This window comes from Rousettus aegyptiacus, unplaced genomic scaffold (genome assembly GCF_014176215.1).
Source record: "Rousettus aegyptiacus isolate mRouAeg1 unplaced genomic scaffold, mRouAeg1.p scaffold_m13_p_11, whole genome shotgun sequence".
Classification (NCBI taxonomy): Eukaryota; Metazoa; Chordata; class Mammalia; order Chiroptera; family Pteropodidae; genus Rousettus; species Rousettus aegyptiacus.
Window position 1 is genome coordinate 91002046 of NW_023416286.1, and position 71884 is coordinate 91073929.

A 71884-nucleotide genomic window follows, 5' to 3' on the forward strand; every position below is an offset into this window, starting at 1 on the left:
GTCGGAGTAGATGCTCGAAGCAGCTGTGGGACAGAGGCCAAGTCCGCAAGCAGCCGGCAACCTGCTCTCAGTAGGCCGGAGTCTGAGCTCAGGCCCGACTCCGCTGAGCCTATCTCCCCTTCAACTAGCTGTCCACTCCCTGGCCCAGTTCTTCTTTCCCTCCTTTTCCTGACTCCTGCTCCAGAAGCTTCCTTTTAGGTCCTGAGCAGGGACAGCAGCTGCCCTAAGAGGCGCTGCAGCTGACCTGGGTCTTCTAATTGCTCCAGGCTGGCAGCCCGTGACCGTGAGGGCCCAGCTGCCAGGGCGCAGCAAAACCCTCCCATAGACTGCGGATGCCAAAGAATCAGAGATCTTGTTTATTTACTTGACGTCGCAGGCACGATGTGTAGAACAGTGTCTGACGCCTAACGGATGCTCAATAAATATTTATGAATAAATGAGTAAATGAATGAATAAATGAAAGACTTGTAGAAGTCATCCGCTTGGTTCATGAGCACCGTCGATAGTTGTGCATCAATCTAACGCAAATTAATTTCTGTAAGAAGACCGTGTCTCAGAAGTCTTTTTAAAAATAATTTACTTTTCAACTACATACAATGTTATGTTAGTTTCAGGTGTACAGCATAGCGATTGGACGTTTTTATAACTTGCGAAGTCGTCCCCCTGATAAGTCTAGTGCCCTTCTGACACCGCGCGTAGTTATTACAGTATCATTGACTACTTTCTCTATGCTGGACTCTACACCTGGGACTGTTTTCATACCTGGCGATGTGCACATTCCCATCCCCTCCCTCTGAAGAGTCTCGATGTGTGTTTTTTACCCAGTTCCACATGCCACCTTTTCAATTTCTCTGCATTCGTTTCAAGCCAAAACTTCCTCTTTCTCTTCTCTTCAGTCTAAATAAGTCTTACCCCTTCTTTCCTGACCGCCTCAGCCGCTAAGCCTCCAGCACCCTCGGATGACCCCAGTCAAAAAGAGGCCATTCCCTCCCATAAATGCCAGGGGCACTGCGGTGGCGACTCTCCTGTGTATTGCATAAATTACTTCCGCATCTTTTTTTTTCTTTTTTTCATTTTGTCCTTACAACTTCCCTGTGTCAGAACAAACGTTACTCTCCTTCTATAGATAAGGAGAAATTTGGAGAGGTTAAGACACACCCTCAGGGACACAAGCCTAGAACAAATCGAATGTACACGAGAACTCGGATCTCTTCCATCCTCTAGCCATGGTCCTGCACAATGCGTGTGCTCCTGCTCTGGCGTGTACGGCCATCGCTCTGTGTCAATGTTTGTTTGTTTGTTTGTTTTTCCCTACTAGATTGTAAGTTCTTCTAGGCCCTAACCTCTCGGGCTTGCTAATAATAGTAACTAAATGAATAAGTTAATAAACCCGCAAAACTTAAATCCAAGAATCGGAAGAAAAGAAATAAAAGATTTCCCTGTAAGCTGCTTTTGCAATGCACGCGAAGGGCAAAAGAGCTGACGAGCTGGTAGAGGAGTTGGAAAGCACTACACAGGCTTCATTTGTTGGTTCATTTTTGCTCAGAAAGGCTTGACTTAAAAAAATTAATAATAAAGTGGGTCTTTCTATATCCAAGTCAGCACAAAACCATTTGCGGGGAGTGAGATTTACGCGCTTGCTGACAAGTGTCTTTGCAATTTCATCTTAAACACAGCCACTCACGCGGAGGAGGGTGCAGCAGCCGCCTGCAACGCCGCCGTCGCGGGCCGGGGAACGTGGCACGAGCAGCAGGGTGCCCAGCAGCCGGGGTGGGAAGACGGGCTGCGGCGGGTGCGGGGCCTTCGGGCGCTGCAGTGGACCCTCTGGGTCCCTCCCAGGCAGCCACCTGATGGGACCAACATCCGACCTCAGATTTGGGGCCCTGGGTCCCCTCGCGGCAGGGGCACAGGCCGCAGCGCGCGCCGCCGCGAAGCCGCCGCGAAGCCGCCGCCCGCGCTAGTTTGTCCCCGCGGCCGAGCCGTAGGCGGCGCGCGCCGGGCCCGGGCCGCACCGTCATGGCGGCCGGAGGCGGCGTCTTCGCGGCGCGCGGGGGGCTGCGCCCCGCCGAGGACTCGCCGCCCGCGGCCCGGCGGCCGGACGCGGACCGGGACCAGCGCCTGGTGAGTCCGCGCCGGGGCGCGTCCGGGCGGCGCGGGGCGCGGGGCGCGGGGCGGGAGGCGGGGCCTCGACGGCGGCGAGCGCGGGGGCCGGGCAGCGAGACGCGTCCCCGCCTGGGCGCCTGCGACAACGCGCGCTCGTCGCGTCTGCGGTTTCGGGTCTTCTGGAGCCACGTTAAAAAAAAAAAAAAAAAAAAGTAAAAGCAAATGGCTGGGTTTGATTTTAACAGTGGATCTTATCCCATCCAGTATCAGTGTCCGCAATAATAATTCAACGTGTAGCCAGTCAACATGGCAGCCATCGAAATGCAGTGTGATGGACACTAACCGACGCCTCGTTGGGAGTCGCCACGCCACGTGGCAGGGGCCCAGGAGCCCCATGTGGCCAGCGGCCGACTTACCGATCAGTGCCGTTCGCAGAGACCTATGGGGGCTAGAACGTACGACCCGTCTGATAAACCACGTGCAAGAGTTGGGATATTTTGAGGGCAGATACCGTTGGTACCATTTTGATGCGTTTGGAAGCAAAGGAGTGATACATACGGTCGGTCGCTGTAAAGTTGTCTCAGGCTGTGTGTAAGAAGAATGGATTAGATGGAGAAAGTCTGGAAACGTGGATGTTTAACCTTTCTCCACCCCACATTCCATGCTACTCCATCCCGCAGCGATACACCTTACCTCCTCACTGTCCAGAAGAGTTCACGTTTTGAGGGATGCAGACAATTCTTTGTTGTACAGAGTCGTCACTTACTTATTAGGACTTCTAGGATCACTAGCCCCCATCCACCAAACGCCTCCCTAGCTACCCAAATTATTGTGACAACCAGAAGGTCCACAGATTTTCACAATGTCCCTAAAGGTCCGTTCACTTCTGTTGGGAATCATTGGTCCAAGTAATGACCAGTAATGAGGCGGAACTTAAGAGAATTGATAATAACTTTAGGGAACATGGAAATTCTGAAAGTGATGGGAAGCAGACAGAGGTAAGTGTTGAGAATAAATGACATAGGTGTCGGACATATTCGATAATCTTATTGAAAATAGTAGAAAATAAAACATTGGTCAAGGAGTCAAAAAACATTTTTCATACCATTTTTTAACAAGATGCAATTTAAAGATTTTGAAATATGTATCTGCAGTCATAGATGTTAAATAACTCTCTCAAGTAAACTCTTTAGCAACTAAGAATTAATATTCATTAGCCTATTTAAGAGATTAAAAAGATCGAAATGTAGGCAAAAATATCTGTGTAGTACCATGAATAAAATAGTATCTTACAATTAATTGTTTAATTTTCAGAGGTCAGTGTAAAACTTCGCTTTAGCAAAGCTGATTCTCATAGAAAAGTAGGAAAGAAACTTTAAGCTTAAGAAGAGAATATTATTGACTTTTAAAGTAGCTTGAACAGAACTCAGTTTGTCTGAGTGGTAGCCTTTAGTTTCCAATACTTTCCTGAGTAGTGTAACTCCTAGTGTTGTTAGGATAGTATAACGTAAGAAAATTAGCTACCATGTATGTTTCAGTATAACAACCGGATACATGAAGGCTAACACCTATCAAACACATAATTATCCAGTATTCATTCATCACTGAAAAAGAGACCACTTCTACTATTTTGCAATTTGAATTTCATTTAAAACATGTTTGAACATAGCTGGCAGCTTCCTTTTGAAGAAATCCCATGGATTATGTATTGTATATCCACATTTTTAACTTCGATTTTTTTCCTTGATGCTCTTTATATTTTAAGAGGAAACTAAAATATAAGCTCCATGGACAGAAACTTTGTTTGCTGTCTGTGTATTTCCAGCATTTATAATGGTGCCTGATATGTGGTAGCATGCCAGAAAGAAATTGTTGAACGAATAAATGTTGCTGTGTAATGGGAAAGAATGAGAAGAACTATTCTTTTGGTGAATGGAGTTAAGAAGAATCTCCAATTACCTACCCATGAGTTCCTGTAAAATTCCAAATACAAAATGTGTCTTATCTAAAAGGTAACCCATTGTATCTCTTGCTAAGTGTGTTGATTCTCGTCTTTCCCTTATCGTGAATAATACCATAATTAGTTCGACTTTCTCCTTTACCTTCAGCATTCAGTCCATCCATCTTACCCTGGGCGCTGTAATGCCTTTCCCCTCCCTTCCTAACAGAACTGCTATTCTGTTAGTCTTTTCCGTCTCTCCCCAGCCCTACTGTAATAGCCTTTAAAAACAAGTTTCTTTGCTTGTGACACTTTACCCTTTTTAAACTCCGCATGCCATCAATTAGTATTCTGTAACACAGACCTAATGATACTACCAACCCTTTTTATAAATTTGACATGGACCAAAGTTTCCTTAGGGCGCTATGCAGGACTCTTCATGGGCTGCCCCCAAATGCCTTACCCAATCCCATTTTCCGTCCTCAGCACTGGCCTGTGTACCCTGTGCTGTGACTTAGAGTTTCCACCTGTTTGAAACTCTTGGCCTGGCTAACTCCTATTCATTTTTCAAGGCTCAGCTTACTGATGCGAAGTTTTTGCTGACTCCAGTTTTCTTTACCTAGTAGAATTAAATTGTTTCATCCCATGTACTTCCTTAAAAAGTCATGGGATTTTTTGTTATAGTATTTCTTATAATGTATCCAAATTATATTTGTGTAAGCACCCAAGTTGTGAAGTCTTTAAGGCAAGAACTTTTATCTGCTTCTGGTTGGCATTTTAATTGATACATGGTAGTCACTTAATTGTTTATTAAATAAACAGCTATTAACTTTTATTACTATTGAATAAATTAATAAAAAGTATGAATGTTTGCTTCTAACGTATTGACGCATTTATTTTTTCCGTAGGGTTTCTCCTTTATGTTAGCCTCTAAAGGAGAAAAGTCTGTGTCTGTCTTGCTCACAACTCCAGATTTTAGCACAAGCCGTGGTGTATGCTCAATAATGTTTGCATATTTATATGGCAAATGTTATAAATAAATGTATATTGAGTGAGTGAATAGTCTCCATCTTTCCTCTCCATCACAATTACCACTTCCTTTTTTGATGTAGAAAAATAATTCTTTTCCCTCTGGTATTACTCTTGTCTGTCTTGAACTTAAATGTCTCAGTCTCAGGATAGAAGTTTTAGCATTTTATCACACTTTCAGACACTTTATATTTATCTAGAAGGCATTCTACTGCTTGTGCTGTTTTGGAAGGATAAAATGCCTTAGGGAATTTGTAAACAATCTTGATGTCTTTTTTCCCTCCTCTAGCAGTAGCAGCTGTGATGCAGGAGACAGTTTGACCAATTTTCAGAAATTCTTTGATTCATGGTAGTGGAACATTTAAAGCAATTTTTCCTGGTGGATATTTCAAACTAGGTGGCGGTTAACAGACACCTAACTTGGCCCACTTGTTGACATTTAAATAGCACTTCTCCTGTTTGAAATCTGTGTTTTTAACCAAAATCAGATATTCTTTATAGGCAGGGACCAAGTTCTAAGGATCCTCATTTCCAACTTCCAACATAGTACCAGGCACATGGTTGCCGCTCCATAAATTTGTGTTGGATGATTAACTAACGAATGAAACAGCTAGATGGGAGAAAAACAGAGCATTAGAGAAATGTTTTCTAGATTAAAGAACTGATGGCCTTAAAAGTAAGAAAAGTGAGTCTCCTTTGACTTTTTTAATGATAAAGAGAGGCCTAAAATACAGCGTTTAAGGTCATGTGTCGTCAGAGTACACATAACATTACACATAATACTTTGAATTCTGATGAGCTTTTCCAAGTTCTGGTTATTTTATTGCTTAATACCGCTGATAACATTTACCTATTCTGTTTTTAAAGTTGCTCACTTTAATTCAGGTAAATTGATTTTTTTTTTTTTTGAACACCAAATACATGGAAGCTGTATACCAGGCATGTGTGGGGAGGATGTGAATCAACCAGGATCGCCACCCTCAAGGACAGAGGTCAGCAAACTTATTTTGTGAAGAGCTAAAAGGTATTTCAGGTTTGCCAGCCGTACAGCCTCTGTCACTACTGAACTCTGCCAGTGTAGAATGAGAGCAGCCGTAGACAGTACATAAACGTGGCCGTATTCCAATAAAACTTTATTTACAAAAACAGTTTGCAGGCCAGATTTGGCCTGTGGGTCGCAAGTTTGCCAATCCCTGCTCTGGAAGGCAAATTGGATCCCATTTAAACACACGATTCAAGACCAACTTCATTAAGTGCTGTCATTTATTTGTTCATTCACCGATCACATAGTGTCCCCCTTTTTAGGTGAGGTCCCGAGGCTCAGTGCTGTAGTGGACAAACACATGAGTCAAACGTGGGTTTTGTCTTCAAGAAGTCAGATAGAGAAATAAGTTTTTCTATAGATTATATCAAGAGGTGGGGAGGAAAGATCATGTGGGCTAAGACCGGGTAGCCGTGGATGGCAGGTTAAGATGTGGGGGCCGCATCTGTCAGAAGCCGAAGTCCTGTAGGGGCGGGGTGATCAGTGGAGGGCTCCAGGAAGAGTCAGCCTAGAGCAGTGTTTAGGAAGTTTAGAGGACAGAGAAGCAGAGGAGGCCAGAGCAGTTACGGGTATGGGCAGTTACCTGGGGACGCAGCCGGCGGAGGAGGTGATGGCAGCTGTAGCAGTGATGTAGCTGCTTGTTTTGTGCCACGTGTTAAACTAATGCTTTAAGTGCATGAACTCATTTAGTCTGTGAGAACCCTGTGAGGTGTGGATGCTATTATAACCCCCACTTCTAGGTGAACAAATTGAGGCCCAAAGCAATGAAATAATTTGCCCAGGGTCACATACTTGGCGCACAGGTGAGCCCCAAAGTACTCTGCTGCTTGCCTCTGTTCTTATGCAGAATATATTCCCTCTCCCCTTCTGTGAGTGTCAAAGTCTCCCAGGAAAACAGACCTCAGTTACGTGGAACAAATGTAAGCAGAGAATTGGCTTTAGAGTGTATGGAGTTGTCGAGAAACCAAATAGGATTGTGAAATTCAGAGGTTCAGAACAGCAGGAAACCATGAGCGTTCTTAGGACAGAAGGGCCGAAGGGAAGAGTTCATGTTTTCAAAACTGCTCTCCTGCTTGCCTGGGGTCTGTCCGGAGGAAGCTGGAGCCAGAGACGCTGCTGCTGCTGCTGCAGCTGCAACTCAAGACAGGAAAAGGGGAAAAGGGGGCTCCCTGCGCTCTCCCTGTTCCACCCTCCCATCTCCCACCGCTGCATCTCACCGGAGTCTGCCGGGCTCAGACTCACCTGGAGCCGGCTGAGCCGGGAGCCTGCAGGGCTTAGCTCCCCTTCCTACGCAGCAGAGGGGAAAAGCCTGGGCCGGCAGGTCTGGGACCAACATGCTCGCTCTATTTTCAGCTGCAAAATGGTTTGGATGCCACAGATGTTGAACAATTAGAAAGCACAGTCTCTTACAAGCAGTGTTACAAAACCCTGTTATAAGCGGTGGGTATCCCCTTAGCGCACAGAGGTCTACTTGGCCCACAGTGTAGGAGAAAGAGGGTATTATTTCATGAACTCCATTTTCACTGCCTTATGCTCTTTAAATATTATTTCAGTGCTATTAGGGATTAAATAAGCATTGTTAGCGCTCATAAAAATCTAATTACTGGTGTAACTTTTTTTTTCCTTTTAAATAGACTTTTTTTTTTTTTACCCAACAGTTTTCGATTTACCAAAAAAGTGAGATGATGAGTCCACACAGACCCCACACTCAGTGTCCTCTGTCACAGCTGGTGTCTGCGTGGTTCATCTGTTACAATGATGAACCCACACTGATACATTGTTATTGACCAAGGGCCAACCTTTGTTTAGATTCTCTTAGTTTTTCCTAATGTCCTTTTAATGTTCTGAGATCCCATTCAGGATCCTGCATTCTATTTAGTTTTCAGTGTCTTTCGGTTCCCCTGGGCCGTGATAGTTTCCTAGACTCGCCTGGTTTTCGCTGACCTTGACAGATTTGAGGAGTACTCAGAATTCTACTTGGGTAGGACACTCCTCTATTGGAATTGGTCGTCTGTTTTTTTGTTTTTTTTGTTTGTTTGTTTTTTCACTATTAGGTTACAAGTTTTTGGGAGGATGACCAGAGAGGTAAAGTGCCATTTTCATCACATTGTATGAAGGGCTCATACTGTAAACATGACTTGGCGCTGTTTATGTTGACCTTGATCCAATACCACGAAGAAGTATTTGTCAGGTTTCTCCACTGTGAAGTTATACTTTTTTCCCCCTTTCAGAACTGCACCTTCTGAAAAGTTAGTGCGCGTGGCCCACGTTTCAGAAGTGGGAGTTATGAAGGCGGAGTCGACTCTAGAATTTTCTGTCGCTCTGCACGGAGACTTGCCTCTTCTCTCCCAACCTTTTACTCGGCGGTCCTTGCGGCCCTGGTGCCCGGATGTCCCTTGGGGGCACCGGGTTCTAACCCAGCCCCAGGCACCAGGACTAGGATCTGAAGCCAGTTTTGACTCTGAAAGCCCTTGACCTGTTTAGTGGACCCTGTCGTTGCTCCGTCATTTAGATATCAGAAATTGATGAAATCCACCGGAAAGACATGATTCATAATCGATTTCATGGTAATTTTCAGAGTGTTAAGATGCTCCAAGATAGGTTTAGAGATTTTTAAACTTCAAAGCGAAGTTCATTTGATTTTACCTTATACTGTGTAATGAAATTTAAGCTATAAGCATCACCTTTCTAAGAAATTGCTGCCTTAAAGCGATTGTAAGATAGTAAAAGTGGCTTACAGAAAATGGGATGATTTCAGATGACTCCCAAGCGAGAAGAACAAGCCAGGCGACAGAGTGTTGGTAAGGTGTACATCAGATGTACGCTGGGCGGGTTTAAGGGGCACTTGCTAGTCAGTGTGGTGAAAGTCTGCAGGAGTGCATGATGGGAGGAGGCTGGCCAGGGTGGTGATCAGGGCGCAGGGTGCAAAGGGAGGCACTAGAGATCCGCTCATTTGTTTTTATTGAAAAGCGCCAGGAAGAATTTGTTTTTTAAAGTTTATTTTAAAGTAGACAAGTCACAAGTTTTCCTGACTTAAGAAAAGTTATTAAACCCTTCTGACCAGATGGGATCGTCCCAAGATTTTTCTTTTTAAATAACCTTTTTCTTTCTCCTGATTTAAAAAGAAACATTGTATGATAATACCAAGTAATTGTAAAAGCTACTGTTTATCGAATGCTTACCACATGTAAAATACTAGCTGATGGCTAAATGTCCTAATTTACGAAAATGTATACCAACCATGGGAAGTAAGTGTAATTGTTACCCTCCATCTACAGGTAAGGAAACACTAATATAGAGTTTAAATGACACGGCCAAGGTCATGGAGCTGACAGGTAGAGCCACATGTAATCCATATTTCTTTGATATGTAATCCAAAGACTTTCTTTTAATGATAAAAAGTAGGTACTCAGAATATGTCATTGCTGTTAACGTTTTGGTTTATATCATTTCGTTTTTTGTCTATGTGCACATGCCATATGTTTTGTTTTATAATCTGCTTTTCTCTAACATATTATCTGTAAACATCCCTCAATATATTATTTACTTGTCAATACATATTTTGTTTATGCCCTAATTTATTTACATATTTCTCTACTTTTGGGTATTCAAATCATTTCCAGTTTTTATATTATAAATAATGCATATTTTCATATATAAGTTTATGTACCTCTGTGATTATTTTCTTAGGATAATTTCTTTTAATTGTAGTTACATCAGCGGGTCACTTAATAAATGCAGAACAGTACTAAAAAATTATTCTTAAGAAATTGTATGTATAGCAAGGATTTAAGTTTGGAGAATTTTTTAATTGTATTAGAGAGTGGAGAAGTACTCATTTGGCATAGCCTAAGTTTTATTTCTTATTATGTTTGGCTCTTTGTTTTGTTTTGTTTTGCTTTGTTTTGTTTTGCCCTCCTATTTACTCTCTAGTCTCGCTGTATAAATTAATGCCTGCCTGTGGTTTAAAGTAAATTAAGTGACTCTGAAGTGGAGCAAATACAAATCAGTAAGCTTTGCTTTTCCCTTTTACTTAATTTGAGTTTTTCCTGGGAATTGGTGTTCTGAGAGAAGTTCAAATGTATTTGTTTTGGCAAGGAACAGTACTGATGAAGGCCAGGTAGGTTAATGTGGATTGGTTCAATTCGGGTATGAAAATCTGTGAAAGTCACATAAGCTTGGCTTGAAAATTTTAGGGACACATAATTAAAAATTCTCTCCCTGAAGTCATTTTACTATGTGACACTTTTTCTTGAGTATAAATTCCCTCTCTTCTTATTTTGATCTGCATGGGTTATAACTCTCCCAAATTCTGCTGATTTTTTTTGTGTGTGTGTTAAGTTTATTGGGGTGACGTCGGTTAATAAAATTATAAAGGTTTCAAGGGTACAGTTCAGTAACACATCATCTATCTATCGCGTTGTGTGTTCACCACCCAAAGTCAAGTCTCCTTCCATCACTGGGTATTTGACCTTCTTTACCTTTATCTATATCCCCCTCCCCCTTCCCCTCTGGAGACCACTGTTATCTGTGTCTGAGTTTCTGAGTTTTTGTTTGTTTGTCTTGTTCATTTGATGCTTTCAGTTTTATATCCCACGTATGAATGAAATCATATGGTTCTCAACTTTTTCTGTCTGACTTATTTCGCTTAGCATGCTAATTGCTTGAAAATTTTAGGGAAGGATAATTGTAAAAATTCTCTTCCTGAAGTCATTTTATCATGTCTGACACTTCTTCTTGGGTATAAATTCCCCCTCCCATGCTCCTTTTGATCTGCATGTGTAATACCTCTCCCAAATTCTGCTGAGTTGCCAGCAGTCTTTCTTGTTTCCTCTTTTTTCTCTCCCATTTGTGTTGTTTAAATTCAAAGAGCTTTCTTTGTAGAAATTGAACCAAATAATAAGGCAGCATAAAACACTGAGTTCAGCAGAAAGTGATTTGCTCGTGATTAACCCTTGAGAATTGAATCACTGCAAGATAAAAAAGAAAGAATGTTTTTTTGAGACAACCTGCTTATTCTTCTTTTCCATTAGTAGACCAGACCTTTTCCCACCCAGGTTTTAGGAATTCATATACTGCTGTACTTGGGCTATTATTTATCTTACTCATCATGACATGTTTTTTAAAAAAAAGTCCAAAAGAGACATATGACATCTCTTCTGCCCCCGGGACTCACTTCAGCAAAAGGCAACCCCATTAAGGCAACAGCCTTGGTACCCTCTTTCCCGGCTTCGTTGAGGGATAGTTGAGAAGTAAACATTTCCTGTGCCCCAGGCCCTGACAGCCACCATCTTGCTCTCTGCTTCTGTGAGGTTTTAGATTACACGTAGAAATGAGATTATACAGCATTTGTCTGTTTCACTTAGCATAATGTCTTCCTGAGTCTTTCGTGTTGTCTCAAATGCTAGGATTTTTTTTATAGTTGAATAATATTCTCTTATATATAATCACATTTTCTTTATCCACTCATCTGTCAGTGAACACCATTTTTTCTTTTTCTCTCATACCTCATCCAGTCTCTCAGCAAATCTTGTTGGCTTTATCTTCAGAATCTATCCAGAATCTGACAACCTTTCCCTATTTCCATCACTAATCACTTTGATCCAAATTACTGTTATCTCTTTCTTGGTGTATTTTAATGATTCCTAACTCACCTCCATGCCTCTGCCTTTGACATGTCTGTTCTCAACATGACAACTAGGAATCATTTTAGAATTCTAAATAAGATCATCTTAAGCCTTTGCTCAAAACAGTCATATCTCATATCGCTCAGAATAAAGCTAAAGTTCTTATATTGACCCCTAAGGCCTGACATGATCTGCATCCCATAATTCCTCGCTAACCTCATTTCCTGTTCTTTTTTCCCTCTTCTCACGCTCTGCTCTGCGCACGAGCCTCCTGACCGCGCCCAAGCGCACCAGGCATAACCTCCTTCTCCACACAGAGATCTTCCCTTAGATAGTGGCATGGCGGCTTCACTTGGCTTTTTGTTCGTTTGTTCCAAACAGCACCTCATCAGGAAACTTTCCCCGCTCACTCTATAGGAATTTGCCACTCTCACCTTGCAAATACCCACCTACTTCTTTACCTGCTTTTTCACCCGCTTCTCCCCATCGTACACTCTCTATTGTATAGTTTCCTTACTTACATTATTTTCTGTCTCATGCTAACATGTAGCTTCATGAAGATAGGGGTTTTGTCTCATATATCACCAAGACTTAGAATTGTGATTGGCACAGGGAATCTTACTGAGTGTTTATTGAAATCAGTCAACCAGTCAGAGTGGAGATAGCTTCCAAATGGCTACTTGAATCTCTTTTATTGGGAGTTTCTTTACTTTTGTTTGTGTTAGTTTAACAAATCGGTTGTTGCTTTATGTTTTCCTACATGGACCTGTGGATTATCTTTGTTTCATTTTTATAGTAAAATCTGCCTGATACAAGACCCTTAATGCCATTTTCTTTGTCATCCATGAGACTTTTGGATGTGTTTACCTGGTCCAGGCTATTTTGAGGCATGATTACATGTTAGCCTCTTAATTAAGTCTATCATTCTCCATTACGTTTTCCCATTTCAAAACATTATTTCAGTCACTAGCAGATACCAATATAGTTCACAAATAACAAGCCAAAACAGGCATCTGGATGGTAGGGATGCTTTTTAAGACCATTTTTATGACATTATACAAAGTTTTTGAAAATACGCTGCATGCCTGGTACTTTGCTAGATTTTGGAAATCCAAAGAGATCAACACGTCTCTACCTCCAGAAGCTCACATTTTAGAAGGGATTCGAAAGAGGCAAACCATTATTAAATAACATGCTGAGTATTATAATGGGGCTATCTGCCAAGTGCTGTGTGGCCGGCCATCAAGAGTTTTACCGAGGGCGGGGAAGTGGGCAGGGAAAGCTTCACTGACAAATAAGTAGGAATGTTCCAGGAGGACCTAGCAGAGCTAACAGAAAGGAATAAGAAAGAGTATAATGATGTGGGAAGGAAGAAAGGACTAACAGAGTACCTGCCGTGTGTACACACTGTGCTGGTTACTGGTTATTTTTACAACCTTGTCTCACAAGCCATTATGAGCATCCTACAGCCTAGGTATTCCCATTGCCATTTTACAGATGAGGAAACGGGTCTTAGAGAGGTTCCCTTAGGGCCACAGCTGGTGGATGTTGAGCTGGAGTTGGAGCCCCGGCCTGGCCTGGAGTCCTGGCTTGAAGCCCAGGGACTATCTTTAGCACCCCTCCACGTGGAGGAGTGAGGGCGGGGTGAAGAGGGAAGGAGCTCATGCTGCTGCATGGGTGGAAAACGTGCAGGCTTATGAGAAAAGTAAAGACTTAAGATACTAAAGGCAAAAGAGAAGGGTACCAGGTAAGGATGAGGAAGACGATGATACGGAGCAGAGTTGAAGGCCTACCCAGTCCATGCCAGAAACCATCATTTTGTAATGATGGTATTTGGTGTGGACATAAGACTCTCCTTCAGCCAGATTTAGCAGTCTAAGAAAAGGATTCTCTATAGTAACTCTCCCTCCATTTTAAAACCAGCCGATTTCGTTGAGAATTTACTCTTTGTTGATTGCTGTAGTGCTGCTATGCACATGCCTGGAAATATTTAAATCGAATTATTCATGCATTGTTACGGTCAAAGGGAGTGCAGTGAAAACTACGCTTTTTGGCAGTTTTGACAAATACAGCATAAGGTCATGAATCTTAAATACTTAAATATTATTGATCAGTATCACTTAAATTTGTCATCTTTGTTTTCCATGGTGACCATGATGAAATTGTTAAAAACTGAATTTACAAATTTGATGTAAATACAATGGGGTTTTTTGTTTGTTTGTTTTTTGTTTGTTTGTTTGTTTTTTGTTTTTGTATAGACCACTATTCCCAAACATTAATCTGAACCAGCCATAAAAGAATTCATTGGTAGCACCTTTAACTTGTTTGTAACTGATTAATTTTTTAGGTATATATGTGCACATACTTCTAGAAAGATCAGCTTGTTCTAAGTATGTGCTAGCCTAATTTTGAATAGCACCACACACACACACCCCTCTGAGAATTTATTTAGCTTTTCTGCAGGCCTAGAAAATGTTGGCTACTTTTCTAACCCATAAAGTCTGATTCTTCAAAGAAAATGTTTCAAAAGTAAAACTGCCCAAGACAGCCTTTAGGATATGAAAAAAAAACAAAAACAAAAAAGTGCCATGTATGGTATTCAAATTGACCATTCACAGCCTCCTACGCATGTATGACACAGGCTTAGCGTAGGCCAGAGTGCAGGTATGTACATACCTTTCTTAAATCACACTGCCTGATTTCATTTTCAGCACACATTCTAATTTTTCTAAGTCCAATAAATCACAGCATTTCTGTACTTCCTATAAAATCGCAGATGTGTCGTGATGTCAGTCTAGTAGCGCGAGCCGTTTTAGACATTTAACCTGGTTATTGCCCAGTTGGTAGAAAATGACTGTATTTGTGGCACCACCGCTACGCCCGATCCACCACTTCGCTTTTAGATGGTCTTTCAGCGTCATTTTCGTCATTCTGTCACTGGCAATTTGGTTTTAAAGCATCATTGTTTAAAAACACTCAAAGTAAAAATTGAAGTACATCTTCGTGTTTGCCGCTGAATCTAAAGCTGTGTTGCATACGTAAAAGAAACAAAATAGGCCTTCTTGGCCTGAAGAGACCAACCGAAGTTTAAGGAAATGTGAAATAGCGTAGTAATAAGACAGTATGAAATTTTTTCCGCAGAAATAAAATAGAGATATAGATGGAATTATCTATTTACAGTTATGACAAATGAACTATGGACTATTTAAAAGCTGTAGTACGTTTTAGATGTTATTCTATTTTAAAAAACTAAATTCAAATAAAGGTTTGGTCAAGAGTTCTGTGTGAACTACTAGCTCAAATTTTAAATGGACTGTTTTCTATATTTTCAATTCGATAGTTTATTTTCCATGCTTGGGTCATTCATATATGTGGAGGGCTGGGAGAACTTGTTTTAGAATTCTCTAAATTTGTGTCTGAAAAAATTAAAAACACTAACCAATGACTTTTTAGTGAATGAAAAAATGTTAGGTAGTACATACATTTTTTTTTTTTCTTTCTAGGAAGCAAATCATATTCTTGGCCAGTTAAAGTTTTAACTAAATGACTTATATATAACAGCCTTAGCATTTCCATAGAAAACTTTATGAGAAGGACCTTTATTCTTATCTCAGAGTGCAGAATCTGGTTGTGTAGAACATACGATATTTTTTTAAATTTCATGTTGGGGTCAACTTCCAAATAATATATTTTTGTTTGTTATCAATTGTTGATGCTGAAATAGTTTAAACTGTTTCAGTATCAACTTAATTCAGAATACATTAAAGAGGTAAATCAGGTACAACCGCCTTCCAATAAGGAATTTTAATTCCAATAAAGAAATGAGTGTTCGATTAGCTGTGCTATACTTTGCTTTCTCAGTTGGGCTAAGTAAGATTTGAGTGTATAGTTTTTGGTCATTTACTCAACATCCTTCTTTTACTCTAGTGACCCACCTAACTTGGGTTTGTTTTTGTTGGTTTTTAAAAGTCTCAAGGCCTTTTTTGTTATCTTTCTATAAAGTTAGTCTTTAGAAATAGAGGTAAGTTCTAGAATCAACGTTATTTTTCTCGTCATATTACTGAATGAGTGAAAAATGAAATACGTGTGCCGGGTCTTCTGATGTGCCCTGGGAGCTCGGCGGTGAATGAGATACTCTCCCAGATGTCGGTGAGCTCGTCTGTTTGCTTGTTTGTTTCGGGGGTCCTTAACGTTGGAGCTCGTGGGCAGAAGGGTTACATGGAAACCCATGAACCCCCTCAAATTATCTACAAAATATTTGTGGTGTATATATATTTGTGGTTTTATGGGGTGATCTGTATAGTTCATCATATTTTTAAAAGGCTCTTGATGACTACAAAAGCTAAAGGAGACGGAACACTAGGCTGTAATTCAGTGCAATAAGTGCCGTAACAGGACAAGAACGCAGACCTTTGGGAGGTGAGCACGAGCACGGAGGCCCGCCGTGTCCAGGCCCTGCGCGGCGCTCACGTGACGCCGGCCTTCGCCTCGCTTCGCGCTACCACCTCTCCCGTGCGCGGCGCAGGGATGTTTCTATCAGCGAGGGTCCTGGTGCTAACAGATGATGGCTCTTTTGAAGACAGTTTAATGAATGGACTGTGTGCAGAAGTGTGGGCATGGTTTAAGGTACCCAAAAAGAGATGAACGGCAGCAACTGGAAACTGTTATCCACCCAGGCCACGGGGTGTTCCCTTGCAGCACTTGAAGCTCAAGGGCTTTTTGGGTTACGAAATTCATTCAGTTCAGTCCCCTATGTCGCAGCTTATGCTACAATATGAAATGAAGCCACTTTGTTCCCTAGGGAGATTATTCTTTTTTGTTGTTGTTGTTGGATTTTGGGCATTTACCTCTCACACTACTAATCAGACAAAACATTTTTCTGATGTCTCTTCTTAATTCTGCATCCATCAAAATTTGAATTGGCTGCAATTGCCCGAAAACTGAAAATCACGGTGGTGGCTTAGGAGGATAGGCTTTTATTTTTAGCTCATGCAGATAAAGGCAGTCCAGGGTCCTCTGGCAGGTCCACAGTCACAGACACAATCTCTTTTCATCTCATCTTTCTTCCTTTTTTATCCAAGATGGTTGCTCCAGGTATAAGGTTTACAGTCCAGCCAGTGGGAAGGAAGGATGAAAAAGGATGGTCACCCACTTCCCCAAACGACTTTCCAGAAGTTGCACACACCACTCTGCTTGCGTCCTATAACCTGACACCTGGTTAACCACACCTGAGTCTAAGGGAGGCTTGGAAATACATGTCGGGCTGAAAATAGGAATTCCACAGAAGAAAGGGAGCATGCGTGCTGGGCAGCCATTGATATCTGCTGCATGAACCTTTTTCTGTTGCGAGTTACACGCTTTCCTGAAATGGTTAAGGAGAAAAGCATAGACTAATATGGAACACATACTGATTTAAAATAGAGTTTTATCAGACAGTTCATCACCTTGGATTCTGAATGCTTGGCTCTAGTTTTAAAATTTTTACATTGTTCTAGAAAGGTAGAAATAAATTAGCTTTTAAATTATTTATCATTAGTTAACCACCTAATCTGGGTTTGTTTTTGTTGTTTTTCAAGGTTGTAAGGCTTTTTGTGTTTATCTTTCTATATAGTTTTTGGAAATTTGACTGATTTGCTAAATATGCATCTAACATTGTACTAAGTTTTTGCATCTAGCAAATGCCGTTGCGTAAGGCAGGTATGGTGGAGGAGGGAATATGGGCCTTTTATCGCATGGAAGATTAATATATTAAACCCACTAAGAACAGTCTGTAGGAGACATTTTAGCAATAGGTTACATAAAAGCTCTTGGTTAGAATGAATTCAAACATACAGAAATTAAATGAAAACCTAGAATTATTCTAGTTCACTGAAAATGAACCGCCATGGTGCGCAGCAGATGTAATCCCACACGCAGGGCAGCTTTTCAAAGTTCTGTTCTCAGCAGATCTTGAAGAAAATCTAGGACTTAGCATAACTATTCCCATTCTTAAAAACTATTTACTTCTAAGACTCTATGTGATCATCTTTTTTTCCTCCATAGGCAAGAAGCTTGATAGCTGTGGGACTGGGTGTTGCAGCTTTTGCGTTTGCAGGTAAGATGGATAAAGGACACGGGTCAACAGATGTTGTGTGAGAGAAATTTCCAGGTGGCTCCTGTGGTGATTCATAAGCAGACTTAGTATTCCGAAAGTTTGGGTTTTCAGACGTTAACGCCATCCTATTCTTCCCTTCCCCCCACCACTTACAAGCACTGAACATTTGTCAGGGTAGCAGAATCTAGATAAACTCTGCAGTGAAGAGGAGTAACGATGCAAAGGCTAGGAAAACCAGCCCCGGTGATAGCGGGTCTTCCCGGCAGTGTTTTGGTTTGAGCTGTAAGTTAAAAAATCTTTACTAAGAAGCAATAGAAATGATATGGGGTTCCTTTGTTCTCCCATATTTATTTTTTTTCTTGCAGCCAGGATGACACATTTTCTGAGCTGTCACTTTCTGATGAGAATAGTCGTCCCCTGCAGGGTATTCATTACTTCATTTTTAACATGTTAGTGTTATAATGTCCTTGATAAACTGCCAAAATTACCTTTTTAGAAATAATAGTTATGAAGAGTTAAAGAAAATTGCTCTCTCTTCAACTTACAGCTTAGAGTCATCAACTTATAGTTTTAAATTGCATAGCTATTCCGTAATGTTAGTCTGAGAGCATTTCCTTGTTGTTAAAACTTTACATTTTTTGTTTTAGTATTTGTGACCCTAAGTTCAATGGATTTGATCTCGTTAATGGGATCTTCTTTTTAGGTGAAACTACATTCCATTGTGGTTATATGGAGTTTAGTAAGATCCAATAGGAAAGTGAGCAAAAAAAGACTTTTGTTTGGCATAGTATTTATTTAATTTCATACAAATCTTGTGTAAAGAACCTTAATAATAAGAACCTTAAAATCAAGGAGATCAGAGGTTCAGATTCTTGGTCATTGTACCCTCAAGGCCTTGTGTCTCATTCAATTTATAGCTACTTAATTACCGAAGTTTCATGAGAAGAATATCATGTCTGAATAGGAATTCTGACAAACTTGCGCCAGAATCATAAAACAATTTTAGTATTAATTGTTGTAGCAGAATAGGCATAGTTATTTCAAGTTCAAATGTAAGGTTTTTATTTGAAATTGGAGAAAGATGTCCTTTTGTCAGGGGCTTTCTAAAAGGAGAATCAGTGTTTGTATTCTGTATATACCACACTGTTGCCAGATTCATTCTAACTAAAATGTTAAATACTGGGCATGTATCTCTTCCAGAGCCAAATGCAACGGAATAGAGTCTAGGAGAAAGTACACTTAGATTTGTTGGAACTAGGTCTTCTGGCATATGGTTAAAGTAAACCTCCAGATGTCACTTCCTGAAGCTTTTAACTGCTTTTTCATTGAGTCTGTCTGATTGTGTATGGTTTTGAAGGAATTTTGCGGTAATTTAAAAGCTATATTTTATAGCATTGTAGAATCAAATGTACAATCTATCAACATTCGATTCTACAGTTGACATCTATACGATAAGAGACTTGGATGAGTTAGGGTTTTAGCCTCGCTTAATTTCACTTTATTTTGATCACAAGAGCATTTTGTCTCCTAATTGGACGGGTTACTTCACATCTTCCCATTGCTAGCCTCCTGTTTATCACCGTAGCAGGTTTGCACAGAAATAGTAGTGCATTTAGACAGGTGAATCCTGAAAGATCTGTGTAGTTAATCTTTCCCAATGGAAATCTTGATTTGCAAATAAGGCTATGGTTAGGAATTGAAGTCCAGAGTATCATAGCTGGTTTTCTAGCAAGACTTTTGGGAAATGAGATACTAGTATTAATAGAAACATTCTGATTAGGGTGCAAAAGGTGAATTAGCCAGATAATGTTTTATTGTTGGTTCTGTGCCCTCAAAGCAACCTAAGACTTGGTTTCCTGTTGATTCTTAGTTGTCAAGGACTCGGGGGGATTTTAATTATTATGATACCTGAAAAAGGAAAGCAGTAAAATAAGTTTCTAGGAGAATAGTCATCTTCAGTGAGAAATTGATGATGGTCTCGGTAAATATTTCCTACATAATTGCCTTTTTACTTTACAACTAACTTGATTAAAATCACTCCTGTGTTGTATAGACCATACACAGTGTTTGTTTTCTTTATATTTCAAAGCGATTATCACTGTGAAAAGCTATATAGATAATCATTTTAGATTCATGAGTATCTAAAGGTAAAGGACTTCATCTACAGTTTGTCGTGGCAGAGTGCTAAGATTTGTGTGTGAGTATGTGTCTGTGTGACCCATAACATTATATAAATGTAAGATATTCTATATAACATTGAACATTTGCAACTTTATGATCATGAACTAGAACTTGATAAGTTTAATAGCTATGATAATGATATTCAATAGATTAGAAATTTGAAAAAGTATGACTTTCTGATAAATTTTAAAAGTTATTGAAATAACATATATAAAATAAACTATCAGTAAGTACTGTGGTAAACACCTGGCGGGTGTTGACTTTGATTATAGAAAATATATTTGCTTCTATTCCTGTTACCATTTAGGCCGCTATGCATTTCAGATCTGGAAGCCTCTAGAACAAGTCATCACAGAAACTGCAAAGAAGATTTCAACTCCTGTAAGTTAAAGATGGCTTTCATTAGCTTATTTTTACTTTTGTTGATGTGATATATGTGATAGTAATTCAGAAAACATCTAGAATTTTCAACGTTTCTAGAAGTTTTATTTATATTATCAGGGAATCTCTTTTATTGATTTAGTTTCTTTTGATTTTCTTGGTCACATTTTTATATCTAACCTTGTCCCTGGTTTTGATTCTAATTATTTATCATTATCACATTCCTTTAGTAGTATTACATCAACTTGGAGGTACTTTATTTTCCTCGTTTAATTAATATTCATTTGTTCACTTCGTGATTGTCTGCTCTACACTCGTCCCTGTGCCAGGAGCCGGGTGTGACTGGTGAACAACACAGACCTGGCCTCTGCTCTGGTGGCGCTTACCCGAGAGCTTATTTATTCTTGAAATTAGAGCCTAGTTCCCTCGGCCCACCACGCCTGGCCACGTCAAACGTAAAATGACAAGGTTCCAGCCCCGAAATCCTGTCGGGCTCGTGCGTTTTGTCAGCCAGCACTGTAGTTGCCCTGCTGAGTGGGCCGTGAGTGAAGAATGGCTGGCGGCAGCATCCAGCCGCGGTGCGGGAACTGTGGTTGGTGACCGCCGGCGACACCGCGGAGGAAGCTCGCCCAAGCCGGGCAGCGCGAGCCTAGGCTTCTGGGAAGCAGAGGCGGGTCTGGGGCGGGTCCGCTTGGCGCGCCCCAGGGTGAGGAAGAGCGGCTTGTTTTAGCAAAGCAGCGTAGGCTTGTGAGGCTTAGTTGGCCCTAAACGGTGACCTCACTTTCAAAGGATAGCATAGTGACAAATAATTCAACCGAGGTTCAAAAACCTGCACGTGATTTTGCAGACCTGTAACTGCGCGTCTCCCATTGGACGAAGCATGTATTAGTTTTCTGTTTTCCGGTTTGTAGCATGTCTGGCCGAAGTCTTGCTAGGTCGTTGGCATTCATTCAGTGCGCGTTCACTAGGCCCCTCCTGCGTACCAGGCGGCAGTGTGAAGGGCGGTCTGTCGTCGCGAGCGAGGCAAAGGCACTGCCTCTAGGGGCTTACGTGTCCCTGGGGACAGATGAGTTAGCAGGTGTAGGGTCCGTTGACGTGTGGAACGCTTTTGAGAAGACTAAATGAGGGTAAGAGGTTGAAGAATAACAGCGGAGAGGAATGCATAGTAGGAGGCTGGGGAAGGCCTCTCTGAGAAGAAGTGACCATCTCAAGAAGAATCTTCTAGGCGGGGCCGGGGGTGGGGGACACTGCAGAGGTCCCGAGGTGGAAATGAGCTGAGGCGGCGGGAACGGTGGTGGTGTGGGCCGGACCCCTCAGGGCCTAGCAGACTGCGACAGAAACTGCAGACTTCCCTTCCAGTGTGGCGGAAGGCCTTCGGGAGGTCGTGAGCGTGGGGGCAATGGGCCCTTTATTTCGGATTGTCACTCTGCCTGCGCGTAGAATATAGACTGGAATGAACCAGCGCAGAAGCTGTGAAACCGGTCACAAGGTACTGAGACAGCCCATGTCGCAGATGACGCGGCTTGAAATGGAGTGATAGGCTGGACACAGTGGCATGGTTCTTTGAGTGGACGTTACGTGTGCCTCTCCGTATGTTTCCATGGAGCACATGGAGAGAATTTCAGAAATCTTTTCTGTTATGGCGATCTTCAGCAGATACAGTTATACCGTAAATAGAAGGCCTCCGAGTTTTGCAGAACTACATTCTGTAACATCGCGAAGGATGAGAGAGCAGTAAAATGAGAAATTTCCCCCTGTTCCTGGAGACTCACAGATCCGACCGAGCAGTTCGGGATTGTCGTGGGCATGCCGAAGCCGGGCCCCGAGTCTCTGAGGGAGCGGGCAGTGACGCCTGCCCCCCTCCCTTTCCCTGTGGGCTTCAAGTTCAGAAACGTGGCTTTTGAGAAATTCGGCCTTCTTTTCACAAGTACTGCTCTTGCAGTTTGTAGTCAAACATCTTAGAATAATACATTTATCAATTTTTCCTTTAGCATGTTATTTGCTTCCTCCGCTTTAGCATCAGATGGTTCTTAAATCTCATCTTTCTTTCTCTCATCCATTTTTTTTTCATTTAGCTGGAACACTGCCTAGAGTAGTTTTTCACGTGAGATTCATGGATGGTAAATGTTTTAAGTTCTTTGTTAAATAATGTGTTTCTTGTGCGCTCACTGTTAATTATCATCCTGCGGCTGGCTGGCTCCTTGGAGTCGGGCGGAGCCGGCGCTGGAGGCAGCAGACGCCTCGGAGCCGCATCCCGCGTCCTGCAGGCTCGCAGCCAGGCCTCCCCGCGCTCCCCTCCCTCTGGGAGAAGCCGGCCCTGATTTTCTTCTGTTGTTTGGGCTTTTGGTTTTTAAGTTTTGGTGATTTTTATTTGTTTAGCTCTGGAAATTTGGGGGATTTTCTCATGATTGATGTTCCGAATTCTGAAATTTCACAGGAATTCTCAGCGAGCCGCAATTATGTGAAATGGTCTATCTTTTGTTTTATGAGGTTCTTTTATATTTTCTTCTTAATTATTGTTTTCCACTATTGTCTCTCTTCTCGGCTCCTGGAACTCTTCTCAGAGAGATGTCGGACCTCCTCTCTCTAGTCCTCTAGCTCCTCATCTTCTTATTCTCTATTCCACAGTATTTCCAGAGGTCATTTTTCTCATCACCAGGTTGGCCTTTAGCAATGGCCGTTCCGTTATTCAGTCTGTCCACTAAAGTATTCTATGTTGGTAATCTTTTAACATCCAAGGCTTTTTCTCATTTCTTTTTCAGAGTGACTTATTCTTTTATGGTTGAGCTGTTCTGTGGAATGTCTCTGAAGACACTCATTTTGTGAAGCTCTTTGTGCGTCCCGGTTTATCCCTTTCCTCCAAAGCCGACTGTCGCTGTTCATCTTGGCTCTGTTCTTCCCCTACGGCGCCGGGTTTGTTCAGATGCCTGTTGGTCCATGTTTTGAGGACTAAGCAGATTAACGTTAAGTGGCCCCCTGGCAGGCTGTAGGCTTGCGTCCTCAGTGCCGCTGACCAGTCCGTGAACATATAGGTGGCTTCTGGCAGTGGTCATGGCTTCTAAGCAAGGGACCCTGAGGCAGGCTTGGACCTCCGGAGTCCAGGGGCAGTCGAGCAGTGTGGACATTTCCCTCAGGGGCATAATCGTCCCGCGTTCCTTTCCGGCCGTCTGAGTTTTGACGTGTGATTTGCTGGTGCTCCCCCTTGTTTCCCGTGGGACCTGCCGCCCACAGTCGGGCACATCGCAGGCATAGGCTTCTCTTTCCCAGCCTGGGGGCGAACGCGGCAGGTGGCAGTCCCTCAGGCTCCGTCCCTCGCCTTCAGCGGTCTGTCTCTGGGCTACAGGGGGAGTGACGTTCATGAAGCAGCACCTGTTTATATTAGCTCAAGAGTTGAAATTTTGGAGCTCCCTAAGGAAAAATGTCATAGAAACATCAGGGAATAAGGCATGCATCTATCAAAAATTTGGGTCTCTTGAGAGCAACCTTGAAACCGGCTACTTTTCCTCCGTTAGGTCCCCAGTCTCTTTATGGTTTCCTTCTATGTCCCTAATTCCTTTATGCGTTCCCCCGTGTGCGCACGTGCCTGTGTGTGTGCGTATGACATCTGCCCCGTGGCAGTCCGTGTCCTTAAGCCATCTGATTCTCTTCCACCTTTCACCCTTGGAGGAAGAGGGGTGTTTTTGTTGTTTTCTTACTAGATAGTAAATTACTCAAACCTTGGAATAGTTAATCGTATTCCTCACAGTATTGGTACATTGATAGATTAGCATCTGTGTGATGAGGGACAGAACTTGACATGTCTCATTTGGAAAGTTCTTGGCTCATAGCAGGTGGTAAAATGTTTGTCAAATGAATGAACTATTATTATTATAAGTCAGAAAATTATTACCAAGTGGAAATTCATAGCAGGCTGTTCAGAGAGAACAGCTTACATTAAATGACCAGTTCTGGCTTCCTGGGAGTCTTTTTGTTTTTAAAAGTCTGATAATTTCTTTGGTTTCTTTCATTTAGTCCTTTTTTAAAAATATATATATATTTATAAGTAGTCTGTGTTCAATGTCAAAAATTTAGAAAGTAAAAATAAACATAAAGAAGAGAACCACCCAAAAACAACGTCTTGGTGGACATACTTCCAGCTTTTGTTTTATGCAGTTGTAAACTTTCTTATTTTCTCCTACAAAATTATGAGTTCGTGTTTTAGAAACACGTGTGCATTCGACCGTAGAGGTATTTTTTCCCCTCAAAGGTGAGTTCGTGGCTCCTGTCCCTCTGCTCCCATCTGCCGAGCAGTCGCCTCTCCCGCCCCAAGGGGCTTGCCTCCTGTGCGCTCTTCGGCTCGCTCTAACTAGGCTCTCACTCCGGCCGCCAAATCCAGCAGTCACTTCGCAGCTCGCGTTTCCGTGACCTGTCAGAAGCGTCTGAACTATGTTTCACTCTCTTTCTCGTGGCCTCTGCTTCCCTCCCTCCTCGCTCCCCCCTGCAGGGCGTCCTCGGGTTTCTTCACCGCCCTCCACGTCTCTGCCACTGAACCTCGTCGTCGTTTCTAGGCTTCGGTCTTCGGGCTTCCTGTCCACACTCCCTGAGCCATCCAGTTCCGCCTCACGGTTCTAAATGCTCTCAGTACACTCGTGACTCCCGGGTGTTATCTCCAGATCATACTTTTCCTCCACTTAGATGTCTAATAGACATTTCAAACTTAATCTAACCCAAACCGATCTCCCGGTATCTGTTACCCACAGCAGACGACTGCTCCTTCTCGAAGTCCTTAAGTGGCAGTTTGGCAGTGTAAGCCAGAAACGTCGGGCTCATTTGCAGTTTTAAGTTCCCTGGAGGCCAGACCGAGACAGGATTAGCAAGCCGTGCATTCGGGGAGGGTGGTGCTCGTAGGTCCACAGCCCTATGCGGGAAGAAGGACCACGGAGAGGGGCAGTTGAGGCACGGTGCAGCCCTAACGAAGGCTTGGGCCTCCCCCGCGGGGAGTTTGGAAGCCCAGGGGGCCCTTGGTGGTTGTCCCACGCCGGGGCAGGGAGCCATGAGACTGACCGCCTGGGAAGTGGCTGTGGACCGGGCCCTGAGTAGCTGTGGGGGTTTGACCCGCAGGCCAGCCGTCCTCAGAGACGGCCCCAGGACCTGGGCAGGACCTGGCTTTTTCAGCTAAGGCGGCCAGGTTGACGGCTGAGCGCTACCCGCCAGCGGCCACCTGTCCCAGGTGTAAGTCCGTCACTTCCGAAGGGCGACCTGCCAGCGCACGACAGGGTTGACGGCATCGGCGGTAATTCCTCTCCTCTCGCACCCCGCATTTAGTCCACTGAGCAGTGGTTAGCTCAGCTGTCGGAGCACACGGGAACCCGCCCCGCCCTGCGCCCCCCCTCCTCCGCCACCACGCGGCTCCCGCTTCCGCCCCCACCGCTTCTGTCCTTCCAAAGCAGCGGCAAGTTCTGCTGCTCCAGTGCTCCTGCCGCTCCCACCACTGACGATGAGACCCTGAATCGCTTCTTGCCCACAGGGCCCGCCACAGTCTGGCCCAGTCACCTCTCCAGGACCCTGACCTCGCTCACTCCTCCCGGCCACACGGACCTTCCAGGCCAGCGTCTTGGCCGCCGTCGGTCCGCCTGGCTGCCGCCCTGACTCCCTTGCCACTGTGTCCGTTCCTCCGCCTCTTTCCCTGTTAGCCGGTCTCCCCGGTTAAAAGATGACTGTCATATCAGCATCTAATGACTCGGTCCAGGTTATCCGATGACAAAGTGACAGCAGGACCCAGTAAAAGTTCAAGCCTTTTGCTTCTACCGACCTCGTATTCTTTCAGTTTCATCACAGTATAGAAAAATTATCGTATTTGAAAGTGAAAAAAAAATGTCGAACATTTTAAAAACGTTATCCTGGTCATGGTATCTTGTAAAGGATCATCATTTAGTGTCCCCCCCCCCCCATAATTAAGTCGACTTCTAGTAAAGTGCAGTCATTGCTCTTACTGCAGATTGGGGATGGGATCGAGGTCATGCCACCTCATACATGCAACTAATTGTTTTTCGTCCTTTCGTTTCCCGCACAGAGCCTTTCATCCTACTACAAAGGAGGGTTCGAACAGAAGATGAGTAGGCGCGAAGCTGGCCTTATTTTAGGTGTAAGGTGGGTGTGCTGCACAAATGTTACTTTGTTCTGTGGCCAAGCGTGTGTGGAAAAGGAGGAAACGTTATAGTAAAGTTATCCTTATGTTTTAAGTTATGAATAGGCAGAGGAGAAATACTATGTTTTTACATTTTAAAATCTCAAATATAAGAGAAGATCTCACTCCTTAAAAAAAAAAAAAACAGGCAGAGTTGTGATGTGTCTATCTTACCAAGGAGCTGCTGTATTTCAATATTAAAGTTTCAAAGCAATTATCATAATATACTTTATTTATTACACTGATTTCTTTCTATCCAGAAAGTTTTAACGTTTTTAATTTTTTTTTTTTTACTTTTCAAGTAGAGTTGACATTCAGTATTATTTTAGCGTAGTTTCAAGTGTACAGCCTAGTGGCTACACATTTATGTAATTTACGTAGTGCTCCCTGATTAGTCTAGTACCCACCTGGCATTGCACATTGTTATTACAATAGTATTGATTACGGTTTTGTAATTTGCTGTGGATCATATTTTCAGTCATAACATGGGATTTGTTTCGCAGTTCTTTTCTAGTGCTAGTTTGGCATCTAGCCTATTTTGCTGTACTTGTTTCGCCTTAGTATTTGTGGTCTAACTTTGGACAGTATAGGAGAAAGTTAATAATGTTGTGTGATTGCTGTGTGACATCATTTAACATGGAAAGTGAAGAACGCTTTTCTACCATAGGTTATCACCAGTCGCTATATCCATGTGTTAACCTTATGCTCCCTTAGAGCCTATTCAAATTTTTGTGGGAATTAGGTATAGTATGTCATTTAAAATAAATCTCCTGGTGATTTAATCGACACAATTAAGTAGAATAGATCATAAAATCCAATATTGACATAATTTTTTAAATCCCTTATAGACTGGCAGATTTTTAAGGCCAAAACATTTTATTTCTTATGACTTAGCAAGAAAAACAAAAGGGCTGGGGGAGGAAGAAAACAGCTCCGTCTGGCTCGGTGCTTTACTGACATAGGCGAGATGAGCTCTGTCTTGCGAATAGAAAGAGGGAAATGATTTTAAGTCGTGGGCTCAGATTAGGAAGCTGCCTACATTGCTAACTGTTACTGTTGTTATCGCACTAATATTATTCAGAAAAGCATCGCTATTTTTCTCGAACTTTTATTGGGCCCCATAACATCTCATTCGTAGTCTTGAAATGTGAATGTGAAACACATTATAAAACTAGACCCAAATGTTTTTGAGAATATTGTTTACCATCATCAAGACACTGTGATGGTGAGAACAGATCATCAGAAGTTGGCTTAAGGCGCACTGAGGTGCATGGCTACAGAGCTTTACCCCGTAACTGGAAGCCGTACGAAGCTTCACGAGGAAAATTCAGTGGTTGAGAACACACACTGATACTAGGCGCACGTGGGTACAAAGACCAGCTTTACCACCCGCGAACCTCAGTTTTATCGTTTGTAAAATACAAGTAATATTAGTTTCCACCGGATAGGGTTGTTGTGAAAATTACCCCACATGAGATTCTTAGCTAACCATGCACTGAGTAGCTGGTCAGTAAATGGGAGCTGGCAGAACAGATCCCTGTCCTGATTCTCCCACTGAGGAATCGCATCGCGTGGTCTTGGTCAGGTTTTTCTGAGCCTTCCTGCTCAGTTTCTTCATTTTTGAATCGGAATGCATAACATCCAGCCTTATTAGGATGATATAAAATGATACGGCGATACCTTTTTGTGAAAGTGCCTGCCCCGAACAGGCGCCTCGTCCTTTTCATCTCCATCGTCAGTGCAGAGGCTCAATAGATACTTGTCCTTAGCACATGGAATAGAAGAGTAAAACTTACTGGCTTTCCTTAGCTCTTTTTCTTAGTCAGGCAGTATCGATTTTGAGAAGATTCTTCAAGATGTGGGTACATTGCAGTGGTTCCATTTTCTGTGGCCAATGAATCTAAACCACTCAGACTGATGAACAAGTCTGTAAAGGCAAAGCGAGGCTGACTCTGTTCACAGTGTATAAAAAATACTCTGTGTGCTGCTAGGTGAGCTGATATTCTTACATGTTATATAAAGCCTAAAATGTTTTACTCAAGAAAACTGTTTTCATAGCCGGGATTTTCTGAAATGATGTATATTTGGATGTTCAAACCTTCTACCAGCTTCTGTGGAACTCTGTTTAAACTAAATGTTATTCAGAAGACCGGTAGTAAAAAAGATGAAACCAACACAGCTCCATTTGCCACAGGACTGGGGAACCCACTCTGTTCCACACACCCCAATCCCCAACGCCCAGCCAAGTGCAGTCCAGGGAGCACGGTTCGCAATCTCACATCTAAGCAGCAGGGTATTTGAAGTTATGTTTTCAGTTGTATGGTGAACTTGTCTATACCAGAGCTATATTTAAGAACTAGGATTCTCCCATCTTGTTCAAACCTGACAACAGACCGTTGTATTAAAATGCATTAGGGTCCTAGAGATTTGAAGAAAAGGGAATAAACTGCGAGCAGAGGAGAACGCTTTCTTCATCCCCGAAGCTCACCAGTAGGCGTCCAATCATTCTTGTCTTAAAGGCAGGATGTTCTGAGTGGCTGCATTTGTGCATGAACTTTCCTTTATTATGTAGCCTTTATTCTTTCAAGGAGTGTGCCTTTTTTTTTTTTTTTTTACAGCCATTTGCATTTGGAGGGCAGTGTACAATGCATTAAGCACCTATTGCATATTCATTGCTAGATACTATTTTAAAGTGCAAATCACAGTTTCTGCCTTGAGTAGTTTAGTATCTACCTAAGGAGACATGTCAAATATGTACATAAAACTGGAAAGCATAACTGATAAATGAAAGACGTGCTACAGAACACCAGCAAAAGGGAATGGTAAATGTAGACTAGCCACAGGAAACTAAACCATTTTGGAATTTTTCTTAGTAATGTGTTTCTCATGCTTAAATTGATAATTAAACAATAAAGTGTTCACAGCCCTGGTACAATGTTTTATGATTTCTTTCGCAAAATTCATTCTTTGTGATCAGACAATGTCTATTTGTCCCTGTGGGAGAATCTCCAAACCATAAGGTAAGACATAAATGGTCCACTGAACGATGTCCGCAAAGAACCAAATGGAACTCTTAAGTCCTTAAAATAATTATTTAAATATGTTTTATTTAGAATTTTTTTTAATTTAAAAAATCTCCCCAGTTTTATTGAGATATAATCGACATTGAACACTGTATTAGTTTAGGAGGTGGTGTATTTATGTTGCAAAATGGCATCACCACAATAAGTTTAGTTAGCATCCTTCACCTGCTGTAGTGACAGACTTTTTTCCTTGTGATGAGAGCCTTTAAGATTCAGTCTCTCAGCAGCTGCTAAATGTAAAGAAGCATCGCCGACCACAGTCACCGCGCTGTGCGCTCCGTCCCAGGACTGGTCTGCGTTGCAGCCTGGGACAAGCCGTACCTTTAGGCCACCTTTGTGCCTTTTGCCGCCTCCCGCCTATCGCCGGCATCCAGCAATCTGTTTTCTGTTAACATGAGTTCAGCTTTTTTAGATTTCACATAGAAGCAGGATCGTGCAGTATTTGTCTTTGCCTGTCTGACCTATTTCACTTAGCATGTTGACTTTGAGATCCATCCACGTTGTCACAAAGGGCAAGATTTCGCCTTTTACTGAATCATATTGCATTTTACACACATAGGTGTGTACCACGTTTTCTCTGCACATCCATCTGCCAGTGGGCATGCAGGTTGCTTCTGAGTCTTGGCTCTTATGAATAGTGTTGGGATGAACGCGGGGGTGCAGATGTATATCTCTCTGAGATAGTGACTTCCTTTCTTTTGGATATATACCTAGAAGTGGAATTGCCAGATCACGTGGTGGTTTTATTTTCAATTTTCTGAGGAACACATACTGTATCTAGAGCGGCTGCACCAATTTGCACGCCCACCAACAGTGCGCGAGGGTTGCCTTTTCCCCACGTCCTCCCGACACTTGTTATCTCTTGTCTTTTTGATGACAGTCATTGTAACAGGTGTGAGGCGACATCTCATGGTGGTTTCGATTTGCATTTCCCTGATGATTAGTGATGCTGAGAAACATCTTTTCATGTACCTGTTGGCCATCTGTGTGTCATCTTTGGAAAAATGTCTTTTCATTTTTTTAATTGGCTTGTTTTTCTGATCTTAAGTTCTCTATATTCTTTATATACTTTGGATAGTCACCCCTTTTGGGACATACAATTTGCAGACACCTTCTCCCATTCAGTAGGTTGCCTTTTCATTTTGTCGATGGCTTCCTTCACTGAGCAAAAGCTTTTTAATTTGATGTACAGTCATTTGTTTATTTTTACTTTTGCTAAGGAGACTGGTTTAAAAAATATTCCTAAGGCTGATGTCGAAGAGTTACTGCCTCTGTTTTCTTCTAGGAGTTTTATGGTTTCAGATCTTATGTTTAAGTCTTTACTCTATTTTGAATTTATTTTTGTAAATGGTATAAGATAGGGATCCAGTTTCATTTTCTTTTTTGCATGTAGCTGTCCAGTTTTTCCAATACCATTTATTGCAGAGACCGTCTTTCCCCATTGTATATTCTTGCCTCCTTTGTCATAGATTAATCGACCATATGCATGGGTTTATTTGTAGTCTCTATTCTATTCCAGTGATCTGTGTCTGTTTTTATGCCAGTATCATACCGTTATAATTACTAGAGTCATGTAATATAGTTTGAAATCAGGGCGCATGATATCTCCAACTCCGTTCTTCTTTTTCAAGATTGCTTTGGCTATTTGGGGTTTTTTGTGATTCATGCAAATTTTAGGATTCTTCATTCTAGTCTGTGAAAGATGCCATTGGTATTTGGATGGGTATTGCATTGAATCTGTGATTGCTTTGGGTAGTATGGCCATTTTAACAATATTCTTCTAATCCATGATGACAGTATATCTTTTCATTTATTTGTGTCTTCAGTTTCTTTCATCTGTCTTATAGTTTACAGAGTACAGATTTTTCACCTTCATGGTTAAATTTATTCCCAGGTATTTTATTCTTTTTGATACAAGTGTAAATGGGATTTAAAAAATTTTTTTCTTTTCGATCGTTATTAATGTTTAGGAACACAGTTGATTTCTTGGTATTAATTTTGTATCCTGTGACTTTTCTGAATTCATATACTCGTTCTCTTAGTTTTTTGATGGCATCTTTAAGACTTGTTTTTTTGTTTGTTTGTTGTGGGTTTTTTTCTTTTTGTAAGTATCATGCTATATGCAAATAGCGACAGTTTTATTCCTTACTTTTCAATTTAGATTTCTTTCCCTTTCCCTTTCCTTTCCCCTTCCCTTCTCTTCCTTTCCTTCCTTTTTCTTTTTTATGTTGCTTAATTGGTGTGGCGAGGATTTCCAATGCTATGTTGAATGCAAGTAGTGAGAGTGGGCGACTTTGTCTTGTTCCTGATTTTAGAGGAAAAGCTTTGAGCTTGTCACCATTGAGTATGATATTAGTGTAGATTTGTCATGTATCAGGCCTTTATTATGTTGAGGTACATTCCTTCTGTGCCTACTTCGTTGAGATTTTTCATTATAAATGGACATTGAATTTTACCAAATGCTTTTTCTGCATCAGTGTAGATTTGATAGGATTTGTATCCTACATTTTGTTAATGTGATGTATCATATTGATTGATTTCTTGGGTGTTGAACTGTTCTTCCATTCTTGGAATAAATCCCACTCGATTATGGTGTGTGAGCCTTTGAAGGTACTGTTGAATTCTGTTTGCTCATATTTTGCTGGGGATCTTTTCTTCTGTATCCATCAAGGATATTGGCTTGCAATTTTCTTTTCTTGTAGTGTCCTTCTCTGGTTTTGGTATCAGGATAATGCTGAAGTGTTCTCTTCTATTTTTGGAAGAACTTGAGGAGGATTGATATTAATTCTTCTTTAAATGTGGTAGAATTCAATGAAGCCATCTTGTCCTGGACTTTTCTTTGTTGAGAAGTTCTTGATTCAATCACATGACTAGTAATTAGTTGAGAAATTCTATTTCCTCATGATTCGATCTTGGTAGGTTGTATGTTTCTAGGAATGTTTTCAGTTTTTCTAGGCTGTCCAGTTTGTTCGTGTATAATCGTTCATAGAATTCTCTTATAATCCACAGTGTAGTGTCTCTTCATTCATTTCTGATTTTATGTATTTGAGTCCTCTTTTCTTTGTGAGTCTAGCTAATGGTTTGTCTATTTTATATTTTAAAAAATAGCTCTTAATTTCACTAATATTTTCTGTTATCTCTTTAGTCTCTTTTATTTTCAGTCTGACCTGTTATTTCCTTCCTTCTACTAACTTTGGACTTAGTTTATTCTTCTTTTTCTGGTTCCCTGAGGTATAAATTTAGGTTGTGTATGTGAGTTCTTTCTTTTTTTCTTAATGAAGGCACTGAGTGTTGTAAACTTTCTTCTTGGAACTGCTTTGGCTGCATGCCATAAGTTTTACTATGTTGTAGTTCCATTTTCATTGGTCTTAAGATTTTTTTAAAATTTCTCTTTTGATTTGTTTAACTCAAGGCTTGTTTATTTTATTCATAGCAGAATGTTTTACATGCTTATTCAGGAATAGATAGTGCATTTTGACATGCTCGGTGATTTGTTATTTAACCCCAAAAGGTTAGAATTAGCAAGTAACTGGCAAGGAACACCTAGAGGCTGGGACGGTGGCAGAGCTAAGGACTGAGACTGGCAGCGAAGGAGGCAGGCTCAGAACGGACAGGAGAGCCTAAATGAATAGCATTCTGTGACCGTCTAGTAGGAGGGCAGGCAAACCTCAGCAGACCTTAACAGTTTCTTTGTACTTGACTGATACTCATAATACTGCTTTGAGTCATCAAAGAAGTGTTAAATTAGGTTATTTACATTCCATTTTAAAATTGGCAAGTATATAATACATTTTCATAAGCATCCTTTATATTTATAATAATTATCATTCCCTGAATGCTAACCGTATGCTAGGTTATACTTATTCTTTACTTATATTATCTCATTTATCCTTAAAATAATCCGGGAAGTAGTTTTATCATGTCCATTTTACGTATGAGAAAATTATAACTAAGGGAGTTTAAATAAGCAAACCAAAGTTGTATAGCTACTGAGTGGTGGATCAGGATTTCGAACCTCTACCTGAGCGTCCCTAGAAGGACTTGCGTTCATCCTCTCCGGTGGGGATCATCTGTGCAAACTGAATTAGTTTGGACTTCACAGCGACCACCCTGTGCTTCGTCAGGCACTGCTGCTCCCATTTGAGGCCAAGAAAAGTTGAGTGCCTCAGATGAGATAACTCTTAAGTAGCAATCCGAGGATTTTGTCCTTGTTAGTGTGTGTTTGTTTGTTTGTTTGTTTTTCTTGCCTAGAAAAATGTACTCATGAGAAACATTTCCAACACCGGATAAATTAGGTTTTACAAAAGTAATATTAGGTTTATTTAACTTTCTTCTTTAATCTTTGTTTAGAGTGTAGATTCTAACAGCCAAGCTTTTCCCATAGGGTTCTCACAAAGTTAAATAAATTATGAGCTATGGAATGTTTTGAGATGCTCTGTTGAAACACAATAATGATAAAGCTAACGATTATGGAACACTTGTTACATGCCAGGCACTGTTTTAGCACTTTGTTGGCATTAACTAATTTAATCCTTACAGTTACTCTCCAGGGAATATTTTTTTCCTAGCCGTGGTTAACAATGAGGAAACCGAACCACAGAGAAGTTAGAAAGTCAACCGACGTTGCCCCATTATAAATGGCGATGGGACTAGAACTCAGCAGTCTTTTCTCTCTGGAGCCCAGACGCCTGTCTGTCAACCCGCACACACTGCCTTTGCCCAACGCAGTTCGCAGCACAATGGCTCAGTGTGGTCTACAGACTGTCGCTCCCGACCCTCTGTGCTGTGCTGTAGTTTTTAAATTGATCGAAAGTAAAGACTGGTGTTACAAAGGACCGAAGAAAAATACATGCAGCATTGAATCAGTGATTTATTCTGATGGTTCCTGGACTTAAGTGACAGACTGTAATTTCATATTTATCCACAAGATGGTGAAATTCTCATTAGTTATTAATTTCTTAAAATCCATGTAAACCATTAATTTATAATCTATGTTTGACACCACTTATTATAAGCACTTTAATTTCTTTTTACAGTCCATCTGCTGGCAAGGCCAAGATTAGAACAGCTCACAGGAAAATCATGATTTTGAATCACCCAGATAAAGGTAGGTACAATTCTAATTTTTCATAATATGTGGATTGGAATTGGCTCTGAATTCCTTTTGGTTTACTTATCGTAACTCATCATAAATGATTTATACTTGAGGTGGAAGTTTATATGCCACATGTACTGTTATTTTTCTTCTAATGAGTGAGGCTTTAGATTGGAGTCCAGTGACCCACAAAAGTGGTGGATTTATATCATGAGCTTTGAAGAACTTGGTTACTGACTTTTCTATATGACTGCCTCATCCCTGTTTGAGGCTCCTAGCATTTTCATTGAGAAGGAGAAAGCGTGAGTCATGGACCACTTGATTCTATAAACTGATTTGGGCATCATGCATCATGTTTGTTTAACCTTAAATATAAAAGCACAAGATTTAGAGGTTATCCTCTAATCTCCGAATGTAATGTGTCATAGATGATTCCGAATGTCTTAATTTTATTCCGGAAAGCTCTGAGACTGAGCCATTTATTTTTAACTGGCCAGGTTTTTAATGTAAATATATCTTACAGAAAGACAATTATTATAACTTTAACTACACTGCAGCTGCTGGAGAGAGAAAGCCCATATGTTCATTGCTGTTTCTGCCGTAGAGTAGCAGATGGTGGGGGCTCGCACTGTGTTTCAGAAGTCAGGGTAGAGGGTGGGGGAGGGAGCGGAGGGGTCCTCGGGTTCTTATTTATAGGCTTTCCGTTTTAGAATTATTCTGAAAAAAAACTGAACACAAATTTTGGATTCCTACCCATCTTAACCCTCACCACAATAAGGCGCTCCCCCTCCACCAGCTCCCTCACTTAATTACTTACGATAAAAATTCTTCTTACTAAACATTATCTCCTTTGGTGTTTGCGCTTGCTGTTCTTTCGTGTGAATAAACAAAGGAATAAACTTTGAAATGAGGCTTGACTTAAAATTTCTAAAGAGCTGCGACAGTCGACAGTCCCCGAGAGGTCCCGTGGCTGGGCTGGCAGAGCAGCCTCCTGGGGGAGGGGCGTGCCTGGCGCCTCCTGGCTGGCTTCTGTCCCCTAACAGCCTCTGTCCCTTCCGTTGTGGATCGCAGTAGGATCAAGCACCACACCTTCAGACGATTGACGGGTTATCGATTGTGCCTGCTGGCAAGGCAGCAAGTTCTAAAACGGATCTAAACGAATATGTATTTTTAGATATCTTCAGTCAAACAAGAAAATGTTTATACATCTTATGAGCCAGTAGCGTTTGAATTGATCAATTACTTGGTTTATTCTGAGACTGTTTACTTAGCAGAGGTGGATCGTTGCCTTCCTGGCCTGTGCTTGCTCAGAGCCTTCTGTCTGGCCCCATTTGGGTGGCAGGGCGTGAGGGAGGGACCCGCAAGCAGAAGGCCAGCATCGTCCTCGGACTTCTGCCTTAAGCAGAAGGCCAGCATCTTCCTCCGACTTCTGCCTTCTCGCCGGCGATGACCTTGAACACTCTCCTCAGCCTTCCAGATGTCAGTGTTTTCATCTACAAAACGAGGCGATGTCTTTCTAAAGCCCTCTTTGATTACACGATGCGATGTAATATCTTCATGGCCTGTTTAGGTGAAGAACCGGTAGCCTGTGTTTCTATTCAGATCACATTTTTAATTTAATAAAGATGCTTTAATCTTTTGGGATTGTTGTTCCCTCTAAGAACGTGTTGACAGTCACAGACATTTTGCCAATATTATTGCTCATTCGCCCCAAATTTTAAAATACTGGGATTTTTGGAGAGTTCCTGACTTCTAAAACCCATTTGTACACTCACAGTTAAGAGCGTCTGCTCTGGGAAAAGTATGGTAAATTAAGGAGTATCGGAATGACTGCAAGAAAAGAATTCTAAACAGAAGCGTCTTATTGTCCTTGGAGAGAGAAAGCTGGGGGTGTTTGGGGAAGTATGAGCATGTCCAACTCTTTTTTTTTAATTTTTCAATTACAGTTAACATTCAATATTATATAGATTGAGATGTACAGCATAGTGGTTAGACATTTATATACCTTAGGAAGTGATCCCCCCAGTAACTCCAGTACCACCGGACGCCACACGTAGTTGTTACATATAATTGACTCTGTCCCCTGTGCTGTACTTTACATCCCTGTGACCGTTTCGTAGCTGCCAATCTGTACTTTGTAATCGCTCCACCTTTTTCACCCAGCTCCCCCAACCCCCTCCCATCTGGCAGCCACCAGTTTCTTCTCTGTATCTATGAATTTGTTTCTGTTTTGATTGTTCATTTTGTTTTTAAGAGTCCACGTATAAGTGAAATCATATGGTATTTGTCTTTCTCTGTCTGACTTATTTCACTTAGCATAATACCCTCTAGCTCCATGACAATGGGCAACTCTTAATTTTGCCTCCTCTTTTTATAATTCTTCATCATGTTTGCTCCGGCCGGATCAGCACTGAGTGTTATGGGTGGTCGCAAAAACTTAAGCCCTCTATCCGGTGCTTCTGAAATTCACAAATGTTCCCCCACCCCTAAGTGATTTTCTGTTGGTTTTGCTACCTGCTGCTAGAATGAAGTTAGAACTTCAAACATGAGATCAGCTGTCATTTGTTACACATTTCATTATCATCTTGTGCAAAGGAAGTGACACTAGAAAATTAAGTGTGAGAAATGGCTGAAAATAAATTTTTTTTGTAACCAGTTTTAAATGAGCATTCAGATGTGTTTTGAGAAAAAGGAAATTTTGCTATTTCAGCTTAGTAAGATAAAAGGTTAATGCAGTGAAAAAATCTCAGGTCATTGATCTGTTGCTTTTAGACTAATATCTTTTAGATTACATGTTGTTTGATTGCTGAAGAAAGAGGTTAGTTGCTATGAAATCAGTACTTTGATATTGATGCCCAATGACAACAGAAAGGAGAGTCAGCCAGACATGTGAAACGCTGGAGAACCGGGCGGTCTCTCACGGGCTGTCCCGTCCGCTCAGTGCAGTTCACGCGTCCGTGCCAGGACACTGCGTACGCGCACTAAGTTAGAAACAGAGCTCGGAAGGAAGCGGCCAGAGACCTTTATAGTGATTTGGCCTTGCCGCGGCATCCAATGTGTGATGCTTCTGTGTTTTGTAAAAGTATCAGTCCACCATAGATTGGAAAATTGTTTTCAAAACACGTGTCTTCACCGTCTTTTGAGAGACGCTGATCTAAATCAGCACTGCCTCCTAAATCAAGACTGTTTCTGCTCTATCCTGGGAAAAATGGCCTGTTTGCTGTCCATAAGGATTTTTAGTGATGGAGAGCTTCCTGTTTTGCAAGGCAGCCCGCTGGTAGGCAGCTCTAACTGCTAGCAGGTTCTTCCTTACATTCTGCTGAAGTCTGCCTGCCTGCAGCAGATTCTCAGTCTTTTCCTATTTATACTCTCTTTTAATAAACATATTCTCACTCTTTGTTAATAGTATTTAAATCAAAATTATTGGGATTAAAAACAAATCAAAGGTAATTATACCGTTGAATGGATTTTCCCTGATTACTCTCATTGTAAAAGGAGCTGAATTTGACATGAAGCCCTGGTGATAATATATTGCAGTTTCTTACAATGTATTATGCTTAAAAGATGAATTGTAAACATTTAGAAAAAGAAAGATATGATCGCCAAGAGTCAACATGGATTCACTAAAAAAAAAAGTCATGCCTAATTAGCTCTATTTCCTGTTAAATAGATACACTAGGCTTATTTGTTTCAGAGGGTTCATCTTTCCTTTTCCTTCAACATTTTAATTAGATTTAAGGCTTTGTATTTGAGTTTTTTTGTTTTTTGGTTTTTTTTGGCAAAGAGATCATTTTGTTTTATCACATTGATCTTCCTTAATGAACGGTGAGATCTTTATGTAAGAAAAACAAGAATTGAGCAACTACAAAGGATGGTTGGAAGGACCAAATGAAATGATGTATTAGGAAAACGCCTAGTCCCTGTTCTCATCAACATGGTCTTGATCGTAGGTTTGCCGAACCCCAGTGATTTTTGGACAGTATGAATTTGTAATGTCACCTACCTACATACAGATCAACAAAGCTCCAGTTTTTCAATAAACTTTTAAACATTGAAGTATAAGTTCATAAAAGTACACATTGTAAGTATACAACTCAGTGAATTGTCACAAAATGGCCCCATTTATGTAGCCCGTTCCCAAGTTCAGACATAAAACCATAAAAACACTTTCCTTGGGTACTTTTCGAGTCACTCCTCCTCCCCCAGATGTGACCGCTCTCTTGACTTTTACCACTGCAGATTAACTTGGCTGTTTTGAACCTAATGTAAGTGGAATCATAATGTGTGTAGTCTTCTATAGTTAGTTGTCTTTTCTCATTCACCGTCTTTGTGAGATTCATTCATGTAGCAGTGAATGATATTGGAGTAAGCCATTACTTTATCGCTGTACACTATTTTGTGGTAGTGAATAGCCCACCATTTATTTATCTCTTTTTTCTGTTCAGTTGTCTCTTTTTCTTACTGTCTTTGGGGAATGCTATATATTCTGGTATTTTAGATATGAGTTCTTTGTATTGCAGATATCTTTAGGGCTTGCTTTTGCATATGCTTAATGGTGTTCATTCATGAACAGAAATTCTGAATTTTAATATACTTCAGCTAATCAAACTTGCCCTTTATAGTGCTTTTTGGTTTTGCTCAGGAAATTTTTGTCTATCTCAAGATCCTGAAATCTTCAGGTCATGAAAATAATTTATGGAAACATTATCTTAAATAATTTTATCGGTAATAAACTGGAATCGATTTTTGTATATGGTATGAAATAAGGGTAAAGGTTCAATTATTTGTATATAGATAGCCAAGTGGTCCAGCATTATTTATGGAAAAGGGCATTCTTTCCCCAGGAAGGCCTTTGTTACAATAGCTAGAATCTCCCATATAGTGTTAAATAGAAATTATAATACTAAATATCTTTTTCTTATTGCTGATCTCAAAGCTAGAGCTTTCAAGATTTTACTATTAAGTATGATAATTACTATATTTTTTGATATTTCTATTACATAAGTTTCCTTTTATTTTTACTTTATAAAAGTTTTTATTGTGAATTTGTATTGTTTTCTATACTTACTATGTGACATTTATTCTTTACTCTGTTCATATGATATATTACATTGATTAATTTTCTAATTTTAAACCCAATCTTGGATTCTTATTATAAACCTAATTTAATTAGTAAACAATAACAAATACATTTAGGGAATCCTAGTGTTTGGAAATTAATTAGTATACTTCTAAGTAACCCTAATCCATGCATCACAATAGAAATTAGTGTTCAAGAGAATTAACAAAGTCAGTGGTTAGCTCTCTGAATGAATAAATAAATAAATAAATAAATAAATAAATAAATAATAAACTTCATACTAAAGTATTTAAAATTTATGTGAAATAAATTCCAGGAAAAACCTCAAAACTGACATAAGAAGAAATGGAAAAATCAAGAGAATCCTATCTATTTGAGCATCTGAATCTTTAATTAAAAACTCCCACAAATAAAAAACCTGGCCTCAATATTTTATAAGTGAATCTACCCCCCTTAAAAAAAAATGGAAAAAAAAAACACATTCTAACTCTTTTTGTGAGGATAGCATAGAAAGATTTCACAAGATGTACATAGACGCAATAACAAGCAAAATATTAGCTCTTCAGAACTCAAAAGGTTCCTTGGCGCCGCTTCCCGTCCCCAACGCCTACCCCAGTGCGGGCAGCGTTCCGCCTTCGGCACCGCGGATGAGAGATGTCTCTTTTAGCGTTTCATCTAAGTGGAATTGTATGCGGTATATGCTTTTCACGTTTGGTTTTTTCAAAGGGAAAAAGCAGTGCAAATTGCTGGGCTCGTCGCAGTGCATTTTGCTCATGTGCAGGACCTGGGCCCTCGAGACTCGGCTGACTTGGTGGCCTCCGCTCCCTTCATGCTGACGGGCTGGGGTTTTATGCAGCCCCTCTAGTCGGTGTTAATGGTTGGCTCATGAGAGCCCAAAGCGGAAGGGCTCCAGCAGCGTTTAGTGGGAATTCAGGGGTGCAGAGGTCAAGGGCGAGAGCGAGTCTCCTAATTCAATGGAATGTAGGTGATTTCCCCAAGAAATCGGAGCAGGGTCGAAGGATGCGCGCGTGTGCTGTTTCCGCTGAGTGCAGGATCCGCTGCACAGCAGCCCAGCCGTGCCCCCACTGCGATGCCCCCGCTCGCTGGCACGAGTCAGGGGGCTGCGGGAAGCCCCCGCCTTGCAGACTGCACAGCTCCTCGCCGACAAGACCTCAGTGTGAATCAGACACCACTTGAAGGGGATGTCGGGGCTGTAGTTTTTGACTTAGGGATTTTTCCAAATCTCGGAAGGCGGAATGAGGGTAGAATGAGAGCCGAGCCAGAGTTTCTACCGCTGACCCTCCAACCTAGCGAGAGCGGCAGTTCAGCCTCATTCTGAATAAACTCATGTTTTCGCTAACATCGCCATCAAAAAATACAATGTTTAACGAGACTTTCAATCTTCTGTGCCTTTCCTTTTTTTCTGTCTGCTAAGCGAGCACACTATGGCCTGTGATTTAAATATCCAGAATGCATTTCAATCGAAGGCTGTATTTTGAGTTCAGTTAATATCTTAATATTTGTTGAAGATCTGCAAGATGCCTGGCATTACCTTGGTAACTAAAAATTTCAATGGCTTACTTACCAAAATTGACATTACCTAATTCTAAGAGCATTTTCAAAGGTAATCGTGAAATCAGTTTGTTTCATAACGAAGTACCTGCGGAAACCTTCACCAGTGTCATCGTAAATCGTGCTGTGCATTCCAGGACACCTTGCCGCCTACCCCGTGCGTGTTTGTAGTGATGCGGAACTTGATGCAGGAATGTCAGCGGTGTCGAGGGCAGAGAGCCGCAGTAGCTGCCCCGGCCGCCCCCGCGGCCCCGGCGCCCGCGCCCCGAGCTCTGCTCGTCCACCTGCTTTTCCTGCCTGTCTCCATTAGTCACGTGAGCGGATTGATTATCATTGAAAACTCTAGATGAGTCGGACAATTTACACCAATGCTATCTCGATGTTTTTTGGTTTGTTGTAAGCTACTGTGGTCTTACAATGTTTTCAACAGCTAAAGGGGAGAATAAAAAAGAAAAACATGGGGAAACTGGCGAACTGTAATATACTTGTTATCTTGAGTGTCAAGGGAAGTGTTCAGGACTAGCAGTTAGAAGGCGCGTGAGGATTAAACAGGCTTAACGTGACAGTTTGGGGCTAGGATTTTTATATGTCAGGGAGTTCTGTTTGTGATTTATAATGATTCTGAATTTGAAATTCACCTCTATCTTCCTCTTGCTGTTTGCATTAGAAAGAATTCATTGCAAAGAACTCTCAAAAGAACTATCTTAATTTTATTTTAGGGCACAGGAAATGTAAGACTGTTTCATAAGTATTCTAATAGGATCGTTTCAGAGAACAGGGAGCATTTCCTTTATCATTATTTTTATTATTCATTTATTGTTTAATCTATTAGTAAATGTGATTTTTAGAGCTGGGTAGTACATAATTAGTTGCCTTTTCTAACATGTATTTTATTTTTGTGAAATTATAAGATTTGATTGGACTCCAAAAGATCCCTTGAATTACTTTACCTACTTCAGAAAGATATCCTCCTTCAAAGATAAATATTTTTCCCTCTTAAAAAAAATAGTCTTGGAGAAAGACCATTATTTTATTTACCTATCACACACTTAATTTCATAGAATTTTCTGGTTAAATATTTGAGTGGTAATGTCTGACTAGTGAAATGTTTTGAACATTTTTCAAATTATTCCTGATCATAACTTTCGTTATCTTTCTCAAAGGTTATCTTTAATTGTTGGGTATCTGTAATGCTTCACTAAAGTTTAATTTATGCTGTTTTGATTTCTAGTGAGCTTATAAAATATCTTGCCAGAGGATGAATGTGTGGGAAAATATCGGAATTATAATTAAGAGTGTTTTTCATGTTTGAGACTTTAAAAACTGCCAGTAATCAGTATGTTTTAACCCAGTTACTTTTCTTTGTCCTCAGGTGGGTCTCCCTACTTAGCCACCAAAATTAATGAAGCAAAAGACTTGCTAGAGGCAACCACCAAACACTGACTGCTCCAAAGGGCAAACGAGGAACTTAAAAAACAAAGTCCTGCAAACTGACCTCACCTTCCACCGTCAGAATTTCATACGTGTGCTGACCACGAATGATAACCCATTTATTTCACTATTAAGCTGTATGATAATAAAAGTTAAAAATCTGTCTTTTTATTATCTTTTAAAGGAATGCCTTAAAATTCTGTAACCGATCTGTTTTCCTTATATTCTGACTTTCTCCGCGATGGTCTTCCATTTTAAGACTTTTTTTCTTTTTGTCCTAAATCTTCCTCTTTCCCCTCCCCCACACAAAGGTACCCCCCAAAATGTGATCATTAGTAAGGTAATTGGTATTTGTGAGCAGTGAGTAGAAATGTTTTTACTGCTTATATTTATACTCGCATGGTCCCTTGTTTCCTCAGAGGAATTCAGTTCTCTGCCTGTGTGAGGTGCTTTAAACATTTTGAGGCCACTGACTACTACCCCATGGGGACATGATGCGAAGCTTAATGGTGTTTTCTAAAGCAGTGTTTAGGACTTGCTAAAGAACTCTGTTCTCTCTGAGACCCTACGGCTGAAGCTCGAGAACTTAGAGAGCTACTAAAATGATGAAAGATTTACGCAATGAGCCCTGTGAGGAAAGGCCGACAAGAGCCGGGAGAAGTCTCAGTACTCGGTATTTAATTATCGTCTTCGGTGCTGGGTGTTTATTCAGTTACTCATTCTACAGATATTTATTGACCACGTAGAACGTGTAAGAGGCTGTAATGGGCCGGCTGAGAGTTACAGGTGTGAACCAGTGCTGGATCCCGACCCCAGGGGACTTCTTTTCAGAAGGGCGAAGCACATGGATGTGATTGGAGCCGTACACGTGCCGTGCTCAAAGCGCTCCAAGGAGGAGAGACAGTTTGAACCGAGCATCGGGGGAGCCACACAGAGCGAGCGACGTGGAGCTGGGCTTTGGAAACGGTCAGCTGCCCCGTGCGGTCGGCGGGCCAGGTCGGCCAGGACAGCGGCCGTGGGCTGCCCGGAGCCCCGTGATTATAGCGCGGGGTTTCTCAGACGCAGGGGACCAGGGGACTGACCGTGGCCCTGGAGGCTTGGCCCTGTGATCTGCACCGCACCGCATCATGTTCCCAGAGCGGCCCCTGACCCCCAGCCCGAGGAAACGGGCCCGGACAGAGCACCAGCAGTACGGCCCCGTCCCCTTCCCTCACTCTGGGGTCGCCCCAGGGACACCGAACTGCCGCGTGCCACCTGCCTTGAAGGACTCCCTAGCAGCCTGGGCGCGGCTGCCAGGCGGCTCCGCCCCGTGGTTCGCGAGTCCTCGGGGCTGCGGGGCTGCGGGGCCCCTCTGGGGGGCTCCCCCGTGCTAGGCGGGCCGGCAGCTCCCGTGCCTGCGCCCGCTAACGGCCAGTAGCTCCCCCTCCGTGGTGACAACCCAAAACGTTTACAGACGTTGCCGAATGGCCCCGGGAGGGAAAAGCACCCTTGGCTGAGAGCCGCTGCTGTAAACATTTGGTGGGGGTTTTTTGGTGGTTCTGGAAAAAGTAACGAGAAGGGCCAGCCCCCTGACGGCGGGTCCGGGTCTGTCTGGTTTGCCGCGACGCTGGCACCAAAAACGAATCCCGCTTCATTCCTCGCTTTGCAGCACTTGTAACTTGGCCCCTGTGTCCCGTGCCTGGTTTCTCCTACTGCAGTGTGAGGACCTCTGGCGCGAGAGCGTCGTCACTCACCCCCGTGGCACACCGGCGCGGCACACTTGTACCTAAAGAGGTCCTACGGCCGTCAGTACTAAGGGCACGTTTTCTGACTCCTGCGCTTCGAAACACGCTACTGCTAATTTTGGACGTTTCGCAAAGCAATACCGTGGCCCCCTCAGGACACACTTTTTAAGGGACGTGTTCTGATGTATATGGTAGTCGTGAGAATTTGAGTCCCCGGCATTAGCTTGGAATTTCCTTCATTCCCGCTTTCCTGCTAAGCGTGGTGATGGAACCAGATCTGGTTTTGAATACTGTCCTCCCATTACGTGACCTTGGACAAGGAAGGTGCAAGTCTATAATTGCCTCGTCCGTAAAATAAAGGAACTTCGCCTATCGAATAAGATTGTAGGGAATAAGGATGTGTGAAGCATTTAATCACATAGCGAATGCTCAAAACTATAATTATCTCTTCTTTGACCGCTCCTTTCAATTCATTGTAAATCGTAAAATACCCTGGATTGTTTGAGGAGTCTTCTAGTAATCATTTACTTCACTCTCAAATCTGCAATTTGGAAGCATACGGTGAAGATCACGTACCTGTTCCACGCCGCCTGGACCGGGCCGCTCGACCAGGGCAGGAGCCACTTCATGCCGGTGCTGGAGCTCAGCCGTAGCCTGTTCCTCTCTGCGGAGCCTCCCCGCAGGCCGCGAGAGCATCATCACACCGCGGTAGCCATGTGACAGCGCACATGGTCCGCGGGGAGGAAGCGGAAGCTGCAGACTCAACGTGGGTCTGAAAGCTGGATGCGTTCCCACAGTCAGGCCTGCCGCGAGTCAACGGCAGGTGATATGGAGGACTGGGAAAGAATTCGCCGTGTAGCAGGGCGGGGTTTGAACCTCCCCTCCCCTTAATCAAATCAGTCAAGACAGCGTTTTAAAAAACTTGTCAGGTGTGTAGAATGTAAATAACAACGAGCTGAAGTTGTTTCAGGTGATACAACTGCTGGTTTAGGTAGATACTAATTCGGTGCTCATTGTCTAAACAGCAGTGTCCTTTTAAAATTGGAGTTTAAACAGCTACGCACCCTCAACTCATTATGTGTAAAAAGCTTATTTGAATGGTTACCTACGTTTAGTAAAGATTGCTTTTGCATATTTGCTGTCATTGCATATCTTCTTAATTAAGTTCTTTGTTGATATTGCAGTTTCTGTTTATTATATGTTAGATGCAATCTGAGGGAGCAGCAGGAAGGACCCTTTAAAAACAGAATTACCTCTCGGCTTCCAGGGAAAGAGTGAGTCAAAAAGACGGTTGATGAAGGGGAGACCAGAAGGCCATCGAGACTGCGGTCGATGGAAGTTAGGAAAAACGTGTGTCAGTTGTGGAAGTCGTCCTTTTATTTAATCTTCTCACCATTTCCTTTAGTTGGTCTGAAATGCATTTTAGTCATTCAGCAAATATTGAACACTATGTCAGACGGTAAAGATATAAAACAAATTCATTCTTAAAATGAGTGCTATGCTCAAACTAAATTGAAAAACAAGATTCTCAAGCATAGAGAATTCTGTTTTTGCTTGCTACTTTTGAATTAAGAAATCCATGTTTATGATTACGGAGCAGGGTCATTAAAAATAATATATTTATCCAAGTACAGCTTTTGGTTATCATGGGAAATCTCACACGCATAAAGGAGTTCTTAGTGACTTAACCTTCAACACGTTCGGCAATTAGCTTAACGTAGCTTAATTGCATTTGTGGGAGATGATCAGTTAGTCAGGCCAATGTGAAGTTTCTCTGGCTCAGCCCACTTAGGGTGAGCTCCGGAGGCCGCAGAGGGACGTTAAATGTCCCCGTCTGGCAGCTCATTTCACGGGTGGAGCTGCGCCACCCACAGGCGCGCTGCCCCTCGCTCAGGGCTCGCCTCCTGGGTGAAGGTGTCAGCTCCCGGGGCGTCTGGTGGCTGTGGGCAAATGTGGCAGCGTCACCCCTCATTGCAAGGCAGCCCGAAGCACATACCCCATTCACATGAGGTCTGCATCATCTACCTGTCAAAAGCATTCTATGAATTACGAGCTAAAATTTTATTTATGGTGGAATTGTACTCATTAGGAAATTAGAATTTTCGTTAGTATGATTTATTAGCTAGAGAAGTGGAGGTTCTCTGGGCTCCTGTTTTAGGTGGAATCTGAGTGATCTGGATTATCGCCTACCAGTGAAATTTGCAGGGCCCGGGAGACCGAATGTTCCTTCTAATGATTTTTGTGAGCTAAGTAGCTATTGTTCCCAGCTGAGTGCTCTTTTCCTCTTTTTCTTGTTGCTGAGCAAAAGGATTTATAAAAAGCCTTTAAAAAAATATTAAAAACCCTGCTCAATTGAAATGCAAGTTCATTAACTACCGTTCATTTCTCTTCCCACCATAATAACGCTCGCCCGCTCCTCTCCTTTCAGCAGCGCCCAGCAGCACCGGTCAGCTTTTGAAGTCTGAGCAGACCGTTACGTAGGTATAGATATGCAATCTCCAGCATTAAGAGGGGGTTTAATTTCACGTCGGCAGAATATGTCACTCAGGCTAGATGTCGCCCATCAATTTCGAATTAGTAGCTCAGCTTAGAAAAGAAAAATGTCCCTGGAAAATTAAATCAACAGTGGGAAACTTCATTTGATTTCGACGAGATGAAAATCGTGTTCAGATACCGGCTTGGTATTGACATCTAAGCTATAGTGCTGAGGACCAAGAAATTAGAATCGGCTTCTTATCATAAATCCAGAACATTTTAATAATAGCTAAGACTGGTACCAAGCATCCTACCTGCACTCTGTGTTCACAGCACCGCCGAGAGACCTTTACTATTATTACTACCCTCATTTGCAGGTGAAGAAAGTAAGGCTCAGGGGAGTTCACGAGCTATTCCAAGGTGACATTCCTCATAAGCGGTGGGACTGGGCTCCAAATCCGGTGTCGCTCATGCTTTTCCATTCTTTTGCTTTAATTCTAGGCATGTGGGAACCATAGTGGAATGAAGGGGCTTGCTTGGCTCTTAGCTCATCCTTTGATGGTTGTGACCTTGGTTATACAGATGGAGAAAACAGGTTGATGGAAGGATCCAGGGTCGTTTGGCGTGATGACCAAGAGTACCTAATGTCTAATCCTGCCCTGGAAGCGTACGACGTCCACCCACATGCACATTGCAAAAGCTCAGTGGCAAAGTCATCGGCGTGGGTCCCCGTGCCTTCCAGGGGAATGGAGGAAATGGATGAGGTTTTATTGGAAATATTCATGGGCAAGAGCTTCCTAGGAGAACATCTAGAACGAGGTTCACAAGACAGCACATGAAAACGGAGCAGCAGAGCTTGCGAGAGAAATGAAGAAATTGTGCAATAAAATAAAGACGAGAATAAGAAGGCTGAATTTACTGGAAGGAGCAGAGGGGCAATGAAGAAAATTAAGGTTAAAACATGAGAACTGAGATGAGATAACTTGCAGCATTTGAAAAGGAATCGCAGTGCTCAGTAAATGTTCTTTGAAAATTGCTTTCCAATATTCCCCAACTGTGAACTGGGTTATTTGTTCATGCCATGCTTTTATGCCAAATTCCAACATTTTATTTTGTAGTTATAGAGTGTTTGATAGAACCCATGGAACTTTAGTCACCAATCTAAGACTGTTTTTGAGGTTATCACTTAACTTTTTTTTTTTTTTGCCTTCGGCTGCTCTAATCAAGTGGTGAAAAGGTTCCTAACTCTCCGAGAGGTGGTTTCTGGCCTCTCACGACTCTAACGTTCACAGCAGACTTGTGAGTTTCCTGAACATTAGTTACACCTCTTCAGAAAAGAGGGCATCCCAGTGCCAGCTCAGGCACCCTGCCAGTGTCTACAAGGGTCATCGGCGTCTTTGCTCTTCCGTTCAGTGGATGCGGCTGATCAAGAGTTGATTTCGGAAGTGTTTACGGTTTGGCTTTCCTGCCTCTGGAGTAGGATGAATAATGTGTGTCCTCTGGTGGCGAGATGTCAGCCCGTGTCTGCATGGTCTGCACCTCAGGCTGCTCCGGAACGCCGTACAGTGCTGGGTTGCAGAAAGAGCAGCGAGTACACGCAGAAACGCAACCGCCCCTGACCAGCCCCGCCTGGACACGACTTATGCCGCTGGTCCTCGGCTTCTAGGCGCGTGTGTATTGAGTTTGCATTCTAGTCTATTCCACGCTGTACTTATATATTTAATACTTGTTTGGGCTTTCTTTCCCCCCCTTTATAAACAGATTTTTTTTTTTAATATGTGAAAATAAATACTGGTGTGTTTGTTTTGCTTTAAAATTATAAAAGATAAACTGCAAGACACGTTTATCTAGTTTTCTCAATATCATTAACATTAAATATGACTTGCTAAAACTGAATTTAGGCTCCGTTTTTTTCCCAGCCCCACTCTCGAAGACAAGATTCTGTTCTTCGGCCGTACTGTGAGCTCCCGCACGCTCTCGCCTTTATTTCATTCGGTCCCCGCCCCCAGTCATGAGACGCTTGTCCCAGCCGTCCCTCAGAACTCGGTGTCGATTAGTTCACTGCTAAAGGCAACTATTAGAAACCAAGATCACACACATGTGGATTTTCTCAGAAGCCATTAATGAGACCTGGGTTTTTACCCCTCATTCCAAAATAGGCAAGGGAAAAATAAACAGAAATCAGCCCGGCGACACTTTAGAATTGATGTTTGCGCTTATCCTGTAATGCAACTACCAAAGAAGGTGTCTGGGCGCTTGGCTCATCCCCCTGTTTCTTGCCTCAGGTGCGTTCGTGTCCATTTTTGGGTTGCAGCACGTTCGCCTGCATGAAGAACTCTCAGCAGAGACCTCGCTAATAGAGTCGCCAACACAAGCAAACTGTCACCGCTTAAAATATACTGTCAGAGACGTCCGCATCAAGGCCCGGGTCCCAGGCTTGCTGTACGTAAAGAATAAGGCCCCTCTTCAACCTCCAGCTTCTGACAGGGCAGACAGGACGAGAGTGCGGACGCCCGAGTCCTCTGTTCCTCCCTCCTGTCCTTCCATCGCCCTTCTGTCCCCCTGACGTCCCCCCATCCCCCAAGTTGTGCCCCGTGAAATGGTCACATCTTAATTATCCGCCAAGGCCAGGTAGACCTTCAGCAGGTACAGTGCATGTTGCAGTCACTGAACCGGCCTGGAAGAGTCTTTCTGTCATGAGGCAGCGCCCTGTGACCTGAGTTAAGAGCTACAGAGGAGGGGAGACGGACAGAGATGGGCTAACGTAACGTAGGGGCTCTGCCCGCCGTGAACGACGAGCGCGAATCTCGTCTTGCCAAGGGCGGAAGACGCTTTTCAAACAGCCCAGTGAATTAAGAACAATACACAGAGCCGCGTGGCGACCGCGTTACGTTGGACTCTGTTGATCTGTGTGTTGAACATCAGTTTTCTGTACGGACATGATCGAGTCCACGTTACCATGACGCGAAACTGCAGGAAGACGTATGGCGTGTGGGCTGTTAGCTTTTAACACATATGACAAAGGGGAAACTCAGAGGAAACCTGAAAATAAGCAACTGATAAAATTATTAATTTGAATTTCTTGCTCAAAATACATGTGACAGCTATTTCCTACATACCCTCCGTGTAGAAATACAAAGACAGATGGATGATTTAAAACTCCTGCCATCTCCCTTTTGGGATTAGCTTTTTGTAATGGACTGAGAAAGTCTAAGGGGTGGTCTCCAGGGGCCGCTGGGTCCTTCAGCGATGCCTCTCTCAGGACTCCACGTAAAGCGACTGTTGTCGGCCAGTCCCCCGGCCTCTTGTATTTCTTAATGTCAAGGGACGAGGGTGTTTGCCCCCAAGGCCCGGCTGACAGTTCCTCCTGGGGAAAGAACTCCCTGGCTGACAAATCTGTCACTGGCCTAAACTGACTGCAAGTGTCTGGAGCCACGAACACCTGGTTAGTGGAGGGCGGCGGGGGACCAGGCAGTAATTCGGAGCCTCGGTCACCGGCGGCTATGGAATCACTGCAGTAAAAAATGGTTTCGCGGCCACACTGATCAACCAAAGGAGATTTAAAGGTTTCTAGTGTTCTGGTGACAACCAGGGTTCCGACCTTCTGGACTCAGTGAGGACATTCCTGGCGGCTGGCTCTCTGCTTCAGGTTCTGCGTCCCCTCCCAACCCCGACAAGAACCATTTCTCGTTCTCAAGGTTGCTTAGCCCGAGACAGCTTTTGGTCTTTGCCGTCTGGAGTTATAAATCCACAATGGCGCTGGAAGTTTTTCTTTCTCCCAGTCAGCCTGTCTGCCTTTGTCCTCTCCGACTCTGGGCCTTTTTTTTTTTTCGCTTTTGTCCCAGTTAACCTGTGTTCGCCTGCAAGACACAGCCTGCAAGACACAGCCTCGGGGCGCTGGGCGTGATTCGGGCTGGGCCACAGGCCAGCCGCGGGCCCATAGCTCAGCCCCTCAGCCTGCCTTGCCTCGCTCTCCTTCTGGAATGCCACCCACCCACCTGCCCGCAGGGCAAGACAGCGAGACTAATGAGAAAGGCGTGTGGGCACTGACACTTGGGAGTGGGGTCCACCTCGGTGGGCTTGTGCACCTGTTGAGACCACCCTTTGGGTGCGCCACTTATGGGGCTAAGTCAGTTGGCCCTCTGTTATGGTCTGACTCCAGCCTCCGTGCGTGTTGATTCTGCGATGCCTTGGGAGGGGCTCCTGTGTAGGCCAAAGCCAACCGCTGCTTTTGATTGCTTGGGGCTACCTGGTAGCAGCTACAAAGTGATCTGCGGATGGCCGCTGCCTGTGCTTGATCTGGAGGCAAGTGGGAGAGACCACGCTTCGAGCAGAGGTCACGTTACCCCCAGCACTAGCTCTGGAACTGCTTAATTAAAGGACCAGTGCACCTCAAGGCCTGGGGCTGCCCACTAGCTGCCCATAAGACTCTGTGGCTGGAAGAGCCTTATGGTTAGTGGGTCTATTCCATGGGATGGGGCTCCAGGGAGTCGCTGAGGTAAAGCGAGCAGATTTCCCTCGGCCAGTGCAGTCAGTTTGCATACCTGTGCTGAACCTGTAGCTTCCTGTAAAAAATCTCAGATCTCAGCAAGGCCAGTTGCTATCCACCTTGTGCCCACAGACGCCGAGATCTGGTCAAGAAATACTGGAGCTCAAGGAAGATTCGTGGCCCACCACCGACAGTCTCTCCCAGCGTGCATGGGCCACTATAGGGCATGCGAGCTGAGGGCTCTTGTTTGCTGGTCAATTCACAGCCCAAGGAAACACAGAGTGGGGTTGGCTGCTTGGCAACAGGCCCACTACGGGCAGTTTGTGGGTTGGGTAGGGCAGAGTCTCAGGGAGGCAGAGGGTAGGGCAGTCCTAGCCCATCAGAGCAATGCAGATTCAGAATTGCTGCCAGTGCTGAGTCTGTGGGCTCCTGCATACGTCACAGATCACAGTGAGGCTGGCTGCAGGCCCGCAGACCCCAAAGATCCACCCAAGTGACACCGCAGCTCGTGCTGGCACCGGTGGCCCTCCACCAAAAGTCTCTCTTGTAATGCTCAGGCCGCATATGGGTCATGGGAGCTGAGGGCCGCTTCCTGCCCAAGATTGCCCAGCAGAGGATGGGACTGGCTGCCTGGGAAGGGGCCCGCCATGGGCAACTTGTGGGTAGGGTGCAGTGCATTCCCAGGGAGATACAGGGTGGGGCAGGCCAATCCCCCCAGCCAATGCAGATTCAGAATCGGCCGTGCAGGGGGAGGGCTCAACCCGGGCGAGGTAGGGCCTGTCTGCAGACCGCACTGGAAGGCGCCCAACAAAAGAACCACAGCAGCTGTCCCTCCAGCCCTTGCTCTGGCACACACAACTCAGTCTCTCCCTATACGTCTCTTGTGCCTCCCGAGCCCAGGGTGAGAGTCTGTGAGCGAGTGAGTCTGTGCGCGAGCCCTTTAAGGTGACATCTGGATTTTCTGGTTCCTTCTATCTCATCTGGATGGCTAGAATCCCTCTGACTTTTACAGTCACATTTTGTAGGAACTCTTCTTCCCAGGACTGGAACCCTGGGCTGGGGAGCCTCTGTGTGGGACTAGAGTCCCTTGCTCCCTCGGGGGGGCCTCTGCAACCCCACTATCTTTCCTGATTCTCAACTGCCATGCCCAAGTGCAGATAGTTCATATCTCTGCCCCTCCTCCCAGTCTCAGTGTGGCTTTTTCTTTCTGTCCTTAGATGCATGTGTTATGATCAGCTAAACTTCAGGTGGTTGTAATTTTAATGTGGTCCTGGGGGGTGGGGGGCAGGCAGACCCTACTTTTACCTAACTCACCATCCTGACTTCCCTCCTTCCAGTACATCTTAATATAGAGACTTAGGAAATTATAGGAAACACCTTATAGGAAATGCCTGTGGACAAACATGCAGATCTCTAAATTGGAAATCAAACTATAGTATTTTATAATGATGTCGTAATGAAATTAGGATCTCTTTACTAAAATAAATAACTGATGAGCAATACTTGTTACTGAATCAGAATATTTAGTCTTATTGTTCATTAGCTGAAAATTTGATCCAAGAGAATTTAGAGGGGAAAAAATAGCCCTTTGTTCAGGTTTATGGCAAAACAAGTTATGCTATTAACAGCTGCCGATTATTTGCGCCAGACATTCTTTATATAAATTATATCTTTAATCCTTACAACAACCCAGTTAGCTGGGTATTTTTATCCCTGTTTTGTCCATAAAGAGTGGGTTCAGGAGCTTAAGCATCTTTCTGAGAATCACAATTAGGAGGAGGCGGAGTTGGGTTTGCTCCCAGGTGTTCCAACCCTGTCCTCTGGCCCCTTATCCTATTGCCACCCAGGGAACGTTCCCAGGTGAGTACAGCACTTGCCCTTGAGATTCTCAGCCTAAGTTTCCAAAAATTTCACTCCTGGCTCAAAGTGAATGCCTGGAATTTTATTAAGTCTCCTTGGGTGGCCATCCATTCCACCATGATCATAGTCCAACGCCCTCCCTTACCTCTCAGGACATTTGTCACTTGTCGTGTTACATTTAGGATGCCGGGGAAGGCATCCAGCAGAACAAACTGGAGGAGCTTTGGTGACAAATCGACTTAAGAACTAACTGTAGCTGGAACTAGAAGAGACCTCATAAGTCCCCAGGCCTTTTTTTACGCAGGGTCTGATGGCTTTCCAGACCCGTGGCGTGGCATTTCGTAAGCACTTGATCACAACAGAGATGATAAACACTAAGGGTTAAAAGGGACAGCAGCAGGTCTCGGGCGAGAGAGAGAGTCACCCCGTTTATGTGTCCTCTCCTGAGAAGATAGCAGAGTTCTGAAAATTCAGGCTTTGGAGACAGACTAACGTGGATTTAAATTCTGGCTCGTGTACTTACCATCTGTGTGGCTTTGGACAAGTTACTTGCTTAACCGCAATGGGCCATCAGTTTCTTTATCTGTAAAATGAGAATCACATCACCCACTTCACATAATTACTGTGAGGACAAAATATAGTGATGTGCATAAAACACAGAATGTAGCCCCCGGTGGATAGCTAGGTATGTAATTCATTTTCTTTCACTAAGCCAGTGATTCTCTACTTCGGCTGTTTCTTGGAATCACCTGTGTAGCTCTTACAATGCCTAACATCCAGGCAGCACCCCAGACCACCAGACTTTCTGGAGTGGGAGCCAGCAACAGCACGGTTTAAAGCCCCGCTGGTATCTCCAACTCCAGCCAAGGCTGAGCATCCCTGGAACAGACGCAGGCTGAGTGTCCCAGCGCATGCACAGACCTGGGCCTATAAGCACGGGGGTGGAGGCGGGGAGCCCCGCTCCAGAGGCAGTAGGGACTGAGGCCCACGGGGCAGGGGGCGAGGGACTCTCAGCTGTCTCCAGGAGCTGTGGGCAGACTGTCCCGGGGCCTGACTGAGGTTAATCACCCTGAGACTTCTCCTGCCCCTGCAGCATTTTTTAGCCAAGTGAAACCAGCGTAAAACAGAATTCATGGGGAGCCGGGAGAAGAATCATGTCCAAAGCAGGCAGCTTAAGGGGTGCTGGTAGGCAGAGCAGGGAGGAGACAGCAGAAGGGTTTGGTGGAAGCAAAGCCCTCCCCGCAGGCCCTGGCCGCAGAGGCTCTCCGACTCTCAGTCCAGAGTTACGATCTCTTTCCTCCCTCCAGGAGTCAAGGACTGATAAACTCATGACTCTGAATGAGGGTTTCCGAAATTATTACTGGGAAGTGCAGTGTGGTCAGTTCCCGGACCAGCAGCCTCAGGGGCGCCAAGGAGCTAGTCAGAAATGCAGACTCTCAGAGCCCCTCACAAAGCTCCTGAGTCAGAATTGCTGGGGGTGGGGCCTAGGACTACGCATCTTCTTCACGAATTTCCCCGGGGTTGGTATGCTCATTAATAGCAGACCGAGAAGAAGCCCTGCCGTTGCAGAAACAGAACGAAATTTACGGGCAAACGGCGCTTCCGAGTTTGAACCCTGGCTCTTTTACGTACTGCGTGACATAAAATATTTACCTTCGTAGTAGGCTGCCAAGGGAACCGTGGATGGAACATCAGAGGTTTACGGACGTTTACAGGAAAAAAATTCATTGTTATTTTCACTAATCTCTAATTGAAATTTAGCATGCTCTTCAACAATGAATGTAGGCAAGAAATCACGTACCTTTGCCAGCAGTAGAAATGACAGATACTTTCAATCATGTTACAGTCGCTGCAGATACCTCTATACTTCAAGATTATAGTTTCTAGACTTGCTGCTAGAGCTCAATATTTAATGTATTAATAGTGAGGCACATGCATCACTCCATTGTAAACGTTTTGTAGTTTTATGAACACTGTATTTCAAGGTAATCGTTTTCATTAGTAATTTTATTTAATTTTTTATTGTGTATATTTGAAAACTTTGTTATCAAAAGGAGTCCAGGGTCCCAAAAAGTTTAAGAAACCTCTCTCCTGCCTTGCAGGCTGTCGTGATGATTACACAAGGGAAGTGAGTGCGTCTAGCATTTAGCAGGCAGAGACGCCCACGGCGGCACTTGCCTGCCTCGACTTCATCATGCTTTGTTCTAAACCTGGCTCAGAGGACCCTCCGGTCTTTTCTGAGGATGCGTCGGAATGCACACTATGTCCAGTCGACTTTGCCTGCAGGCATTTGTCTGGCTACTTCTGGTTTCATGGAATGAGAACCATTGTTTCCTGAGTGCCGGCTCTGTGCCAGGGAGGGGACGTGAGCTGTCTAGTAGCATACGGCGAGGAGCAAGGAGCTGCTGCTCGACCTCCACACTGCCGGCCTGCGCCCGCGTCCCGATGTGGGGGCAGAGACGAAGGCGCTAAACTGCGACACCAAAAACGTAAAAAAGAGGGAGTGAAAAGGTAGAGTTTTTGTATTAGACCAAAGTTATTTGTATAAAATGGACTGTTATATCTACAAGATGTTTTACGTAAATCTCAAGGCGACTATAAAGCAAAAACCTGTGGTGCATACACAAAAATAAGGAGAAGGGAATCAACGCACACCGCTAAAGAAAATCATCGGTTCACAAAGCACAACGGCAAAGGAGGAAGAAGGGGACAAGGTAACTGTAAAGCAGCCAGAAAAAAAGATTAAAAAGCATTAGTAAGTCCTTCCTTATCAGTAATCACTCTAAATGTAAACAGATCGAATTCTCCAATCAAAGGCAAAGAGTGATTGAACGGTTAAAAACCAAGACTTGGCTATATGCTCCCTACAAGAGACTCACTTCAACTTTAAGGGCACACATATGCCCAAAACGAAAGGATGAGAAAAGATATCCCTTGCAAGTGTAAACCAAAAAAAGAGCAGAAATAGTTACACCAGGCGAAGTAAACTTTAACTCAAAAGCTGTAACAAGAGAAAAAGTCGGTCATTATATAATGATAAAGGGGTCAATTCCTCAAGAGAATGTAACAATATATGCACCTAACATTGTTTTTGGCGATGATTTGGTGGCGGAAGGTTTGAAACCAAAAACAAAGGCAACGAAAGCAAAAATTAACAAGTGGGACTGCATCAGACTCAAACGCTTCTGCACAGTAAAGGAAACAATCAGCAAAATGAAAAGGCAGCCTTCCAAACAGGAGGAACCATTTGCAATTCACGTATCTGATGAGGAGTTAATGCCCAAAATATATAAAGAACTCATATAGCTCAAGAGCAAAAAGACTCCAAACAATCTGATTAAAAAACGGACAGAGAATCCAAAGATGACATAGGGATGGTCAACAGCTTCATCAGGAAGACCCTCTAGACCTCAGACACGTTGGTCGTCAAGTGCCCCTGGACACCTCTCCTGTGTACACTCCGCTCCGCCCGCGACCTGACAGACGGTATCTCGTGCTCACCCCTCACCGGCGTGGGCTTGCCTCCTCTCAGACGAGGGAAGGGAAGGGGTCCGGGGCCCTTTGCTTGGAAAGCTCCTTTGGCTGCTACGTCTACCAAAGAGGGCAGATTTATTCGGGTGTCGCTTTCCGAAGCAAAGGAACAGGCCCTTTCTGAGCCACCCACAGTTCGCAGTAAGGCCTGAGCCACGTGCCAGCCCCACCTGTCGGGAGGATGGCGGCCAAACGGGACAGATGGGATTCGAACAGGGCCAAGCTGAGAGCCTCGTAATTTAGTCAGGGAGTCCTTTCCCGCTCTGCTCCGGGACCCCTGGAAATAGGAAAACCCTGAAAGGCAGGAACATGAGTCAGAGGAAACCAGTTGGGAGTCTGTGCGCTAAAAACTCACCTCCGGCTTGCGACAGTGATCGTTTAGAAAAAAAGAGCTGGAAACCTTCTGTCTACAAGCTGCGGCTGCTAATGAGGGCCTTGGTCAGCTCCCTGGGCAGAGCTAGGAGCTGCCTTCTATCACCTGTCTATCTATCTGTCTGTTTATCTATCATCCATATCTATCTATCTATCTATCTATCTATCTATCTATCTATCTATCTACCTATCATCTATCTATCTATCTATCTATCTATCATCTATCTATCTATCTATCATCTATCTATCTATCTATCATCTATCTGTCTGTCTATCAATCATCTATTATCTATCTATCATCTATCTATCTATCTATCTATCTATCATCTATCTGTCTGTCTATCAATCATCTATTATCTATCTATCATCTATCTATCTATCTATCTATCTATCTATCTATCTATCTATCATCTATCTGTCTGTCTATCATTTATAATCTATCAGTCATCTGTCTATCAATCATCTATTATCTATCATCTATCTATCTGTCTATCTATCTATCTATCTATCTGTCTGTCTATCATCTATCTATTATCTATCTATCTATCTATCTATCTATCTATCTATCTATCTATCATCTATCTGTCTATCATCTATCTATCTATCTATCTATCTATCTATCTATCATCTATCTGTCTGTCTATCATCTATTATCCATCTATCAATCATCTGTCTATCATCTATCATCTATCTATCTATCTATTCATCCATCCATCCATCCATCCATCATCCATCTATATCTATCTATCTATCTATCTATCTATCAATCAATTATCTATCTATCTATCTATCTATCTATCTATCTATCTATCTATCTGTCTATATCATCTATCATCGTCTTTATCTATATCTCTCTGCCTCTATCTCCGTATTTGTCTTTTCCTGCATCTGGTTCTGTCCTTCTCTTCTCCCTCGTCTGTCACTCTTTGCCCCTTCGTGCCCCTTCGATCTCCCGAGCCCCTCGGGGACTGAGGTCTGGGATGCAGGGAGCTCACAAACACCCTCACAGCGTTTGTTGGTGGGTCTGGGAGGAACCAGCACACGAGAAAACAAATTCTTTCCTAAGTCTGAGATAAAAAAAACCTATCTCCCTTCTTATGGCCCTTTTTCTTAAAGAGAAAATACCGTATATGGGGTTCTGGCTGAAAAGATTTCCTGCTGACAATATCGTGTGGCCATGCTTGCAAAACAGAACAAAATCTTTGTAGCTATTTGATTGAGTCTATTCATAGACATGCAGTATAACTGAGAATAAAATGTTTGTAATTAAAACACGATACTTTATCTTAACCTTCTCATAATAAATTTTCGATATGTTATCATAATTCTTTTTGCTTCTCAGGACAGTCTTTTTATAGTCGGAGAGGTGGTATCATTATTATTATTATCATCTCATTTTTAAAGTGAGAACTGAGGCTAGAAAGCCGTGATGGTTCGAGGACCGTCATGGAGTTAGTTTCATTGCTTCGGGAGCCAGAGTACTCATTCGCTGGGGACCACAATCCCCTTCCCGCCCCTCCATGCCCCTGTCAGCTCCAGGACTCTGTGATTACCTACCAGAAATTCTAAACAACTCAGACAAACTTGCCCAAGAGAATCTGTGTGGCTTTGATGCATGCGGCGTCCTCTATAAATCATGGGCCATGGCCGCACACGCCCGCTGGGGCTCCAGGCTGAACGCCGCTCAGAGGTCTAATCAGGGTCCTGGTCTCAGACACGCAGTGAATCATGCAGCGGAGCCGCGAGTGCTACAGCAGAGGCCCTGGTGGCAGAAGGAGCTCTCCGAGGGCTCGGTGGAAACAATGACTCGACACTTGCGCTTCTTGAAAAGCGGTGATACTGGTGATACTGGTCTGATACTGGGATAAACAAAATGCAACCTATAGCATTGTCCTAGCTCATCCAAATCTCTTTCCATGTAAATAGTTGAAAATAAACTGCAGACCCCTTCCGGAACATTGTCTTATTTTGATCTGATTTTAACTAGGATGCTGAGTATTTCACACCGGAGGCAAAGGCGTAGTAGCCACAAATGCAGGTGAACTTCGGGGAGAAGTGGTTCCCCAGAACAATCACAAATGCGAACATTCAAAGCCTCCCACCAGCTCTCCCCACAGCTGCCCATTTTATCTCTTGTAAGACTAGTAATGATACAAGTGGCTGATTATGGTTTACAATGGCAATAAACCTCTCACAATTGGTTGTTTCCAAAATAAATAGCCATTCTGTTAAATGTTAAATAACAAGTCATAAACTGCTGGGGAAAAAAAAAAAAACAATTTCTTGCAGATTATTGCCTGAATAAATTTCAGCAGGAATGGCAGATCATTAAGCTGTGAATGCCACAGATCAAAACCATTGAGTTTTTAAAAAATCAATCAACGAATCCATCACAAAGAACTCCCGTTTATGAACCAATCCCACCACATATCGTAAGGTATTCTTTGGATCTTTTCCTTTTTTCGGTCATGGTTAGCTCAATTCTTGCCCAAACCCTTCCATACCTTTCAGAGATTACAGAACACCCAGCCTGGTGGTGAAATGGGCTCATTATGAGAACACGTGGTTTTGCTCAGCTGCGTTTGATTTCACTGCATTTCAAGTCTACGATATTCCAATTGATAAAACGCAGACCTGTCCACTAAGTTAAACATTTGAGTCAAAGCTCAGCGGCCAATATATTCAAACTGCAGCTCTCTTAGAGGCTTCTCTCATGAGAGGAGCCAACTTCATCAGGGTGATTGACAGAAGATTCCTCACCATAGCAACCAGGGTTATCCCTCTGGAATAGCAACATTAACCTCCAACATAACCAGGTTTTCATCCTGAAGTATGAAACGCAGTTGCGTGCATCTCGTATAATCCTGTATTTTTATTTTGAATGAACAGTTAGCACTTCCCTAAAAATAGAACAAGATGCAGGGAAACCAAATTAATTTTAAATTCCTCCTGGAAATAAAAGCATGACAATGGGTCTGGTAGGCAGAATAGTTAAAGGGCAGGAAGGGTCCCTGTCTCTTGTGAGTACAGGGTGATGGCAGAGAGATTTCTATTCATCTGCTGCCTCTGAAATAGCCCACTGCATTGATTTGTTTTGTGCTCTCGTGGGGCGAGGGTGGAGAGATTTTTCAGATTTTATTCTTACTCTATTTTTTGAACTCATAATCCTTAATAGATGAACACCGCGCGCGCGCACGCGCGCACACACACACACACACACACACACATACATGTCCCTTAACTGTGCTTGAGTCCAAAGTAATAAATGAGCTGTAGAAAATTATGGGAAAACACATATTTTATCTGGAAAAATAAACATGCATATTCTATCATCTTTTTGAAAGAAATTGCTGCATGGATCCCCAACCACCTCTTCGGTCCTACAGCTAATGTTCTGTGGAAGCGTTAGACATGTCACTGAAGTATCTCACCGGCCCCTGGGCAGAGACGCTGCCCTCACGCTCTGGACCCGACTTCTCATGCCAGTCTCTGCAAATGGTGCTCAAGCCTCAAAGAAGGTAGGGACTGTGACCAGGATGAACAAACCGTCAGCCTGGATGGCCCACCGCAGGGTCCTGTTCTTCCGTGTCCCTGACTTCATCTTGGATCCATTTCCCACTGGAGCCAATTGACTTGCGATCACTCCTGGGAGAGGTTGAGCACTCTTTCTCGAGGCTCATGTAGCGTTCGAAGTCCCAGTGTTGAAAACTAAGGCCTCAGTTGTAACCTCGGAGAACGTCAGCCCTCTGCTGAGGGAGGAGGCTGGGCGGGAGAGGAAACGGCTGCCACTTGGGCCCTAAACAAGAGGAACCTGGGAATATGACCCTGAAGAAGAGCAAAGCAACGTGAGGTGAAGGGGGCGGAGGCGGCCATCCCGCAGGGTCGCTCCAGGTGCGTCTCTGGCCTGATTTGGGTTTAAGTGGACAAACCACCCAAAAGCCGTGATGAGTGGATCTCAGAGGGTGTTCAGGGCAGCAATTTTGTACTACGTTTGGGAGTAGGAAGAACTTTCTGAGATCCTCTTGTACTGGACACGGATGTTGGAGGCCTCCTGAGAGTCCCTCACGACCACCCTTGTTTCTGGAGACGCTGTCCATCCTTCCCCCCAAAACGGCTTCGTTGCCTTGGCCACGCCCTGGAACTAACTGCCTGGACTCTGAGTGGAGGCCTTGAACTCACAGCCTCACTGGCAAGTGCTCTCATTCTGAGCTGCCTTCCAGCCCACGATTTGGATACAGTGAATGACACAGCCTCAGGCGTGGGACCTGGTTTCTCGAGTGGCTCCTGAGGGACCAGATGACCCCCAGAAGGGCAGGGTGTTGCCTCCCTGGGAATGAACATGGACCAAGTTGTCTGATAATTCCCCCATTTCTGTAATTTTCTACAGATCATTTATTAGTTTGGACTCAAGCACAGCTAAGGGATGCGTGTGTGTGTGTGTGTGTGTGTGTGCGCGCGCGCGCACGCGATTTCTCCTGGCAAACGTCCTGCAGAAGTCCCTCGGGGCTGAGGGGACACACACACCCGCAGTGCGGCCCCTGTTTTTGGCCGCTCACCGGGAAGCGGCGTTCGGGGTAGCACCATTTTCTCACATTGCTTCTTGTCTTCCCTTCCTCCTCCTTTTCTTCTTCGCCCTCCTTTCTTTACGGTTTTACTTCCTGAATAAAGTGGCCGCACCGTAACCCTTGCCTCAGGCTCTGTGTGGAGGATCAGAACCTAGAAAACTACCTAGACGAGTCACACGAAGGGCTGTGGCAGTGTCTCTAAACGGCCCTTTAGGCACAGACGCGGCTGGCGAAGAGCATGGCCCTTCTCTTCGCATGAGTCCGCAGACCCTCCCCTTCACGTGCCAGATCCTCTTTACATCACAGCCACCTCCGGAAGCAGCGAGCTTCTAGCAAGCCGAGGGGCGAGGAAGGGTTGGTTAATCATTTTGAAGAAGTAGCATCGTTGGCCCTTCTTCATCTACAAAGGGTTAAACTCGGGGAAAGTGAAGCCTCCTTGTATCCAAGGTATTTGCACTTAGTTTCCCTTAGAACAGAAATTTCTTTTAATGGTCAAAAGAACAACAGCAACGGCGGCAAACCCTGAGTGGCGAATCGCCGGTGTTACCAGCCCGACGCCGGCCTCAGGATCACACGGCGGCGGCCTCGCCTTCCTTGGCCCAGAGCGAAGAACGCCTCTGCTCCCACCCAACGCTCTCTTGGCTTCTCCTCCCGCCCAACGCTCTCTTGGCAAAGTCTTGCTCAACGCTGGGCCTCGTGTAAATATTTCATTATTGACGGGTGTGTTGGTTTATTCATACGCCCGGCCCGGCCATCCTGTGATCTCTCTCTGCTGTGCGGAGGGTTGCGACTGGCCGGTTGGCTGCAGCTGGTGCTAATGAGGCCAGAGTCTGGTTCAGCCCCCATGGGGGCCAGTTAACTCCACTCTGCTCCAGGGCCGGAGGCCGCTTCCCGCGGCTCTGACGGGAGCGCGTGTGCGCGTCCCTGGGCCAAGGGCACTAGCGGGCCAGGCGGGGCCCCACCTCCGCTGAAGAAGTAGCTACTCCCTAGAGGGCCTTCACCCCCTGTAAAAGTCAGTACTGGTTTTCTCCAATTACCTGCTCTATCTTCTCTGAGGCGTTTGTACGTGCGTTTTTAGAATTTTCCTTTTTCATTCAATCAGCAATATTTACCAAGCACCTGTTATTCATTAAAGACTGGGACACTCTTCTTTCGCTTTGATTCCTTGGTGTATTTATTTTTCATTTACTGGGAACAGTCTCTGGGGGTGGAGGGTGCGATCTGCGGACATCGGAACATAAACGAGGTGGATTTACAGATTTTCGTATAGTGTTTTGTGAAAATATGCAAGAAAAAATTGTTCGTTTAGTGATTCGCTCAACAAATATTGACTGACTATCATGTCCTGTGTACCAGGGCTAAAGCAGTGAAACAAAATAGATTGAAAAATTCATGCTCTCGTGGAGTTTATATTCCAGTTTATGTTCTCGTGGAGTTTACAACGTGGAGGTTAACGGGCAATAAATAAGAAAAGCCAGTAAGAATCATATATGTTTCCTGATGGTAGGTACTGAAGAGCAGAATAAGGCGGGAATGGGGACTGAGTTTTCTTGGGAAGGGTACGGCAATGATCAATATGGTGGTCACTTGCTGTAATCGGCAAGGACCTGAGTTGGGAGAGTGAGCGAGCTGTGTGGGTAACGGAGCAGAGAATATTCCAGGCGGAGGGAACAGCACAGAGAGACCTGAAGAGGGCTTGTGTGTGGCACGTTCGAGAAACAGGATGTCGCCAGCGCGGCTGCCGCAGAGCAAGCGAAGGGGAAGGAATGGCACGCGGCCACGAAGGAAGTTGACCCGAGTGTCGGCCAGGGTCCGCAGGCCCTCGCGAGGGCCCGGGCTTCTTTCCGAAGGAACTGGAAAAGGCTTCCTCAAAGACATGACTTTGGAGCGGGGTCTTAAAGTCTGGGGACCGTTAACACCTCTGCCCACAGTCCCGCGGCACGAGGCATCGCTGGGCCCACGTGTAAATTGAGAGGTGACACACGCATGTGTGTTTGCGGGGTGCATTTCAGACTTGATGACTGAGTGGGGTGAGCATCCGCTCCCCGCCTGCCCTGGGCCTGGCCCCGATGCACACATGCTCCATGCCCAGGAGTTGGTGAGGACCCACGGGATGACCGGAATGATCTCACTCGGAGGCCAGGCGGGTGAGACAGCTCAGAACAGATGCAGAAGAATAAAAAAAATGGAGTCACTTTTTCTCCCTGTAACTTACGGTCGTCAGGTCATGCTGCCAAAGGCGCATGGGAGACTTGCCTCTCGGGGCAGCCCGCGCGAGGAGGAAGCAGAGCCCCCGAGCTCCAAGCACGGGGTGGTGGGGTCTCCACAGGGCTGTTGGGAGCCTTGGGAAGGGGTAAGAATGGAGCTCTTGAAGATGGATGCGCTGTGAGCGGCCTCGAAGCCTGGATGAGATGCGGGTTCATGAATGGGAAGTGAGAACAATGCAAGTCTATGTCCCTGTGTGTGTGAGTGTGTGTGAGTATGAGTGTGTGAGTGTGTGTGTGTGTGGTGGGGTGGGCAGGAGGGTATTTGGCCACGTTCAGGAGTCAGGAGGAGGACTGGCCAGGCTGACATGGAGAGAGGCCTTAACAGGAAAGAGCAGGAAAAGGTCTGGCCGAGAGGGGGCCGGATTACGGGAGCCCTCGAGTCTGAAAGGTTTGGACTTTTCCTGAGGACGAGCCTCTGCTTTCGATCATGGCGTGTACAGACAGAACCCGGCCTGTTTCCGTTAGGCGTACACGTGCGCAGGCGGTAGCCTGGCCCGGCGTAAAGTACCGGAGACCCGGTTAAATTTGGAGTTCAGATAAACAACGTGTAACTTGTCAGTATAAGTATGTCCCATGGACTATTTGGGGGCACACTTATACAGCAGAAGACAACCCCTTGTTTATATGAAGTTCAAGTTTAACGAAACATCGGGGATTTTTACTTGCAGAGTCCGGCAGCCCTAGTACGTGCTGTTGAATAAATGCTGCTTTCTGATGCCGTGGGCTGGAGAGCAGAACCCGCTTCCTGTCCCACCAACTGTCCCGGAGAGCTCTGCACCTGGGAAGCTCATTTCTTGGCCACCCTTAGGTGCTGGCTCAGCTCTCTGGTGACTCCAGTCTGTGAGTTCCCTGCAGGGAAAGCCAGGCCCCAGACGCCTCCCCTTGGCTCAGCCACGGCTCCCCAATCTGCCCCTCTGGAGCCCGGAATAGGAATTCAGGCTTGAGCCAGCAGAGCAGCCACAGAGCGCAGAGGACGGATAAGCAGCCCCTGCTAGCGGGTTGGGCTGGCGGGAGGCCGGCCCTGAGCCGGGAGGGATGTTGCCAGGGGCCTGTTCGTTAACCAAGCAGGCTGCCTTTGCTTTCCGCGGTGGCTCTTCACACAGCCTTCAAAATCCGAGAACCGGCAAGTTCTTTCTTCTCACTAATACGGTGCCTCAGGGGGCTACATTGTATTCCTCCGCCTCTTCTTCTTTTTTTCCTTTTAAATGCAAACTGGAGGGGCAAAAAGCCCCAACAGTCTTCTCTTCCTCTGGACTCTCTCTCTCTCAAACGTGGTCTACCATTCAGTTTAAAAACCAAAGCACAACATAGAAAAACTAACAGAAGCTGCATTTAACAGCCCAGAATGTGCCCCAGCTGCAGTGAGCTGTTTTTGCACGCGTTATGGGACTTTATCCTAATGAGCGTTTTATGAGATGGATGTTACACTCCCATTTCGCCGATCCAGAACTGGAGTCTCACCGAGGCTTCGTGCTTTGTTCGGGGACACACAGCCTGCCAGTCTGATTCCCACCCCGGTCCGTTGGATATTTGAGGCTGCTGCGGGCACACGCAGCACTGGTTCCTGGCTTGCCTGCCCTTTAACGTCCCTCAGAGGTGAGCATCCTCTGAGAGGCGGCCTCTGCTCGCTCTCGAAAAGATCAGGTACCTCTGTGCTCTCAGATGGTTTCCCCCCGACCCGTGTTGTAAAACCTTCCTCGTGCCGCAAAAAACGTTCCCATTTCCGCATCCCCGTTTATCCCTGATGCCCTCAAGGTCAGCGTCAAAGTCTTTTTTTAAAGAAGTGTGTTCTCTCTACCTGCAGAACTTAGAACATCGCTTGTCACACGATAGACGCTCAATCAATACCTGCCGTCGGGCACTATGATTTCAAACTCTTCTCCCGTGTCTTCGGGGAGCTCCGAGGGCGCTGTCACACTGGCGAGTTTCATCGTTGCTGATGCCCGTCTCCATTTTTATCTAGTTTTGTTTTTTTCCCCCCACTGAGTTTTGTATTTGCCTGTTTTTTACTGAGGACTCACCTGGTCAACACCCATACTGATAGAAGGTTCTTCCATGGTCGAATGATTGGACAGGCCTGGTTGCCAAAATGCTTCTATCTGCAGAAGTCCAAGCTAGTCTTTTCAGTTGTTCTTGTCTGCATTTTAATGGAAGCTTTTGGGGGGTGGGGGGGAGGGCAGGGACAAACACTACGGGAAGCCTAACTTCCTGAACCGAAGAGCTTAAGGCCAGTGCGTTGTCAGCCACAGTGATATTGGGATGGAGGACCAACGGAAGGGGCAGAAGGTACCAGTGAGAGACCAGCAGATTGGTTCCAACCCCACCTTCTCATGAAAGCTTCTTAGAGCGCCATCCTATTTTTGCAAAGAGCACACATTCCCATAAACCCTCTCAGGAAGTGGATAGGCAGATTTTTCCCATGCTTCTGCTTCTAGAAGGAGACATGTGAGCCCACGTGTCCTCTGGCCCTCAGGGGTGGACGGGCCGTGGGGCTGAGTCTCAGTGGCCACAGACAGGCCCTGGCTAGGAGGATTGAGTGGATTGTGAGCCTAGCCCCCGAGCCTCAGGCACTCAGGAAGTCTATCAAAGGCGACAGCAGCGTGTAAACGATTTCAATCTCCGTCATCTTCTGCGGGTCTGGGGTCCCGCAAGGGGTTTCGTGACTAATAGCGAGCTCCCAGTCACGGCGACTCATCTCACGGTGGCCGTGCTTCTTGGAGAGCGTATCTGGGATGCAGACGACTGTGACAGAAACTTGCCTTGTCCTTGCAGACAGAGTTCAATTTCACTTGCGTTTCTTCTGCACGAGGAGAAAGCTCAACGGAGAGGGGCCGCGGCACGTGTGTGCACGTGTGTGTGTGCACGTGTGTGTGTGCACGTGTGTGTGTGCACGTGTGTGTGCGCACGTGTGTTCATGCAGGAACTAGAAGCAGCGCAGGCAGAGACTGGGGGCACCCCCCACCCCGGAGTCGCTTACGGGGGACGCGCAGCAGTCGGTCCCCGCCTTGTCTGCAGGTTTGACTTTCCGCAGTTTCAGCTACCCTCTGTCAGCCTCCGCCCAAAGCAGGAAACGGGAAATCCCAGAAATCAGCGATGAACACGTTTTAAATTGCTCCTTGTTCCAAGTAGCCTGATGGGATCTCCCCACCCTACTCTGACCCGAGTCGCCCCTCTGCTGTACGTGCCGCCTGCCCCTTAGTCACTTAGAATCACCGTGCTTGTGGGTAAGTCGCCCCTAGTTTACTTAACGGTGGCCCCAAAGCACAATGGTGCCGGCCATTGGGAAATGCCAAAGAGGAGCTGTGCATGACTTCCTGTAAGGGAAAAGGGGAAAACGTACCATTCATGGTTTCAGGCGCCCCTGGGGGTCTTGGAACGTATCCCCCATGGGTAAAGGGGGATACTATCTTACATACCATCTTATTCCTGCCCCTAGACTTGAAATGATGAGGCCTGCCCTGCCGCCCAGCCTGACCTCCCTACCGAGTCACAGATGGAGAAGGAGCCCAGGGGGCAGACACCTGGCTTGGCTACTCAGTGGCCGGTCTGGTTTGTGACACCCACTTCTGTAGCCCCCTCCGCAGAGCCTGAGAACACCCGGAGCCACCGGCCTGAGCACAGATGGGCCACGAGAGCAAGAGAGGGGCTGAGCCTGTTCCCCACTTTTCAGGCCGAGCACGACTACTCGCTGGTGTGCGGGACGCGACCCCAGGAATTTCCGCCTCTCTGGACTCATCAGTAGGTCGATTCTTCCTCCTTTGGGAAGAATGGAGAGGCTGTGAGGAAGAGGACCGAACTGTGCATTCCAGCGCTTCCTTCTGGCCGTAAAGTGGAACCCCGCTTTTCGCCAAGGAACGTGCTGTGCACGGGGAGCGGGGGGCAGCTGGGATTGCTCCCGGCACTGCAGCGAGGCCAGCCACGGCCTGACGCCGTCGCCAAAGCGTCTTCCCAGGTGCGCAGGAAGGGCCGGCTCGGCGGCGAGAGGCCTGCCCGGGCCGCGTCCTCTGCGGTGGCACCGCCAGCCACCACGGATCACAGGGCCCGGCTTTCCCCCCCCCCCACTGAGACATCGTCTGTCGGTGTGCACGTAAGAATCAGCGTCCTGTCGCCGCTGAAACAAATTCCCGACGCCCGATTGTTTAAAATAACAGAGATTCTTTCCTCTCACCGGTGTTCAGGCCGGAAGTTTGAAATCAGCATCACTGGGGCAAATTCAAGGCGCCGGTCGTCAGGGCCGCTCTCCTTCCGGAGCCCCCGGAGGATCCGTTCTTGTCCCTGGGGGTCCCTCGCGTTCCTTGGCATGTGCCTGTGGCACGTCGGTGTCCGAGGCCAACGTCTTCCCTCCGCTCCATCTGGACACCACCTTCTCTTCAGTGCGACCGTGTCGAGATCTCCCTCTGCTTTCCCTGCGGGAGAATACACGTGGCTGAACTGGGGACCCACTCTGAAAATCGGGGATCGCCTCCCCACGTCAAGACTCTTAATCACATCCACGAAGACCCCCTTTCCGTGTAAGGCGGCATTGACTGGTTCCAGAAATTAGGGCCTGCTATCCTTCGGGGGCCATTACCGATCCTCCTGCAATTCCTGCCTCCCTTCTGCTTGGTAGAGGAAACCTATTTCCAGGCACCTAGAATCTAGCGGATGCTCGGTTGTTGTTTACGAAATGAGTAAATGTAAATAGAGCCAAAGATATTTCATTCTAGAAAGTATTTTTATTATATGTGTATAATTTAATAATAATACTTCTATAAATACAGTCGTTTCGACACGGCGGTCATCTTACGTAAATGAAACATGATTTAATAAAACGGCATTTTATGAGCTTTAGGCCAAGCGAACCTGTGAACTGTCTTGTAGGAATGAAATGGCTCCTTTGTGCTCAGTAGTGACCATCACTAAGTGTGATTCTAGTCTAAATTACACACAATTTAATTACACGTGACTTGAAATGTAAACATTTGTGCCTCCCATCGAGGTACAAATGTGACCTTTACACCCACTCGTTCCTGTTTTTTCAAATGACGTGATGCTCAGAAAAATTCAACAAAATCTTGTGTTCCGAAGAGGTGAAGTAAACCGTGAGAAACGGACAAACCTGCTTCTCTCCCTCGCTTAGCCACGCACTGGCCACGTAGTCCGGGGCAAGATATCAGAGCGCGCTGGGGGGGTCACAGTCCTCGTCCCATTAAGCAGGGTTCTTGAGAAGAGATGAGGTAAGATCCGTCGGCCCACATGAACTCCCTCTTTGTCGTTCCTTTCTCATACACATGCCAGGGGCAAAAAAAAAAAAAAAAATCTCTTAGATCTGACAAAGAACCCCTAAAACCCACACGGACTCTACACACACCTGTCGTCCTGTCACACGCGTGGCGTGAAGCCTCGTGCCTTCCAGAGGGAGCCGTGCTGGCTCCCGTTCCCATCGCCCTGTGCGCCCAGAAGCGGCCCCCCGCCCCCGCACTGTGGGGGTCCACGCCTCTGCCACGGGGGTGCGGATGGAGCAATGAGGACGCGCGACGCTGACCCCTTTGCAGGGAGGACTCGCTCCTCTGGGCGCCGGGGGGCTGAGCAGGAGGTTCGCACCGCCTGCAGGCCGTGCGGGCGGGCGGCCCAGGGAGGGAGGGAGGGCTTCACTGGCCGTCAGCAGGGCTGGTCGAGGGGCGGAGAGAGACGGTGACGAAACGTGGAGGCGACCGGGGTTTCTTCAAGGAGAAAGAGGCGCACGCAGGGCGAGTTTTCCGGAACATGGACGAAGGGCCGGTTTACCGGTTCGAGGCTGGCAGTGGTGTCGAAATCTCAGAATATGCGTCAAAGGAGAGTATGTGTTACGCCCCAACCATTCACAAGAGCATTTTCTTATCCCCCTCTGCCCCCCCCCCCCCCAAAAAAAAGAATTCCTTTTATTGCAACTCATGACTCATTTCGTGGGATATGGGATTTGGAGGAGTCCTTAGAGATAATTTGGCTCAGCCACTTTCTAGAAATCTCCTTTACGACACTCACAACAGATGGCCGTCTAGAGCAGTGTTGCTTCTGTTATGATTTATTTTCTTTAATAATCCGTTTTTACGGAGCACTATTAAGTTAAAAAGTTTATTTTTCAAGTCTCCATAGAAATGCCTCTCTGTTCGCGCGCGCGCGTGTGTGTGTGTGGCCCTTACCTGGCTAGACCCTGGGACTCTCTGCCCCCTGGCGGTTCCAACTATTAGTAGGGGCAGCCTAGGGAAAAGGACCTCTTGACATCTCAGGCCAGATTCCTGGGAAGACTCCCGGGGAAGGGGGAGGGAAGGATAATTATAAAGAAATCTAGTTTCAGAAAGGTCCTTCTGACCTTTAGCGTTTTTTTTTCTTCCAATAACGCTGCTTGAGATTTTCTCACACAAGTAATCCGAGTTCAAAGAAAAATTTTGGAAATACAAAAAAAAAGGCAAACACAAACTACCGAACATCTGAGATGCCGCGGCGTTTTTGGTTTTCGTGATCGTCTTTTCGCGCCGCGGGCATGTCCACGTTGCCATACGTTGTTCTGCAGTGTAAGTCCTAACCTCGCATCTTATTCTCCTGCATGTCCTATCGCGTGGACGTGGAGTTATTTGCTCAGTCCCGGCCCCCTCTAGTTCCTTCCGCCTCGTGCCTCCTCACGCTGGTTGGGGAAGATGCCTCTGGCATGAGCGCTTCTTAATCTGCCTTGACTGTCATCCAGACACATACATGCTCGTCCCCAGTGCGTTGGGACGGGGACACATATATTCATGTGGCACGATGACAGGGCATTTCCTGGGAGTAGCCGCGGCGCTGCCGCAAAGCCCGCCTTTGGGTTTTGTGTACATGATGTGTTAATTATTCTGTCAAGCCACAAACGTCTATTCCCCAAGCCTTTCTCGGCAAACACAATCGTCCGTGTTTCGTGCTGCAAGTGAGAATAAGTCTAAGTGGTCCCTTTAACGCAGCTTCGGCACCTGCCCGTATCCGCACTGGCACACGACAGTGGCGGCTCAGGCCAGGGCAGGGCCAGGGGTCTCGGCCTGGGCTGGACCAGCGTTGCGGCAGAGCTAACGGCCTCACCCCCTGTGACCAGTGACCGGGCCGAAGCGCGGTCCCCAGGCTCGAAGGGCAGGCCTCGCGGCTCACACGCCTCCCTCCCACCGACCCGCTTCCGCCGTCCCTGACCCCATGGGGCATTGCGCTGCACTGTCGTCGCCGATGGGAGGTGGCCACGGGGCCCGGAAGCGGAAGGCCTACGCGAGCCGCGGGATCCGGGGGCCTGCGCGTGACTGGCGGCTCTGTGAAGGCCACAGAGGTTACAAAAACCCGAATTTCTCCATAGGCGACTGGCTCATTCACTTGGGTTATCCGGCCCTGTAAGGTCACGCACACACACGCACACACACACAGACACGCACACACACACAGAGACATACACGCACGCACACACACACGCACACAGAAACGCACACACGCGCACACACCCACACACGCGTGCGCGCACACACACTCACCCTTTAAGAGCGATCTCGGGCCGGTCAGACGCGCCCGCTGCTTGGACCTCCGGGGCCCCAGCTCTCCAGCTCGCTCGGTGCAGCCCGAGCAGCCATCCGTCGGGCCCGCCTTGGCACGCGGTCCTGGACACCCTGCATATCGTCACCGTCTTACGTCATGTTACTTCCTCCCACGTCCCGAGCCAGATCTAACCGCCGACTTTCCTGGGGGTCCCGGGGTGTTGGACTTTGAGTTTTCACATGAAACAAAAAACGCCCTCCTCCCCTTCTCGGCGATGC

At 44.8% G+C, this 71884-nt stretch overlaps 1 protein-coding gene across 1 annotated transcript; it reads left to right on the forward strand.

Annotated features, from left to right (window-relative positions):
• Window positions 1-1971: 1971 nt before the first annotated feature.
• DNAJC15 (DnaJ heat shock protein family (Hsp40) member C15) lies at window positions 1972-42758 on the forward strand. The gene is made up of 6 exons (XM_036228925.1): window positions 1972-2121; window positions 17783-17834; window positions 20323-20396; window positions 26449-26525; window positions 34682-34752; window positions 41530-42758. The coding sequence occupies exons 1-6, from the start codon at window positions 2017-2019 to the stop codon at window positions 41700-41702; spliced, it is 552 nt and encodes a 183-aa protein (XP_036084818.1). The 5' UTR covers window positions 1972-2016; the 3' UTR covers window positions 41703-42758.
• The last annotated feature ends 29126 nt before the right edge of the window (window positions 42759-71884 follow it).

Excerpts from the sequence above, each read along its gene's own strand:
- DNAJC15 (XM_036228925.1), top strand. The coding sequence starts at position 2,017 with ATGGCGGCCGGAGGCGGCGTCTTCGCGGCGCGCGGGGGGCTGCGCCCC. Across the intron at positions 2,122-17,782 it reads CGGACCGGGACCAGCGCCTG|GCAAGAAGCTTGATAGCTGT; the intron begins GTGAGTCCGCGC and ends TTTCCTCCATAG. Across the intron at positions 20,397-26,448 it reads CAAAGAAGATTTCAACTCCT|AGCCTTTCATCCTACTACAA; the intron begins GTAAGTTAAAGA and ends TTTCCCGCACAG.